Source organism: Psittacula echo (assembly GCF_963264785.1).
Source record: "Psittacula echo genome assembly, chromosome: 11".
NCBI classification, from domain to species: Eukaryota; Metazoa; Chordata; class Aves; order Psittaciformes; family Psittacidae; genus Psittacula; species Psittacula echo.
The window spans coordinates 14833394-14903797 of NC_137746.1; the positions used below are offsets into that span (position 1 = coordinate 14833394).

General features: G+C 54.5%; 1 protein-coding gene across 1 annotated transcript; it reads left to right on the forward strand.

Moving 5' to 3' along the window:
- Positions 1 to 1508: 1508 nt before the first annotated feature.
- Positions 1509 to 53592, forward strand: PCDH1 (protocadherin 1; the record flags this gene model as incomplete). The annotated part of the gene is made up of 5 exons (XM_080627046.1): positions 1509 to 2152; positions 7607 to 8421; positions 9957 to 12149; positions 28817 to 29036; positions 53207 to 53592. The coding sequence occupies exons 1-5, from the start codon at positions 2089 to 2091 to the stop codon at positions 53590 to 53592; spliced, it is 3678 nt and encodes a 1225-aa protein (XP_080483172.1). The 5' UTR covers positions 1509 to 2088.
- Positions 53593 to 70404: the final 16812 nt, after the last annotated feature.

Consider the following 70404-nt stretch of genomic DNA (forward strand, 5'->3'; position numbering starts at 1 on the left):
CATTAGGTGCTGCTGGGAGTGCAGGGGCTTTGCCAAGCAGCTCCTGTGGGCTGCAGGGGGTTGGGATATGTGTCCCCCCTGCACCCATAAAGCCTAGACCCGCCTCTCCAAAATGTGCCCAAGCAAAGGCTGTAGATGGCAGGCACCATTCCCTACCAAATAGCTAACTGGGTGCATGGACAGTTTCCTGGGTGCCCCCGTCATCCATGACTATGACTACAGGTACCTCTTGCGAAATGGAAACCTTTAGCCACCAATGAGCTCTTCAGTTTGCCTTCACCACCCCAGAGGCAGCCTTGGATCCACGGGGTCACTTCCTCTTGTTCTTCCCTTTGCTGCAGCTTTCTGGCCTTCCAAAGAGGGATGCCATTGACCAGTAAATTAACCCTCACATTGTCTCCAAGGAGTTTATTCCCCCTCTCCGTGAGGGTCCCCATCTTTATCAGCAGGGTAAACCCTGGCAAACCCTGCATCTCCTTTCCTTGCCCTTCCATGGTGGATTTTGACCTTCCGTGGGTTCTCACTTCACATCTTCTGCTAAATTGGCTTCATCAGAATTGACACTCCAAAAGAAAACACCAACACACGGATGTGGAGAAGCCAACATCTCTGCAGGAGCAGGAAGTCTTGGCGGAAAGCAGGGATTCCCACCCAGAGAAATTCCTTTCCAGCCCCTTCCTCCTGCCCAGCAGGAAAAAGAAGGCCTGCCAGGGGCTGAGCAACCTTCTTGGGGGGGGGGGAAGCGGTGTGATTTGGTCTGAGCCGGAGCCAGGGCTGCTCGGAGCAGGGCTGCGCAGCCTCTAGATGGTGCAGTGATCGCAGCCGAGCTGAGCATGTGTGCGGCGATGGGCGCTGCGCAACAGGTTGGTGTGGCTCGGCGGGAAGCGATGCTCCCGGCCGCACGGTGCGGCCAGGCAGAAAGGGCTCCCCAGCATCCTGGCCAGAAAACCGCTCTGTAACCGGCCGGGCAAGCGGGTGCTGCTTGGGGAGGAGCCCTCACGGTGCCGAGGGCCACCGAAGCATCTCCATCTGAGAGCGCTGAGGCCTTTGGCAGGGCCAGGCTGCAGAGCCAGCGCACTGGCAGGGAGCGTTGGCTCTCCTCGCGCACGGAGAGGCACCGGGGGAAGGGACAGCCCTGGAGGACGCTGTCCCCAGGCCTTTCCGGAGGTCCCATGGGGCCAGCCGAGGTAGCAGAGGGCACAGCAAGGGCAGCCGGAGCTCGCAGGTGCTTTTGGGAGCTCACAAGTGCTCTCTGCTCCCCAGTCCCGACACTGCGATAAACGCGTGATTCACCAAGGTGTGACGGGAGCGTACAGTCGCTTTTCCAGGCCACAGTGCCTGGAAAGGCATGGGCAGGGCTGCGGGAGCCATTGCTGGGTTGGGAGCCCGGCTTGGTTTGGGGGGTGCGCAGCGGGGCGTGCACAGCCCCCCATGGGCTTGCTCCTACCCCTTAGCACAGCGGGATGAAAAAATAAACGAGTGAATACATAGATAAGAGCATCGGGGAGACCCGTCCCACACGCGAGTGGGTGAGGAATGGAGGGGTCCGGGGGTGAAGGGGTCCAGGGGGCTGCGGGGCTCCCCGTTCTCTACCACCGCGGGGCCAGCAGCCCGGAGCCAGGAGGTTCGGCGCGGAAACGGCTCAACCCGGCCCCCGGTGCCCGCTAGCCCCGGCCCGGCTGGGCTCGGGATCTGATAAGGAGCCGGAGCTCCACCTCCCCGCGGTGGCGGCGGGAGGCGGAGGCAGCGGGCGGGGGGGGTTGGAAGGGGCCGTGCCTGCGCTGCGCTTCCCTCGCACATCCTCACACACACCGAGGGACGGAGGCGGGCACGGACGGAGCTGCCCACCGGGGCTGCCTCCAGCCCTGCCGCCGCCGCTCCGCCGAGGAGCCGCAGCCCCGGCCCGGGAAAGGGGGGCGGTTCCCACGGGACGTTTAGATTTATATTTTTTTGTGTGTGTCCCCTTTTTTTCCTTTTTCTTTTTTTTTTTTTTTAATTTTTTTTTTTTTAATTTGATTTTCATCCGTGGATAACGATCGAGAGGAGCCGGGGGGGTGCGGGGAGCCCGGTCCCGGCGGGGAGGAGGCGATGCAGACGCCGCTGGATCAGCGCGCAAGGGGCCGGCACGGAGCGCAGCGCCGTCCGCATCCAAGTAAGAGCTGCGGCAGGGCCGGGAGCTCCCGCCCGCGGCCGCGGAGAGCTGCGGAACCCTGCGGAGCTGTACGGGATGCCCCGGGCGGGACCCCGCCGCTGTGAGGGACCGCGGAGCCGGGCGGCGGCGGGAGCGGCGCTGGGAGCATCCCGCGTCCCTCCGCGCAGGGCTGCGCGGGCGGCGGCTCCCGGTTCCCGGTCCCGCCCGGCTCTGCCACTTGTTGTGCAGCGCGGGCAGGGCGGGCGGCGGGGGGTGGCAGTGGGTGCGCAGTTGTGTCGGAGCGAAAGCGTGGTTTGGGTGGGCTTTTGTCCGTCGGAGGTGGCTCTAAGGGGGTGTCTCCGTTCGTGCCACCCCCGGCTGTGTGTCCCTCCCTTCCTGCCGCCCGGGTGTGAGCGCGGCTCGGGCGCGCTGTGCGTGGGAACCGGAGAAGTTGCGGTGAGCTGGGAGCGGGGCTGCGTGTGTCCGTGCGGGAGGAGCGGGGTGAAGGGGTCTGGCTGTTGTGCACGCCCGTGTGCGTGTGCCCTGGGAGCGATGGGGTAGAGGGGAGGTGCGTGTCGAGGCTGCGGTTGTGTGTTGGGGTGCGCTGCCGGAGCGGGGTGTCTCTGCGAGTGAAATCCCGGGTTCCGCCGCCGGTGCGCGGGGCTGGGTGTGGAGCCGGTGCCGGGAGAGCGGCTCCCGCGGTGTTTTCCCGCGGTGTCCGTGCGGGGCTGGCGGGAGAAGCCCCGTTTCATCCTCCCGGGGCTCGGCGGGGAGTGGCGGAGCGAGGCGCTGCCGTCCGCGGGAGCCTCAGCCCCGGCCGCTCCGCCGGGGGCCGCGGAGCCGAGCCCGGCCTCCCTGCATCCCTTCTCCATCCTCTATGCCCCCTCCCCAGCTGCTCCCTGCGGCCCTGCCGGGGTGTTTCAGGCCCGCGGCATTTTTTCCTTCCCCCAGAATCCCCCTCCATTCTAGGAAGGCAGCAGGAGGGGCAGGAGCCCGGAGGAGCTATGGGGGACCCCCGGGGTGGGAGGATGGAGGCTGCCAGCCCGGGGAGGCTCTGACAGGTCTCTGCCTCGCTGGCTGCCGGAGTTGGAAAGGATGTGGAGAAGGAGGCAGGAGGAGGGAGGGCCCCGGGCTTCGCCCTCTTTTCATCACTGTGCGGCTCCTAAGAGATGGGTTTGGGGTAAAGCTGCCCACAAGCGAGTGGGGTTCCCCATCGCCGGGTGCTCTGGCTTGGAGCGCTTGGGCCCAGGCTGTGTAAATGCCAAGCAGCCGCAGTGGCAGCCGGAGCCTAAGGAAACCGTGGGATGTGCCACGAAATGCCCAGATTCAGCCTATCTGTGCCTGCGAAGCAGGACTGAGCCTCGGTGGCGGTTTTTTGGACAATATGGTCCTTGATCCCAACCCGGTGCCTGGAGTGAAGCCGTGATTTGCATTTGCTGCTTGCTCGGATGTTGCTCCAGCTCTAACATCCAGCTCCGAGTGTCAGAGCAGAACTTGGGGGGGGGTTTGGGGGATTAGGACTTGTGTGCTCAGTACAGGGTTTGGATGGACTTGTAAGCATGGCTCCGAGCCACGCAATCAGCCGTTGGGAGCAATAAGAGGGTGGACTTTGGTGCCCGTTCCTGGAGCGGTGCTGCCTTCTGTGGAACGGGGCCAAGGGGCTGTGGGAATCGCAGGCAGCACAGGCTTGTTCAAGCAGTTGCTTCAGTTCTCGGCGCTTTATAACCTCTCTCTCATTAGGACTTGGGTTTTTTTGGGGGGTGGATGGCTGAATTCTGTCGGATTTTGCATGCCACTGTCCTCTGAGAGCTTCCCAGTCATGCATTAAGCAGCGTGACTAACGCCTCTCTCATGTGGTTCAGTCTCTCTCACACTCTCCCCGTAGGGAGAATTGTGTGTGCGGAGGAATAGTTGTTTTGGGAGGGGTTTTGAGTTTTAAGTGCTCTGTGCTCTGCCAGCAGGTCGGAAAAAAGGTGCCTGGCACCAGAGAAGAAAGTGTGGGATGGTCCTTAGATCCCATGGGAAAATAGCCCGATGCCTTGGACCAGCCCCTGGGAAGCCTCTGTCTCCTGCACAGACGTGCTTTTCCCCGGTGGTGGAGCCTTCCTCCTCCTCCTCCTCACGCCCAGCTCTGGGCTCTCACGTCTGCGCTGTGTCATTCGCACCCTTAGGGGCTGAGCAGGATTCCTCACCCAGTGAACCAGGGCCCCTCACACCCCTTGTGGGGTGATGGTCCCGCTCGGGTCCCCAGCCCCTCTCTTCCTCCCTTGGAGGTTTCCTTCACCTGTGGGAATGGGGCTCAGGTTCAGGCTCCAGCCCCTGTTTTGGAGCAGAAAACATAGGTGCTGGGCACCTTTAGGTGACTCCCTCCCCTCTCCAAGGCCAGCACCGGCGTTCCCAGTTCCCGGCTCTCAGTCAGGGCTGCGTGAGGCATTGCACCGGGTCGGGAACTTTCACATTTACCTGCAATCTTCCACCTCACACCAAGGCTTAGTCAGGATAGCGCTAACGTCATCGGCAGTCATGGCCCAGCCTAGTGCAAACAGGCTTGTGCAAACAGTCCGGAGATGGGTGCGGGTGCTGCTCCCGGATGGGGTGTCCTTTGGGACCCCCTTCCCAGCATCCGGGGCTGCCCATCTTCCCCATCTCCCCATGCTCACTGCTCCTCATGTCCAAAGGGAGCACAGGGGTGATGAAGCTCAGGGTGGCTCTAGCCACCCTGTGAAGGCAACTGTAGGGCTCTGATGTGAGCGCACACTCGTGCTGCATGCAGACACGCGTGTGACCCAGCCGGGGCGCGCACACAGTGTAAGTACCCCCGTGTGGGGTGACATCACCCGAATGCACACCCGGTGGCAGCAGGGACATGCGCACATGGTCCCCCCCACGCAGGCACACGCGTTGCTCGGTGCACACACACGTGCAGGAGTGCAAGCTCATGTCTGGTGCACAGGCTGCCCTGGTGCAGGCATGGATGTGCTCCATGCACACGTGTGGCATGGCTGCATACCCTGCTAGTGCACATGTGGGCACATGCGGGCACATGCGTGCCTTTTCCTTCAGACACCCGATAGTGCACACACGGGTACATGCAGGCAGTGCACACGCATGTGGATGTACATGCGTTGCTAGGGTTTGACTGTATTAGGACAGAGGGGCGTTGTGTTTCCGCTCAGCTTCTTACCTCCTCAATGCTCAGCCCTGTGTGGGAATGGAATAGTCCTGATTGCCTCTTCCCTTCCTCCTGGGGATGTACATCTCTGTGCCGGTTTGGACAGCTGTGTATGCTCTCAGCGAGGCGGGAATACCTCTTCCATGCATGAAGGGTAGGACAAGGGAGCAGAGTCAAGCTAGGCTTGGGGACCATAGTTTCATCTCCAGAAAGAGATGTGTTTTCACCTGTGGAGGGAGATCTCCTCTCTTCCTTACCACTGGTGAGGCACTTATCATAGAATCATAGAATCCCAGACTGGTTTGGGTTGAAAGGGTCTTTAAAGCTTACCCAGTTCCAATCGCCTATCATGGGCAGGGACACCTTCCACTAGAGCAGGTTGCTCCAAGCCCCTGTGTCCAACCTGGCCTTGAACACTGCCAGGGATGGGGAAGCGGAGGGATGGAAGAACCGGGAGACGCTGGCTTGCGGGAATTACCAGGGTGGACAGTGCAGGATGCTCCACTTGTTGATGATCTGTACAACGCCGGCATCACCAGGGATTAGGCACTTGCTATGTGGCACCATGGAGGGGAGATGGTGGAGAAGAGCTCACCCATCCCACAGACCTGATGCAGAGGATGGAGAGAGGAAGCGATGGGAGTGGCGAGAGGGTTGGTGCTGTGGGGCCATGGCAGATGCTTCTGGCTGTTGATTTTGGGGCACCCAAGCCCTGTGGTGCTGGTGAGCTGGGCTGCACCCTTTGTGCTCACAGCTCAGCGCCTGGACCCTGGAGGTGCATTCCCAGAGCGGAAAGCGGGGGACAGGAAAGCTGGTGGCCAAGCATGGCAGCAGACGGGGACTGTGGGTGACAGGGCCTGTGGCTTGGTGCAGAAGGGGCTGGCAGTGCCTCTGCAGCATGTGCACACTGTGAGGAGGTTTCCAGTGGCTGGATGCCTGCGGTGCAGTGTGTGCAGTGTGTGTCTCTGCAATGCAGGAGGGCAGAATGTCTGCCACTGCCTCTGCAGCGGCAGGGTGGGCACCCAGTGCATGTGTGTGTGCAGTGTCCCAGTCTGGAGTGGGAGGAATGGGAAGGAACAGTGTGTCTGCAGTGAGCGAAGGGAACAGTGTTTGCTGGCGCAGGGTGTGGGGTTGCCTAGTGACTGTGCAGCAGAGGGGAGATGCTGTGCCTGCCGTTGCAGCGTGCTGGGGCTATGCAGTGCCGCTGCTCAGCGGGGAGGCACAGGTCTGCTCTGTGGGGTCTGCACAGCAGGGTGGGCAGTGAGTCTGTGCCCCTGTAATACAGGGCTGGGCAGTGCCCCTCTTCCTGCGAAGGGCACATGCAGATGGCAGTGCCCTGCATGCAGTGCAGGAGCGATGAATCTCGGGGCTCCTGCATCCCTGCGGTGCTGGATGGGCTGGATGGGTGGTGGCTTAATATCTCGCAGTGCGAGGCTGGCAGTGCTGCTGTATTGGCAGTGCAGGAAGGGCAGTGCTGCTCTCTACATGCTGTGGCAGTGCCCCGTGCCCCTGCAGTGATGGATGGGTGGTATTCCTGCAGTGCAAGCAGTGCCATGAATCACTGCAGTGATGGACGGGAGGTAGCCCTCCATCCCTGCATTACTCCATGTCCCTGCAGTGATGGACAAGGGGCAGCCCTGCATCCCCACAGTGCCCAGTGTCCCTACAGTACTGGATGGGTGTCATCCCTGCAGTGTCCCATGTCCCTGCAGTGCTGGATGGGCAGTATCCAGCTGAAGAACCGGGCAGCATCCTGGCAGAGCCCCTGCTCCCCTTCGGGATCTCCTGTTTCCACAGGGCTGGCAGATGGGTGCAGTGCGTCTGTGTCCCCGCCGTGCGTGGCAGGCAGTGTCCCTACAGTGCGTGGCACACAATGCTCCTGTGTTCCTGTGGTGAGAAGCTGTCTCGGAGCCTGGCCGGCCCCCATCGGGTTGCTGGCAGGGCTGCGTGCAGTCCACCCTGTCAGTGTGCCTCGTTGGGTCTAATTACAGCCTGTGCGGTGATGAAGAGGGTGGACAGTGGCAGGAGTGGCTTCCTGTCACTTGCAGGAAGCCAGGGCTGGGGTTTCAATGATGGGGTTGCTCATCCGAGCAGGGCGTTGCAGAAACTTTGCAAGCCAGGACCAGTCCTCCAGGGCATTTGTGTGCAGGGGCTGCCAGGGGACCACTGCTACCAGCTCTGCCAGTCCCTTCCCTCTGGGGGCTGCTGTGGGGCCATGCACCCAAAAGGAGATGCCAGGGAAACTGGCTGGGGCAGAGTGGTCCTGGGGCTGCCTAACGCCTGGTGTCTGTATCTCCTTGCAGCTCCCCTGCAGCGCAGGATGAAACCGCTGGCATCCTGCCTGGGCCTGTGGCTCCTTTTCCAGCTCCCTTCTCTGGTCTCTGGGACGCGTGTGGTCTACAAAGTGCAGGAGGAACAGCCCCCCAACACCCTCATAGGGAGCCTGGCCTCCGACTACGGCTTCCCAGACGTGGGGCACCTCTACAAGCTGGAAGTGGGGGCTCCATACCTACGTGTGGATGGCAAGACTGGGGACATCTACACTACAGAGACCTCCATCGACCGGGAGAGCTTGCGTGAGTGCCAGCACCTCCTGCCCGGAGAGCCCTGCTTCCTGGAGTTCGAAGTGTCCATCACTGACCTGATCCTGAACAGTGGCCCACGCCTGCTCGAGGGGCAGATAGAGGTGCTCGATATCAATGACAACACCCCCAACTTTGCCTCGCCTGTTCTCACCCTCTCCATCCCTGAAAACACCAATATTGGGACGCTCTTCCCCATCCCCCTGGCCATGGACCGGGACTCGGGCCCCAATGGTGTTGCCTCCTACGAGCTGACGGCTGGTCCGGAGGCGCAGGAGCTCTTTGGGCTGCAGGTGGCAGAGGATCAGGATGAGAAGCAGCCACAGCTGATTGTCATGGGGAACCTGGACCGGGAGCAGTGGGACTCCTATGATCTGACCATCAAGGTGCAGGATGGAGGCAACCCGCCGCGGGCGAGCAGTGCCCTGCTTCGCATCACCATCCTGGACATGAACGACAACGCGCCCAAGTTCGAGAAGGCCCTGTATGAGGCAGAGCTATCTGAAAACAGCCCTGTGGGGCACTCGGTCCTGCAGGTGAGTGCAGGGGCTTTCTGCTCCTCCCCAGCACCCCATCCTGCCTGGCTGCAGCAGGGACAACCCAGGGAGCATTTATACAGCTGCTTGCTGCCATGGTTCCTCAAGGGAGGGTTGCAAGTCATAGGAGCCCGGTGTCACCGGTGGGCAGGCGGGTCCCTGGGATGTCACATCTAAAATCAGAGTGTAAGGGATGCACGAGAAGGTGCAGAACACATCCGAGGGGCAGCAGCAGGGTGGCGGGTGGGCGGGAGCAAGGCTCCGGGTTACAGGGAGGGCTGGGACCCGAGGTCCCCGGGGAGCCTGGCTTCATGCCAGACCCATCTCAATGCTGCCTGCAGACAAGACATAGACCCTTTCATAAGTTGCATTCTCTTGGCCTCTCCATGGAGACTGAGGCTTGCACAGGAGATGGGGGGTAGGCAGCATCCCTGCTGCCTGTCTGGGGGGGCTGCCCATGGCTCCGGGGGTGCCTTGCTGTCTGTAGGGGACAGGGGCTCTGCCCCGACTCAGGCAGCAGTGCAAACTGGCCCAGGGAGCCCAAAGGGATGGATCGTGGTGGATTCGGCTTGGAGGGGACACTGAGATGATAGTAGCCGACATGTGTTTATCTGCAGCTGCCATCTTAATAAGCGGAGCGCGGCCAGCTCTCATCTGCTTGCTAATTCTGATCTGAATGTTTTAAGAATTTATTTTTCACTGTTAAGAGAATGGAAGTTGGAAGCAGATAAGGGAGCTGCATGGCCAGGAGGAGAATGGGCTGAGCCGCTGCTTGCTGCCATTGCTCAGCTTTTATCTTTCAGGGGGAAAATGACTTCCGCCTTTTTTGTGAGTGGAGGTAAAAGGTGGAATTTACATTTAACAACTTTTCGTTCTTCCATCCAAATCTGCTGAGCAAGATAACGGCAGAGCAGCAAATGGTGCAGAGAAGAGGCTGCTCGGAGAGCCGATTAGAGAGGCAAATGTTAGACAAACCTCATCTTTAGAAAGCAAATAACAGGCGTAAAGGCAGGTTTATGTGAATGCAGAGCTCCTGACGGACAGGCAGGGACTGCTGGTGCCATGCAGCGCTCAGGCAGCCCCTGTCGCTACTTGGCTGCATCCCTGGATGCTGCAATGGAGCTGCTGCAGCTCCGCACATCCTCTCCTCCCTCCTCACCTCAACCAGGCAGCTGCTTGAGCTCCTCCTTGGGGGGGGGTTTGTGGTCCCTCCCTGCTGCTGCCTGGGTCACACGGCACGGGTTCCGGAGGATTCCCTGCATGCCGGAGCTGGCCGGGAAGGGAGCATGGCCAACCGGCCCAGCCGGTTTCGCCGGAAGAGCAAGGCGAAGCCTCCATGCCGGAGGGCCGCTCCCAGCTGCTCTGCCGGTCCCAGGCTCTTTGCCCCATAGTCCTTGGCCCCAGAAGAGGAAATCCTGATTTCCCGGCCCCCCCCAAGCCATCCCCAGAGGAAGCCACGGCGGGAAGCGTGGTGGTTTGTGGAGGGGCTCACGTCACCATGCCCTCTGCTCACCGTTTCTCCCTCCATCCTGCAGGTGAAAGCCAACGACTCAGACCAGGGTGCCAATGCTGAGATTGACTACTCCTTCCACCAAGCCTCAGACATGGTGCGGCGGCTGCTGCGCCTGGACCGCACCACGGGGCTCATCACCGTACAGGGACCCATTGACCGTGAGGATGTCAACATCCTCAAGTTCTCCGTCATGGCCAAGGACAAGGGGGCCAACCCCAAAAGTGCCCGCACCCAGGTGGTGGTCACCATCAAGGACATGAATGACAATGCACCCTCCATAGAGATTCGGGGTATAGGGCTTGTCACCCACCAGGATGGCATGGCCAACATCTCGGAGGACGTGCCAGTAGAGACAGCAGTAGCTCTGGTACAAGTGTCCGACCGAGATGAGGGTGAAAACGCAGTGGTGACCTGCGTGGTGGCGGGTGATGTCCCATTCCAGCTGCGGCAGGCTAGTGAAACAGGGAGCGACAGCAAGAAGAAATACTTTCTACAGACTACCACACCGCTGGACTATGAGTCGGTGAAGGAGTACACCATTGAGATTGTGGCAGTGGACTCGGGGAACCCGCCGCTCTCCAGCACCAACTCTTTGAAGGTGCAGGTGATGGATGTCAATGACAACGCACCCGTCTTCAGCCAGAGCTTCACTGAGGTGGCCTTCCCGGAGAACAATGAGCCTGATGACCTGGTGATGGAAGTGAGTGCCAGTGATGCTGACAGTGGCTCCAATGCCAAGCTAGTGTACTCCTTGGTGACAGACCCCTCCTCCAAGGGATCCTTTGCCATTGACCCTGACTCTGGGGAGATCCGGGTGAAGGCGGTGCTGGACCGAGAGCAACGGGAGCGTTATGAGTTCTTGGTGGTGGCAGCAGACAAGGGCAGCCCCAGCCTCAAGGGCACAGCATCTGTGGCCGTCAACGTCATGGACAGGAATGACAACGACCCCAAGTTCATGCTGAGCGGCTACAACTTCTCAGTGATGGAGAACATGCCACCCCTCAGCCCTGTGGGCATGGTGACGGTGATCGATGCTGACAAAGGAGAAAATGCCCGCATCCAGCTGTCAGTGGAGCAAGACAACGGGGATTTTGTCATCCAGAATGGCACTGGCACCATTCTCTCCAGCATCTCTTTTGACCGGGAGCAGCAGAGCACGTACACTTTCCGACTCAAGGCAGTAGATGGTGGGGATCCTCCCAGGTCTGCCTACGTGGGGGTGACCATCAACGTCTTGGATGAGAATGATAATGCCCCCTTCATCACTTCACCCTCCAATGCCACCTACAAACACATCCTGCCCCACACCAGCCCTGGCCAGCAGGTGAGCAAGGTGAAGGCAGAGGACATTGACTCTGGTGTCAATGCGGAGCTGATCTACAGCATCACAGGAGGCAACCCCTTCGAGCTCTTCCAGATCTCCCCGCACAGTGGGGACATCACCCTGGAGAAGGAGATCCTGCGCAAGCACCATGGCCTGCATCGCCTGGTGGTGCGCGTCAATGACAAGGGCAAGCCCTCGCGGCATGGCACGGCGCTGGTGCACTTCTATGTCAATGAGACGCTGGCCAACCGCACGCTGCTGGACACGCTGGTGGGGCACAGCCTGGACACCCCACTAGACATTGACATTGCTGGAGACCCCGAATACGAGCGCAGCAAGCAGCGAAGCAACATCCTCTTCGGAGTCATCGCCGGCATCGTGGCCGTCACCCTGGTCATTGTGCTGGTCGTCCTGGTGCGCTACTGCCGGCAACGGGAGGCCAAGAGCGGCTACCAGGCAGGCAAGAAGGAGACCAAGGACCTGTATGCACCCAAGCAGGCCAGCAAGAGCAGTAAGAGCAAGAACAAGGTGAAGAAGAGCAAGTCTCCAAAGCCACCCAAGCCCACAGAGGATGAAGAGGAGACGGGGCTGCAGAAATCGCTCAAGTTCAACCTCATGAACGACTCTGTCAGTGACAGCCCCCGAATCCACCTGCCCCTCAACTACCCTCCGGGCAGCCCGGACCTGGGTCGCCACTACCGCTCCAACTCGCCGCTGCCCTCCATCCAGCTGCAGCCTCAGTCACCCTCTGCCTCCAAGAAGCACCAAGTGGTGCAGGACCTGCCTGCCACCAACACCTTTGTTGGCACTGGGGACAACAACTCGACGGGCTCTGAGCAGTACTCGGACTACAGCTACCGCACCAACCCCCAGAAATACACCAACAAGCAGGTAGGAGAGCTCATCCTGCGGCCGGCAGCAGCCCCCCCGCTGCACCGGGGAGCCATCTGGACAGAGGTGTGGGAGTGAGCCTGGACTGGCCCCCAGCCCTGCATGCGTGGCCTGGGGGGGCTGGCTGAGGACTGCCCCGGAGCCGAGCCGCGGAGCCTGGTCATGGGATGGGGAAGGGATGGGGATGGTGAGGGGGAGGCCAAAGTCTGTCAGAGCCCTTGTCAAAGCGCCCGGGGCTGGGTCCTGGTGGCGCTGCCTGGGTGATGGTGATGCGAAGGGCACTGCATGTGTGTGCCTCTGCATGTGGGGCTCTGGGGAGGGAATCCCACCTGAATCCCTTTGGGGACCGGCTCTAAGAGCACCAAGGAGGGCAATGCCCACCCTCCGATCTATCCCTCTGCTTGGGCTGGCTCGTGGGGAGGGCAGACTGGTCGTGCTCCTGTCACAGCTCTGGGCAGGCAGTTTCCAGCCATGCCCCTATCCAGGGAGCGGTGAGGAAGGCATTAGTCTTGCTGTTGCCAACCCGGCTCCACTGGTGTGGCCAAACCATTCACCATCCCTGCACAAAGCTGCCCAAAAGGGAGTTCTGCACCCGCTGTGGCTGCCCAGGCAGGTGGGGCTGGGTGGAGGAGCAAAGCTCTGCCTTTTTCCCAGGCTCCGGCTCTGGCTTCCCCCAGGCTTGGGCCTTCTGCCATAGCCAGCGTGGTGAAAACCAGGCTTCCCTTAGTGCGAGCATCGGGCCCGGAGCTACGGCTCTGTGGGAGCCGTGCTGCAGAGAGGGAGTGTGGATCCGGGCGGCCGGGATGCTTCCTCCAGGCAGGATGGGTCTGGCCGTGTGCTGGGGCCGGATTTGTGCTAGGGGCTGGAGGAGAGGGGCACTGGGGTCTCTGCTGCGTGCTGCACTCGGGTCACTGCTCTTGGTCTAGCCAGGGTCTCAGGTGTGTGCGGGGCAGGGAAGAGGTAGGTCTTGGCTGTGGACTGGGAAAGGCTGCTCGCTGGTGTGCACTGGAGCTTGGAGCTGTCCCAGGAGGTCATGGGATGAGCCCGGAGCTTGCAGGGCCCTCTTTTCTTGGGCTGTCTGGCCAGTTAGCTTGCACCACATTTCTGCTTTGGCGCCTGTCGGGTCTATCCTTAACTAAGCTAGGGATGGAGAGGGGGGATGAGTGCCTGCGGCTTTGCCTTCTTCCTGGGTTCCTGTGGGTGAGGACTACCCATTCCATTCCCCCACCATGCTGTATCCTCTGTGCCCTATGGAGACCCCTTCTCCCTTCTTTGTATCCCGGTGAGCGGCAGGCTGGGCTCCTGCCGTGGGGCTGAGCTCAGCTGCCCTGTTGGAATCGACTTCAATAAAGTTTTCTATTTTTGACCGGTTGTGCCTTATTTTCCCTGCTGCCCTGACGATGCTTTTACTCCAGCTGTATTTTCCCACATCCTCAGTCATTGAAGTACCCGGGCCCTGCAGCACCCAGAGGTGATGCTTATGTGGGCCAGTCATCTCCACAAGCCCTCCACTGTGCCCCAGCGCGGCCAGTCCAGAGGCCTCATGGTACTGACCCCCTTCATCAGATCGACATCTCCCATCTCCAGTCACTGCTTTGCCACCTAAGGAGGCAGCTTCCTCCAGGACATGGTTCACAATGCATGCATGTACATACACCCATGTGTGGACATGAAGGCAGTCTGAGCCATGGACCATCCCACCCAGCTTTCATCCACCCCAACATCCCCCTTCACAGCTTCTCCTGGTTCATCCCCGCATCCTTTTGAGACCCACCCATGTCCCAGCGCATGGAGGAGCAGATCCCTGCCTGGCTGGCATGACCCACATCCTGCTGGAGGGTTGGAAGATGCCTCTCGCCCGCCGCAGTGCTGGAATGAGGACGCACGCAGTTGCAGATGGAGCCTCGGTGCGTCAGCAGCGCCGGGGGGGAAGCACCCAAAGCAGGGTGCTCCCCCACCCCGGGATGCCATGGGCACCCTTGCACAAAGCAGAGGTGCTCCCTTGCTCCCAGGCAAGCTTGCTGGCGGCAGTGGGGCTGTGGGAGGGCCATGGAGCCACACTCACCATGAAGATGGCTCTGCCCCTCCTGCGGGCAGGTTGGGGGTGATGCTGCTGCCCTGGGGCTTGCTCAGGCCTTTGTCTCCAGTGGGCTGGAGAGAGGATGGATCCCCATAGCTGCACATCACCCCTTCCCCAGGCCCTGAAGCCAAGTATCACAACCCATGGACCCCATTCCCCAGACACCCCTTCCTCTTTCTCATGTTTCTTCTCTCAAGCTGGTACAGACACCCTTGCGCCCATCACATCAGCTTCACCTCTTCCCCAGGGGCTCCACAAGGCTGCACCAAGGCTGCTGGAGAAAGAGGAGCTCTGGCACTGGGAGAGATTAGATCATCCGGGGAAACCAGTGGTTCTGGCTTCGGTGGTTTCAGCCCTGTGCCAGCCTTGGCTCTCACAGCCTCCTAGTTTGTTTTGCTAACAGCATAAGGTTTTATCTTGAACCATCCAGGAAGTGTCTGGGCCTCCTAGGCAGGCAGGGCTGGGACCTGCGGGGAGATGCTATGGCTGCAGAGGAGGAAAGGAGACACCAGCAACCACCCAAATAACTAGTCCCTGCGGGGCTGGGCAGGGCAGTCTGGGGGCTTGGCTCAGCCTTGCTATCTGCTTCCCTTTGGGAACTTTCAGAGAGAAGTTTCCCTTCCTTCCTTGTTCTCAGCAGCTCTTTGATGAACCTGGGGCAAGAATGCGTGGGGAGAGTCTCTTTCTTCTGCCCGTCTCCCAGGCTCCATCCTTTGGGGCTGTTTCATACCGAGGAGGGATCTGCTGCATCCTTTCCCAGCTGCACAAACCCAGCCTGCCCCGGGTCCTCAGAGCCCCCCACCATGCAAGAAGCTGCTGGAGTGGTGTTAACTGCAGCGTGCTGCTGCGAGCTCAGCAGAGGTGCCTGCACCTGCCTGCAGGCTCAGGAGCACAGTGCAATATTAATTACTCTCTGCAGGGGGGGATAAGAGGGATATTGTAACTGTAATGGGCAGAAATGAAATTGTCTTGTCTCAGAATTTAGCTTAGAGCCTCCATAAATTACAGGTTTAGGTGTTGGCAGATGTCTGGGAAAGGCTCCCACCATCCTGGGTCAGTGGATTTTCTCAAGGTCGTTCACGTGGAATGAGCTGATAAATGGATCCAGCAACGAGCTGCAGATGGAGCTGAGGGTTCATGGGGGACCTGCCCTGGTTTTCCCCCGTTTCAGATAGATGCTGTGCTGGGAGCAGCTCCCAGGCACTGCACAGCAGCTCCCGATCCCGGGATCAACTGGACAGAGCTGTGGCTCTGGCGCATGGAGACCAAAGGAGAGAGCGTGTAGGTGAGGTCCCAGGGGCTGAGTTCTCTCTGTGCTGGAAGGTGTCTGGGCTCTGCAGAACAGCTGAGTGTTTGTGAGCATCAGTGGGGTGCTTGAGGGAGCTGGGGGAGCATGAGGAGGGTGAGGAGTGGGTCATACACTGCTGGCTTCTGAGGGGTTGGTGAGGATGCAGAGAACCCCATAAGCAAGGCAGGAACGTGCAGTGGCTCCTGCAGGTCTGTGTTGGGGAACTTTGGTTTATGGCAGAGAGGGTGCCTGTGCCTGCAGGAGCACCGTGGGGCATTGAAGAGCTTCAGCCATGGGAGAGGAGCCACAACCTGACCTAGGAGGAGGTGGCAGCGGGGTGCGTGCAGCCTGTACTGTGGCAGGAGGCACGGGGGATGCACAGCGGGAGGTGGCACAGGGTGATGTGCAAGCTGTAGTGCGTGGAGGGGTGGCAGTGGGGTGTATGCAGCCTGTATGCGGTGGGAGGTGACAGCGGGTGTACATAACGTGCAGCCTTGGGCAGGTGATGAGTTCTCTGTAAGCAGTGTGTCTGCAGGGAGACAGTGGTGTTTACTGTCCCTGTACCACTGGGGAGAGCATCTGGCCTCTCCTGCCTCACAGTCCCTGGCCCTACAGCACTTAGGACCTCATCCTTTGCTCCCTTGAAGGCTCACCCAGGCTGTGCTGCCTGCAGCTCCTCACATCGGGCAGGGCTGCTGGGTGACTTGTAGCTTTTTGCCACTTCCCCTCCTCCCACCGTGCTGTGCCAAATGCTGCTCATTCCTCCCTGCCCTCCTCTTCCTCTTGCTTCTCAGACCCCAGGCTCTCCCCTGCCTGACGCCCTTGCAGCCAGTGTTGGTCTGTGGTGAACACCGGCTTCCCCAGCTTAGATCTGGAGTTCTTCCCCCCTCCCTTTTCTGTCACAACTGTGTCTGCTCATCCATCCCTCTCTCCTCATCCCTCCCTGCTCAGGCAGGGACCACCCTTTTCCCCATCGCTTTCCCCTCCCCACCAGCCTCTCTGACCGCTGCCCCCGCTGCAGAGAGATGCTGAGTGCGGGCCGAGGCCGCGGCCGGCGCTGCCAGCCGAGCCGTGGATCCCTGTGGATGAAAGCGCTGGCTGTGCGGGCCAAGCTGTGCTGATTGATATTCCCAGCACTGCTCTGCCCGCTCGGCCGGGCTCTCAGCTGCAGTGCACAGAGCAGCCTGGAGCAGTGCCCAGCCCTGCAGCCTGCTGAATCCGTCACCCAAACCCAGGGTAAAGCACAGCAGGGTGTTTCCCTGCGATCCTTGTGGTCCCTCTGCCCAGGGAGCAGCCAGGAGGCTGTGGATGGGGTGAAGGGTGGGGTGTTCCCGGGTGAGGACAGAGCTGGGGTGTGCTGGGATGGGATGGAGAGGAGGCTGGGGTAATGAGGGGTGCGTGATGTAGGGCGGGGGGGGGTGCTGTGGGGGAGCATGAGGGGACACAGAGCAGCTCTATCCATGGGAACTGTGTCAGCTCAAGGTGGGGATGGCAGCTTCTGGAGGGCGTGGGGTAGCGGTTAAGAGGTGGATGCTCTGTGCTTGTGGATGCTCTGTGCTTATGGAGGCTCTGTGCTTATGGAGGCTTTGTGCTTATGGAGGCCCTGCTGTTATGGATGCTCTGTGCTTGTGTCCCCCGAGCTGATGCCCACCCAGGATCTCTGTGCAAGAGCCATGGAGCTGCGCATGGGCTGACTTGTGTGGGGCTGGGGTGGGTCACAAGGAGCTGGAGCTCCCCTTCATGGCTTGTGGGGTCCTGGACATTCAGGCCCTGTGGTTCGCTGCCAAATCTGTCTCTTGCTGGCATGTTCTTTTGAAGGCTGCCCATGGAGCCGAGCCCTGTGCCAAGTCCAAAGCTCCTTCCTCCCCCTCCACCCTCCATCCCCACACATACCTGTTGGGTGAGAGCACCTACGTGTGAAACCCTGTGCACCACCCATCTCCAGGGGAGAGTTGTGCTCCTACGCCCTGCCCTGCATGCCAGTCCATCCAAGCTGTAGTTACACAACCCAGGCTCTGCTCCTGGGAGAAACCAAGATGGTCGATGGAGATTGCGCCATAAGGAACTCTTCCCCTGGCCGCTTCTCCTTCAGTGGCCCAGGAAGCACACAGCCTGTTTGGTTGAGGCAGAGATGGGTGAGGAGGAGCCTGGGTGCAGGGGCATGGGCCACCTCTGGTACTTTGGTCCCCCTCTTGTCACCTCTGACACTGGCTGCAGCATCCATCAATCCGTCCTGGATGAAGCTCAGTCTTGGTTTCACCTCTGGGAGCCAGGGTCACCTGTGACTTGGACACACTCAGCCTTCCCCCAGTAGGTCCTCTCTTAACATTGTCTTCTTCTGTCTAACTTTCTGGAGGTCTCAGTGTGTACCCTTGAGGACCTGTTTTCCCTATCCCACCAGTAGTATAGGTTTCTTTCCCTAGTGGGGTTCCTGTGTCAACCCAGCAGTTGAGAGCACAAGAGGAAAAGGAGGTCACATAAGTGAACAGAAAGAAAACAACTCCCAAAGATCCCTTAAAACATCTCCTGGTTGTTTTGCATCAGTGTCTTCCCATGCTGCCAGCTGTTTACTTCGGTCCCTCAGATGCTCACAGAAGAGTGGGTGGGAGAGTAGGTTTGTGGCAGTGACCTGCTAGGAGGGTAGGAGAAAGCTCGTACGTTATTTACATCCATGCTGGCATTCACAGCCATGCCCTGTGGATCCTGCCCAAAGATCCCAAAGATGCCCTTGCCCCAGGAGGTAAACATCCTTCTGAGCACCTCCCCTTGCAAAATACCTGCTTCATGATCATCTATCTAAATGTGGCATCTAAGCTATCTAAATGGGGCAGTGCTGGTCTTGGTGGGCTTCATCAACACTGCCTTTAGAAGCCATCACTTTGGGTGGGCAGCAAATCCGCCCCTTCTCCCTTGGAACTGATCCTGCTCTGTAGCAAAGCAGTCAGAGTGCCCTGATTTAGCTCCTCTGAGACACCTCCAAAGGCCCCAGCAACCTGAAAGCCTGGAGCTATTTAGCTCCCACGTGGCCTGGTTTTCACATCCTCCAAGCTCCCCCATGCTCTTGAGCAGCTGCAAAGCTGCTGCTGGGAGACTCTGAAAGATATCCATCCATCCCTGCTGGGGGGGGAGCTCCTTGTCTGAGCCCGGGACTGAGATCCTGCTCTAAATGTCTTGCTAATGTGGTGTCTGATGTTCCTCTTACACTAATCTGTTAATCTTTCTGCTTCTTCATCAAAAGCACTCCAGCCCAGAAGAAAGCCAAATCAGTATTTCAGATGTTTGAAGAGCTCTTCATTATTATTCAGGCTGGGCAAGACCTTTTGGGGTGTTGTGATTCAAGGCCCTGGGAGTGCCTGGAGGAGCTTGGGCCGGTTTTTTTCCAAGGATTTCAAGGAGATCACAGTTCGTTAGGGACTATTGGGATGTGCGTTGCCTGGAGAAGACAGTGCAGAAACATTCTCTGATGCTCAGGAAATCTTTCTTGAGCCATGATCTGCACTGTCTGGCCCAAGGACTTGACAGCTCACCCAGGATTTGAGGACAGGCTAAAAGAAAGCTGTCCTTAACTCATCCATACCCGGGGTCCTGTGCCAGAAAGAGTGGGAATGCCAGCCCAGTGCTGACAGACAAGTGGCCTTAACAAGCCTTACAGTGTTCCTTGTCTTACCTGTTTGACCCCTGCAGGTGAAGGCTTGTCTTACCCACTATCCTCATTCATTGTTATGTGCAGGTTGGTTGCAGCCCACTAAAGCGAGGGCTCTAGAGCATGTTCGTGCACAGACTTATGGAATAGACACGATTCCTTGTCCACGAAGGAAAAGCTTTGCCCTTTGCCAGTGGAAATGGAGGTGGTTAGAAAACAGGCTTGCCATGAGAGGAAAGTTTTCTATTTGAAAACAAATCGGCAAGAACTGGCAATTTTCTTTCTATTGTGGCTCAAGGAAATCCACGGATACAGATGTTTAAACATCTATTTCCTAATAATTTCTAAAGGCATGCTTCTCACTGACCTTTTGAATTTAGCTTCATAATGAATACTTGGCTTGAATGCTGAAGGGAAAATTACCTTTGCAAGAGCATCACTTTTTCATTCTTACATGTCAGCAAAGATATCCCCCCTGCCCCAACTTAGAAACAAGAAACATGCTTGAGAAATGATCTGATTTCAACAAATTGACATTTTTTCCGTGCCAAGTCTGCCACTGAAGCATTCCTGGTTCTTTGAGTCCTGAGTCTATGGCTTGGGACCCCCTGCTCTCCCTGGAGCTTTCAATACTATCTGTCAGCTCCACTGGGTGCAACTGGGAGCCAGATTAGCTCATTATTTCCCCAGCATTATTGTCCCACTCTCCAGCTGTTGGATTCCTCAAGGGCTTTATTCAAGTGTTACTCCCAGTCCTGGAACCCTTTTTCTCCCTGGGATCTTCAGATGGTTTTAATGTGGTTATGAGACCACCTTCTGTGTCCCGAGCAATTTCCATTCCATCCCAGCTATCTACAAAATGGCTCTATTATCAGCTTGAAGGTGATAGACATTTTGGGACACCACGGTCAGTCCAATTTAGACATTATTCCATAAAGATTATAACCCCTTTAGATTTTATGATTCATCCTTCAGATGATTTATTTTCGTATTTTCCTTTCCAGTCTTCATTACAACCAAAGAAAAGCCGAATTGCACATCCTTGATGGGCTCAGAGCTCTGATAGGCACAGAGGTTAGGCAATCTCTGTCCTCAGGCTGTCTAAATGGGTTTCTAATTGTGTTAGATCTTGCTATGAGTTAGATAAATTCGATCTGACCAGGCAGGTTGGCACCGGGCTTTGGCGGCTTCTTTGAGCATCATGCAAATTTCAGGAGGCTTCAGGGCACCCATGTGGAGTCAGCCCACATTTTACCCAGATTTATTCATTAAATAGTGCCTCGGGATCTGCTGTCCATTTTAGGATGGCTGCTCTGCTATCATTATTTCAGCAGGACTTGCAGCACCTCTCTTCTTGTCTGCAAGGTCAGCACTTGCTAATGGCCAGCGATGGATGCCATGCAAAAGGCCACTTAGAAGAGTGAGCAGTTGCTTTTCACATAATACCTGGCTTGGGAGGTGTGATTCCCATGGAGTACTCTGCGTCTTTCCTCCAGTTATGGATTCCTTCTGTAGCTTCGTTTGTCAACAGTGAAACATCTAAAGGATTGTTGGGAACAACCCTCACTTCAAACACTGGGGTAGGGATGGACACAAGGCTTCGTGGGCAGAGAACAGCTATTAAAGAATACCTCATTAACACAGAATCACTAGGGTTGGGTGGACCTTAATGCTCATCCAGTTCCAACCCCCTGTCATGAGCAGAGACACCTTGCACTAGACCAGGTTACTCAAACATCAGATGGACCAGAACAGTCATTCCTGTTGCTGATGTGCCTTCTGCAACCACAGGAGCTGTCAGGAGGTGACCCCAGCGAATCACCAGCCTGGCAGATCAGAAAGCTGGGCCTTTAGGTCTGCTAGTGGTCGTGTCCAGAGCTGTCAGTGCTTGTTTGGGTATACTACCTTCAGTGAGGGAATTTTGGGAAGGTCTGAATGGTTCTTTTGAAGGCAGGAGTTGCGTAGAGCACACCTTTGCTTAAGGCTGGTTCTGTCTCCCTCCATCGTTAGTGCTGGCTGGAGCCCCAGGCAGGCAGTTGTCCTGCCTCATTGCTCCATCCTTCCTTTGTCCAAAGCGGGCAGAGTCCCTGGGACCCATTCCCTTGCTCTACATAAGCTCTTTTCCTCAATTGCTTTATGTTGTGCTAAAAAGAAGCAAGCCAGTACTGCTGGGAACTGCAGCTCTGCCGTGGTTTGGTCCACTTTAAGAAGCGATAGTTAGCCTTTGTGCCTCTGAACATCTGGACCTGGCAATGCTGTGGCAAGGCAGGGAGGTACCTCTGGGGCAGACAGGATTCCCAGACCATCAAGAGAACCAGAGGGAGAAGTACAGCCCTTGAGGAGCAGAGGGTTACCATAGGTGCCAGAAGGATAATGCCAAGCTGGGGTGGCATTTGTCTCTTGCTGCTTAATGCTCTCCCTCATCGCGCTGCTCTGCCTGGTGCTATGTATCACCGCGAGCTCTTTACATCACATGCAGGTAATGCAGGTCTGGCAGCCCCAGGTATGAGGGTGGGTGCAGGAGAAATGAGGGATGCTTTTGGGGAGATTTCTTCTCCAAATGTCAGTGCATGGCTGGTTGGTGTCCTGCTGGGGTAGCACAGGGAATGATTGGAAGAGCAATCTGCTCTGAGTCCTTCTTCACCCCCAAACACCAGCAGAAGCTGTTGCTCAGATGAGCTCTAAAATGGTCGACTTCCATGGCCATGAGCTTGTGTCCGGTTTCCTAGAGCCAGAGCGTTGCCCTGGATGGCTTTTGGCAATTCAGGTCCAGCTTTCCTTGTGGCTTGCCCTGGTTTCCATGGGCATAATATTCCCGTCCGCCTCCTGCTCTGAAGCCTGTGTTGCATTGTGCTGGAGCTGTGCTCCTCTCCAGACATGACACTAGCAGATAAAATCATTCCCACACGTGGCAAAGCTTCCCTCCATGAAAAGTGTAGTCTGGGGGCACGATCTCTGGGCTTATCTTTCTGGGTTCTTTTGCAGTAACCAGGGATGTTGTGTAGCTCCAGGTTGGTTTGTAAAAGAGAGGGGCTCATGAATGAATCTGAAGTTGACTAACTCATGGGCTACAATGGCTCCCTTGTCACTTATTTTTATATTCTGGGCATTTGGTCTGACATTGCCTTTCACTTGCAGCCCTGTGAGTTGCTGCATTGTGGCGGCTGTTGGGGAAGCAAGCTCCTTTGGCAGCTGGCTGAAAGGCCGTTGAGGCTCCTGGCATGTGGAGAGGCGCAGGAGCAATTGGAAGCTGCCAGATGAGCCCATTAGCCGCGGATCCTGCTTTCGGATCAGCAGCTAATGGCATTGAAATATCAACATTGTAGTTATCAATGTTGATATTTCCACCACTCCCACATTCAACGATGCTCAGGGGGTAGCAGAGCAGTTCATCTCCATGGGGGCTGTTGCTCTGCACCGTTCCTGATGGCAGGAAAAGTGTGCCTGGGGTGGATTTTAAGGTTTCCTTTGTGAGCAGCACAATTTCAGGCCTGTCAGATGGGGACCAGCATCTCCTGCTGCTCGGCCCATGTGGTCTGCACAGGGGGTGATGCCGTGTGTTTGTGGGGAGCTGGTGCAACACCCGCAGCCCTGGTACTTCATAGCACTGCTGTAATTTAGGCTGTTTGTTTTCCCTGGGTTTAGCAGGGAGAATCATCTTGGTGCAGGTCTCCATGAGATGTTTGTAATGAAGGGATGAGGCAGGAGGGAGCAGAGTGGGGCTGAGGAGGGATGGGGACCCTTAGTCCCCCTGCAGCATCCATGGGTGGGGACCCTTAAGGTGGAGAGCATCAGGACAGAGGAGCCGTGGTCTAGTGTGAGGTATCCCAGCCCATGGCAGGGGGTTGGAACTGGATGACCTTAAGGTCCTTTCCAACCCAAACCATTCTATGATTCTATGGCAGGGACTGGTGTTGGGTGGGTTTGGGGTGTGCTACCAGGCTGGGGTATGCTTTTAGGGAGAAAATGCCTTATCAAAACAAGCCCCTGCTGCTGTCAGATAAGCCCCAAAACCGGAACTGAGGGTGTGATCCTGTCCTCATTGCAGAAAGGCTGGTGCAGAGCTAGACCAGGCACAGGGGAAGGCAGCAAGGGTGGCCTGACCTCTCTGGTGTCTGCAGGAGGACAGGAGCTGCACGTAGCCGCACACTGCAGCTCGCAGAGGACACGGTGGAGCGGGATGCAGCGCGGATGTGTGAAATTGGAAAGGGGTAGAGCGAGGAGCAATTACTCATGTTTCCTCATCACCCTGCAGGCAGGAGGATTTCAAGGAAGAATTAACAGGCAGCAGATGTAAAACCGAAGGGAAGTGCTTCTTTTGCTTAGCACACGGGCAGAAAGTTCACTGCTGCAGGATGCTGCGGAGGCCAAAAGCAGGCATGGAGTCAAAAAGGAGCGAATGCACTTCACAGAGAACGGGGAGCATTAAATGTATGAGCTGCAAACAGTTCCTTGCTCAGGGAAAAACCCTGAGCTGCAGCACAACAGAAACCCACAGGATTTACCAGGGGATGAATGTCTTCATCAGAGCATCCACTGCTGCTGGAGGCAGCCACTGGTGCCGTTGCTCCCTGCAGAAAGTGGGGGGGAATAGGGGCTCATTTGCTCCTTGGATGTAGAGGTTGGTGCAGGCAGATCTCCCTGTTGGAGATATAAAAGCAGGCACTGGGGAGCCCTTGAAAGGAGTTTTTCTCGGAGCCACAATTTGTCAGCTAAGAAAAGAGGCAGCTTTGCCCCAAATCCCTGTTCTAGTGCAGTGGCAAAGTGGAGACAGCAGTTAGAAACAGCAAAACAATAGATGGGGGAAGGAGGGAGGAAAAGGGAGGGAGTGTATGGCAATTAGTAGAAATGAGTGGTTATGGAGTGTAGAGAATTGACAAGGAAAGCCAAAGACATTGGGGGAAAATCAATTCTGACAAGCTCACCGCAGTAAGGAGTGCTTTAAAAAATGTGCTAGCAAGAGGTGGAATCCAGGAACTGTCATTCCCAAACAGAGATTGCAAGATGGTTAATTATGTAGGAAAAATGCAAACGCATTCAATAAATAGTTCTGGTAATTTGGACTGAGACATAACAAGGTAGGATGCAGTACCTGCCAGTGCGCTGAGAACCAGGTTTGGTTCAACATTAAACACTGCTCCTGGAAGAGTGATGTTCGACATAATGAAGTCAAATCATTTGTGCCAAAGAGTCTTGAAAGGTCTAGAGTAGGAGCTGTCTGATCTGGGGTGTTAATGGAGCTAGGGACCCCAGGATGGGCCAGCTGGAACAGTGATGGGATGCTGCGTGCAGCGCATGCTGTCCTCACCAGCCCCGGGGAACAACTGGATTAATAGCTGAGGCAGGAAGCTCAGTGATGGAAATAGCATTGACGTCAGTCAACGCAGTTTGATGGGAAGGGATATTGGGCAGTGGTGTTATGTGACAGGTCCAGCTCTTAAACATTTCCTTAGGCATCTGCTCCTGCCCACAATGAGGAACAGGACCTGCTCTAGGCATACCTGCGGGTCTGAAGCAGCAGATCTGGTTTAATGTTGGTGGAAGATTACAGCGTGCAGCTGATCAACTTGGAGCTGGGTGAAGATGCCGAGTTGATAATGCATTCTGTTATTATAATTATTACTTTGCATCAGCACTCCTCATTAGAAGCAAAGCATTGTTAGCTAGATGAAGATCTGGTTTATCAACAGCTTAGTGAAAAGAAGCAGTTGTTGGTTGGGAATCCTCATGGAATGAGGTTCTCCTGGAGGAGCTCTTCGGCGGCAGCACTGTGCCCGCTACCATTCAATGTTGTAATCAACGATCTGGAAGTAAATATAAAATCACCACGGATAAAATTTGCAGCTGACACGGAGATTGGTGGAGTGGAGATCATGATGAGGATAGAGCAGTCATGCACAGCAATCCAGATTGCTTGGTAAACTGGGCCCATTTAAACAAAGTGCATTTTAACACAGCCAAATGCAAAGCTTGGATGTTGTGAAATAGGGAATGCTGGTTTATATCCTGGAAAGCACTGACTTTAAAATGGATTTAAGGGTCACACTGCATGAGTAGCTCAGTGTGAGCACTCGCAGTGCTCCCACCAAAGGGTTATTACAGTCCTAGGATGCAAAACCCTGAGAGGAAGGAGAAGCAAGGCTCTGCAGACAGCCCTGGTGAGATGGCACCAGCAGCTCTGCAGGGATCACCACTGAGGAGGACTGGGGAAGAACTGGGGCAAGTAAAGATGAGGGCCACAGAACTGATTTGCTGTCTTGCAGGTTGAGACATAAGGAACCCAGGTTGTTTAACTCCTCAAAAAGAAGATTGAGGCATGCCTTGATCACACTGTACAAGCAGCTTCTTGTGTAGGAAACGCTGCATACTGAAAGGCTCTTTAACCTCACAGGGAAAGGTCAATCAAAACCCAATTGCTGTAAGTCAGTGCCAGACAAATTGATTCAGTGTCTTTCTGTGACTCCAGAGCAAGGCTCCCCGGGTGGAGAGCTTCAGCCGGGCACAAGCTGCCAGGACTGTGCAGAACACAAGGGTGGAAATAACCCCATCAATGCCATGCAGGGTTGGAGGGGAGTGGGACTGAGTGTGGATTGCCTTTGCCATGCAGTGGGAAGAGCCCATTTGAGGGCTGCCAGGCAGGAACTGACATTTAAAAGAGGTGGTTTTTAGGTAAAAGTGATGCTATTTGGAAGTGGGCCCCTCAGGGGAGGGATAGTAGCTGTCACAGGCTGGGTTTCTGAGGCTGTTTGTTTGTATTATTGCAGGCACCCCAAGGAGCCCTGGCTGCTTGTCTGGGGTTTTACAAGCACAGAGAGAAAGCAAAAGCGTTGAGATGTGTAGATGTGGCATTTACAAGGACATGGTTTAGTGGTGGACTTGGCAGGGTTGGGTTTGCAGTTGGACCTGATGATCTTAAAGGTCTTTTCCAATCTAAATGATTCTGTGATTCAATGAGCCCCAGTGATGGAGGAAGCAGTCTCAGCCAGGCACTTGGAGTGCAGGAGGAAGCAGTGGTGGGACAGCATTGCCTAGCATGGTGACATGACGAAGAAATCCTTTACAACGGAGGTGGTAAAACACAGGTTTTACCTGTGGTGGTGGATGAGCCATCCCTGGAGACATTCCAGGCCAGGCTGGATGTGGTTCTGGGCAACCTGATCTAGTGGAAGATGTTCCTGCTCATTGCAGGGGGGTTGGACTGGATGAGTTTGAAGGTCCCTTCCAACCCAAACCAGTCTATGATTCTATGTTGGGCAGTGAGGTCTGTGCAGTGAAGGCTCTTGCAAGGCTCTACACAGCTGCAGAGCCTACAGAGGAAGGATGTCCTCTGGAGGGTCATCTGCATGCAAATGTGCAGTGGGCAGGGCTGCCCTGACCTCAGCTCCTCCACAAGACCTCCTGGGAGGTTCTTGCCTATCCCTTCATGAAGATTGCGCTTCTGCTTTGGCAATCTATTGGCAATCTAAGCTAAACCTACCACTGCATTTTCTTCTGTAGCGGCTAACCTTGGTCTTTGCTGCTGCAAGTGAAGGCCGTTCCTTCCTGTCTGTCCGTGGCCAAAAGCAGCCATAAAAGCCTTTGCAGAAGGTTTTTATGAGCTTGAGGAGTGCTGCGTCTTTTTCACCCTTAGCCCTCTCCTCCTCAAACCAGGTTCCTCAGTCTTATTACTATTACTTATTACTTGTTTCTATTCCCCTGGTGCACATGTTCTCAAAAGCAGTGCCCAGCCTGGACACAGCTCTGCCTCTGCAGCCCCGCTTGAGCCCTGCAGAGCAAATACATCCCTGCGTGACTCCAGGACAAAGCTCCTGTTTGCACATCCCAATATAGATGCATTTGTTGGTGTGAGATTGACACGTTGAAGGATCATCAACCTGAGATCTGTGGTAACCCCCAGTCCCTCAGCCAGCCCGCTGTTTGCGCGGTGTGCAAATGTGACAGATCTATTCCACATCTGCCAGCCAAGCAGGTAATGGAAATACAGGCTGGAGGGACTAGGGACGCAACCTGAAGAGTTTCAACTGATGCATCGTCCTAGCTGAAAGGCTTGTCTGCAGTGATTACTTTCTGACTCCAACTTTCTGAATGCCTCCCATCCACCCTGCAGTGAATTGCACTATATTACCCAAGCATAGAAATACTATGCTGCACCTACACTGTTTTTCCTGCATTACTTAGGGAGAACATCGTCTAAAACAGTGTCAAAAACTTCCTCAAGTCAAGACATAACATTTACTGCTCCTCCTCCATCCACGAGGCCTGATGTCTTTTCAAAGGAAGGAGTTCAATGGCTTGACATGTTTGTTTGTGACAAACCTACAGTGGCTGTTACTCATTTTCTTGTTATCTTGTAGGTACTTACAAAGAGTTCTTTTATCTGTTTCAGTATTTTTCCAGGAACTGAAATTAAGCTAACTGCTTTATAATTCTCCAGCTCTTCTTTTTTCTCCTCTTTAAAGACAGGTGCTATTTTAGATCACTTCCAGGCTTCTGGAAGCTCCCTGATTCTCTACAAATTCTTTTTAAAAAGTATAAAAGGCAAAAAAAAAAAAAAAAAGCACCAAAAAAAGCCATAACACCTCTGAAGTGACTTGAATCAGGTCTCTAAGCATCTGGGGTGAATTTAATCACGTCCAGCCAACCTAAAAAGCAGCTTAGCTCATCTAAATGCTCCCTGTGTGTTCCTTCCCTCCGTTAGGCTCAATACCTTCCCCTTCCTCGTTGGTGGTACCTGTGTGGGATGCCCGATTGCCACTCAGTTGTAGTAAAAACATCAGCCTAAATGGTGTGTTGGTTCCTCTCTATCCTGATCGCCTTTAGATCCCCGTCAAATCACTCCTCTCTTGGGCTCCCTCCTACGTTTATGGGTGATCTTGTGTCTTTTCTCTCTCTCGGTGTTTGTTTTTCATTCTCTGCACACCTCATCCTGCTCTTGCCCTATGAACTCCCGCTACCCCTTCCACTCCTCAGTAATCACCACAAAGAAGGATTTTATGGAAGGGTTTGGAGGAGGATAATGATGTAGCTTAATGGTTGCTTGCAGGGAGCTCCTCCCAAGCATGAGGCAATGCTGGGGAGAGAAAGTGTAAAGCAGGGTCATCGAAATGTTTAACAAGCAGACAAAAGATGCTGTGATAACCCTTAAATCTCTTAGGATGAGAGACGGTGACAGGTCAGAGGCTGGAAGGTGAGGGATGGAGTAACTCTAGCTCTGTGCTGGGAAGTGAACCCATCAGAGAGGCTTTCGGGTGGGCTCAGCCAGGTGGGTCTCTGAGAGCACCCAGGGTGCATGCAGAGTCTGAGTGCCAAGATGTAGGATGGGGTGAGTGCCAGTGATTCAGGATGCTGCGCTAATGGGGGACCTTGCCTGTGATGGGAGAAGGCATCTGCCCAGGTTTGTCTCTGAGTGGAAAAAGAAGCTGGGGCACAAGCCATGGAGGGAGCTGCTGGGTCAGAGGTGCAAGGCGTGCTCCCTGCATGTGCTGGTGTCTGATGGGGTGCTCCTGCCTGGGGTGGAGCCCCACAGATGCGGCTGTGTGGGGCTGGTGATGGACCCTGCTGGTGTTGGGAGCACTGGGCAGGAGCACTCCGCCTGACCCCCTCTTTGCCTTCATCTGCTGGGTGGGTGATACAACAGCTTTTCTCTTCTCTCTCAGTTACCTCATCGCCGAGTGACGTTCTCTGCAGCCAGCCAGGCTCAGGACCTGCAGGATCCCTCCCAGCACAGCTACTACGACAGCGGGCTGGAGGAGTCAGAGACCCCGAGCAGCAAATCATCGTCAGGGCCCCGCATTGGGCCGCTGGCCCTGCCTGAGGACCACTATGAACGCACCACGCCCGATGGCAGCATCGGGGAGATGGAGCACCCTGAGAACGGTACGTGCGTGCCGCACGCGTGCCTGCCCCATCCCAGGGACCCTGTGCCAGGGCTCTTCATCCCCAGCACTGCACCTCCACTGGTGCGGGTGGGATGGGGCGAGGAGCTCGGATGGGACAGGCTTGTCATGTAGGGCTGGGAGGCTGGAGAAAGAGGTGAGGCTCAAAGCAAGAGAGCAACAAGGTCATGGTGGGGACGGGAGAGATGGGTGAGGGACAGGAGGTCTGGGGGAAGTGAGATGCGGGAATAGGAAGAGTCAAGGAGGAAGATGGGTTTGGCAAGAGGCAGAAGGGTTTGGAATGATGTAGACGGGGGGCCCAACAGGATGGTCCGAGGTGGCAGCACAGGCAGCAGTGGAGGGGGTTGTAGCCCAGCTGATGGTGAGCTTGTGTGCCACAGTCAAGTGGTCCCACGGGTGCCCTACTGCAGGGCAGGGATGTAGGGGTGGCCGGGGTGTGATGCAGCTCTCTGTGCTGTGGTGGGTGTTGGAGCTGGGGGAGTTTCCCAAGGAGCCGAGGGGAAGAGCTCAGTGGCACAGGCTGGGGTGAGGAGATAGGTGGAGGATCAGGGAGCGTGGTCGTGGCAAATCCAAGAGCGACCTCCTGCTCAGGGCCTCCTTTACCTGAGATCCCCACCGGGGGTGTCTGCAGTCTCACTGCGGGAGAGCTGGCTTCCCCCTGCCCTGGCATAGCTTCAACCCCAGTTCTGCTCCTTGTGCTGCCTCTGTGCTGCCTGCCTGACTACCCCCAATGAGCCCACTTGCCAAGCTACCTTCTCTGGCCAGCTTAAGTTGCTTCCTTGGATTTGGCTCTGGCTGTGCACATAACATTGCTGTACCTGATGCCTTCTGTGCTCTTGTGCTGAGGGGAGGTTGTAGTGGGGCTGGCAAGTTCAGAGAAACCTCTGAGAGGGAAAAAGAGGACGTGCAGAGTGTTCTCCTGAAGTCTCCTCCTACTTCTGGAGCATCCTTGACTCTGGGACAGGTCTGTATGTGGTGTGAAAAGGGCTGAGAGTGTGTTCAGCTGGTCCAGGGAGCTGCAAACCTGCTGGGTCTCCCTATCAAGGAACACATGGGTCCCAATGTAGCCTGTGGTCTTGAAGGTCTCTTGGAACATCTCTTCCTTCTTCCCAGGTTAGTTTCTGGAGTAACACTGGAGTTTGCTATGCTATAACCATTGAAGTAAGGCGTGGTGGTGCCAGGTCTGGCAGGGTTCCCAAATCCACATTGCTCTTGCAATATGAGTTATCCTCCTGTCTAGGAGTGTCGTGCAGGTACCTTTCTTCCCAAAAGTACCAGCCAGTCAACTGGGAAGTGTGAAGAGGCTCCTGGAGTCCTGGCACATGACAACAGTACTGGAATTCCTAAGTTCCCTTTGAGTATAAGCCTGCACCTACAAGAGAGGCTTGAAGTGCATGTGGGCAAGGAGATGCCACATGGCTGTGCTGCAGGATATAGCAGGGTGGTGGTGCTGATGGGCCTGGAAGAGGAAAGTTTGGGCCCCTGAAGGTGACAGGCAACCCAGAGGTGATGAGGGAGGAGCAGGGCTCAAAGCAGAAAGAGGAAAAGCCAGGTGGACAGGGCTTGAAGCAACCTGCCTGTAGCAGCTGTTGGAACTGGATGAGCTTGAAGGTCCCTTCCAACACAAACAGTTCCATGATTCTATGAAGAGAACAGGACCTGGAGGATCTGCAGCAAGAGATGGAGGGCAGAAAATGCTGCCTGTATTGCTTGAGATGTTCATTGTCTGCCCAATGGGGATGAGCAGACCCAAGGAAGGCTAGGCAATACTGCCTAGGACAGTGACTCTCAGGGATAGAGCACTCAGGCATGGTGCCCACAGCATCACAAAACCCAACCTGCCCTATGAATTAGGCAGCTCACTTTGCACATGACACCCTGTGTATGTTCACAGCACCACACACCCATCCACAAACATCCACATATGATACAGTGTGTGCAGAGTCTCCCAGGGGATGACTGTAACCTTGTTCTGCTCTCCATCCCCCAGCCTGTCCTGTCTTGGCTCCCCTCACATGGCGGTGCTGGGATGTCAGGCTCCAGTGCCTCCAGCAGCCGTCCTGACCTGTATAAACCAGGATCAGTGCAGAGGCCATGGCAGGCCAATGCTCTGGGGAATCCACCAGCGTTAAACCTAGTTGGTCCTGTGCTCTGCAGGTAATCTGGCAAAGACAGTTCAATGAACCTTAGGGGCTGGGGTCAGCATCGTGATCCGTTAAGTAGGCACCAGGTCAGGCGATTTGGAGATTAAGAGATACTGGTCATGTTAGATCTGTTCATTAGAATAGGGTTTCCCGTGGTTTTCCTGCCCGAGATGTGGCACATCAGACACCTCCCTGGTGCAAACAAGGCATCTCTGCCTTGTTTGACCGGAGAAGGGTCGTATCTTCCTTCCTGCAAAGAGTCTCCAGTGATATGGGACCATCATGACCTTTTAGGGGACTGTCTCACCATGCCCTTGTCTTGGCTTCTGAAGCGGCACCAGCTCCTCAAAGAGATCAGATACTGTTCTTTGTGAATCTGGGAAGACTAAGCCATCCTTGACCTTATATTAAACTGAAGAGACGACTTGGATCCCACACACCCTATCTCGCGGCGCGAGCACAAGACTGACAGGACTGTGCATTTTCTAGGCTTTCATCTAGTTATAAATATCCAACATAACAGGGCTTCCATTGCTTTCTCCAGGAGATTATCCCTGCAGCCGAACCAATCTGATAAGCAAGTATGCAAGGCTATTTATAGCTCTTCAACTGGAAGACAGATCCATGCTTTTTCTTTGTAGATGGTTCTTCACTTGATTAACACACATATCAGTGTCCTCCTTTTTTGGACACTTTTGACTGTGCAGACTGCAGTAAAATGCTGTATTGCAGGGGCTGAGCCAGGTCTTTTTCAGGAGGAATTACGATGCTTCTGATGAAGACTTCTCCAGTATCTTGGCACTGATGTGCCAGCTCCTCACTCATCCCAGGCATTTGTCATCCCTGGTATTTTACCTAGCTGCCCACTGTTTCCTCCCCAACATTTTGCCATGCTGTTATCCGCTTCTGTGGGGTACACTGAGCTGGGAACTGAGCTTAGTCTCCCACTTGGCCACCCGTTGCTTTCGCTAAAGACATCTGCTCCCCCTGCATCACAGATTTGCTTTAGTTGGAAGGAGCCTGGGAGTGATTCTGCTCTGCAGAGGATCTGCCCTGCCATAATGCATGCAGAGCTTGAATGATGAAAGTGCCAGTCTCTCTCCATTGACGATGGGGACAATTTAGTAAGATTACAGGACCAAATATGTGCAATTTAGGAACCGTTACATCAAGGCTGTTTCGCTCGGTCCCTGTGTGGTGCAGAGGTACCTGATGATGTATTGCATGAAGTAGTTCTGAATTCAGCCCACAGAACAGGGACAAATGTTTAAATTGCTTTATCCCCATTATTTAAAGTGGGCACCCCATGCCATTTTTAATGCATGCCATCACAACCCCGCACTGAATATGTAATTAACAATCATCTCCTGAGCTTTTGCGATGCACTTAGTGCAGTAGTATCTGTACTTCACAGATGGTAATGAGTTTATCCTCGCAGCTCTCCTTCCAGGAAAGAGATTCCACCCTAGGTGGGGAATGAAACAGAAAATCATAACCTGCGTTTCTGAGATGGCTGCTAGCATTGGGTGACCCCCGGGTGAGCTGCTGCAGCACCCCAGTGCTCCGAGCCATGGGGCAGGTCTCCAGCTGCTCTTGGATGGCAAAGCTAAGGCTGCATCGGCTGCCTCTGGCATATGAGGCGTGCGCAGTGTGGCTTTGGGACTCTGTGGCAGAGCTAGGTGTAAAACCCTCTTGCCTGGTTCACAGCCGTAGGCTTTTCTGTCAAGACCAGTCTTTTTCTGATGGTCTCCTACCTCCTTTGAACACCTCAGCACAGCCTGAGTGTAGGAATTGAGATAGCATTGCCAGGGTTTAATTGCTGGACTTCATTAAACCCTTTCGGTCCAGATTATTGTTAGTTTCAAGAAAGATGGGTAGGTTGATGTAAGCCAGAAGGAGCAGCTTGTCTAACCCCTGCGTGACACAAGCCATGAAATTCCACCTTCTGATTTCTCCATCCCACCATGGCTGAGCGAGAGCACTCCTTTGGAAAGCTCCCATTTTGATGGCAAACTGTGGCAAGTGTGCTGGTGATCCCTTCCAGTGGCACATCCTCTCTGCCCCCAGTTTCACAAGCCTGCAACTTGAATTCTGCTTGAGCTGCGCTAGCTGCCTTATACTTCCATTGAATCTTACAACATTAAGAGACTCCTCACTTGATGCATACTTGTAGATCACATGCGAGCAAGTCAACATTCAAAGTTCTCTTTGATATGCTCAAAAACTGAGTCAAGTCCCTCACTGTGAGCAGAGCCAAGGCAGGATATTTTGGCAGCTGGGTCTCTCTTCTTTCCCTCCCACCTTTCCCTGCGCTCCTCCCAGCCATTGCCATCTGCTCATGACGCCACCACAGACCTGCAGCCCCATTCCTGGGCAGCAGCAACAACATCTGGCACATCTTGGATGTATGCGCTGCTTTTTGGCAACCCTTGCAATGGCAGCCTGGGGAGATATTTTCCTCCTGCTCCCTTTTGCTATGCTTCTGATTATAGTTCAGATCTTCCTTGCCTTCGTATCGTTTTTTCTCTGCATGATGGCCAATTTGCCAACAACCTTTTAGTGCTGTGGATGTGTCCAGATGATAGCCCACAGCTCTCAGCAGCACTCAGTGGCATCCATAGCAGCACCAGGCACAGAGATAATGTGACTGCTGGTGTTCATCTTCGTAGCCTCACAACAGGCATGTGTGTCCATCACACGCAAACAGAGCTGCTGCTGCTGCCTGGCACAGGGCTGTGTGTGCCCCCTACAATAGAGCACCTTGAGAAGGTGGCTGGCCCACAAGAGGAATCCCAAGCCAACAATCTCTTCTTACTGCTCATGGTGATGGGATGGATTTGCAGCACTGGGCAGCCACTACCTCCTGTCTTCTGCTTTGTGTCAGTCCAGTCATGAGCTTCTTTTTAAGGTTCTCACTGCTGTTGTTGTTCAGTTCCTTCCAGCCAGCAGATGGGACCAAAAAAATATGACTGTCTCTCTCCTCCTCTGGCAGAGCGAAGTCTCTGGATCTTAAAGCCTCTTCTTTTTTCTGCATTATCTGTAAATGTCCCTTTTGTCTTGCAGAAAGTGTTCCAAGCACATGTTCAGTCTGCAGATTTGTTTTCAAACATACCCTGCAGCACTTTTGCTTTGTTGCAGAGCACTGAGGAATGCTTTTGACTGGGTTTCTGTCTGGGCTGTAGGATTCAAGCAAGCTCTATGCCGTGTCCTGGTCAAATGCTGTGAGCCCACAGAGGTTGTCTGGTACATGGTTCTTACTGAAAGATCTCACACCGTTTAAGAGAACACTGAGGGTATGGCAGAGGGTAAGATAAATGGTGCTGTCTGTGGAATAAAGAAAGATGGTCTCTGGCTGGCACTGTCCCCTCTTTCTGACTGAGAACCAGCAGGTCACACGTCTAAGGGCTGTTGGCTTGGGTCTGACCAGTGCTTGGATTCCTCTCTAGCTGAAACTTTGGGATTTTTTATAACTGATCCTTTTTAACACTGGTTATTGACATCAGGGCTGCAATTACTGACTGTAAATGTTTTGTCATTACTAGTAGCTTCCGACTCCTGCTCTTGTTTAGGGTACGCATCCTGTCTGGGACCATCTTCTGCATCTCATCTACTTCTACAAATCACATCTGGGTTCCTCAGTGATCTTCAGCTCTGCAGGCATCTGCATTTCTTCATAAGAAATCATGAGCTTCTCTTCTTTCTTCACTTAATGTTAGTTCATCCCCAAAGGCAGCTTCTGATTCTCCTAATCACTACTGGAGAGAGATGTAGGGAAAGATTTTCATCGGGAGAGGCAACATCCGACAGACTGCAAATGGTCATGGATTACACCATCGCTATTTCAACACGCTGTTTCTGTCTGAGCTGTAGCTGCAAACTTGTTCTCACCCTAATGTTTTGCTTCTCCATGTTTTCCAGCATTCATGCCTGGGTAAACTCTGTTACGACAGAGCTGTTCGGTCAGAGCAGTTCTGGGATGCCACGTCAGCCAGGTCACCTTCCTCACCTTAGCTGCACCGAGGAGCCCAGGGTAAACAGGGTACAGTTGGTTTCTCTTCCCCAGACCGAGTAACAACTACATTGCTACTAGCTACAGAGAATGCCTTTAATCCTCTCAAGACCTTCTAAGAAGGATGCTCCTTGCTTCAGACATTGTCCAAAATAGCTTTAATAATTCATTTGACGGTGTCTGTCTTGTCTCACAGGATTATGTGGTAGTGCTCATGTAAGATTGTCTTCAGGTTCTCCAAGGAGCATTAGCAGATCCTGGACATCTCTAGAGGAGCTCTTTGAAGGACCCAAGTTTCCTTGTTGAATTCTGATTACTTTTTTTCACCCTTTCTGTCCCTGAGCTGTAGCTGCATTGTGTGATTATGGAAAACCTAGGCAGGACAGCGGTTCTCAGTCAGTGCCTGAGGGATAAAAAGCTTCGCATTTCAGTAGGAAGGTGCCTTCTCTTGTAGAATATATAGATCCCTATGGGTGTACGTGTGCCTCCTGCAGTTGAGATGGGATTTTTTGAGTTTTCTGCTATTCCTTGTGATCCTGTTCTGGGCTGTGACACTTCCATTCCCTCTTGCTGTCTATGGCAAGACGATGGAAATGAGTGAATGTCATCTCCCTTCTTTTACGTCCTTCACATTCTCCCTGCTGTGTACTTACTGGATGGAGAAAGTCCTGTCATTATTCTACATCATTACTCTTTCTTGCATTTGGAAGCACTGCCCGCCATGATCCTCTCCCTGCACTATCATGAGTGCACATCCTGGGGAGATGACCCTGCTCTAAACTTGCTGATTTACTGCATGATACCGCAGAGACCCCAGGCTTGGAGACTGTGCTGAAAGCCAGCCCAAAACTCACCTTGCTTTTGGAACCACGCTTCCCTGTTCACTCTCACCTGGCAGGACACGCACTCCTGCAGCCCTGGTGACATTGAAACATGGCACAAGGTGGCTGCAATGTGAGGTACAGTTTTACTGCCACTCAGCCTGCACATGATGAGGGTTTTCTTCTTTGCCTGGCAGTGGTTGCAAATGCCCATGCAAATGTTCCTTCTTATCCAGACCAAATCTAAACACCCCTTCCTTGGTACAAAGTCTGTTTTCCAAAGAGCGGTTTATGTCATCCTCAAACTATTCATGGGTTCAACTCAAGTTTGGTGAACTGTGTTACAGGAAGAAGCATTCAGAATTAGGTCTGCACCAGGAACAAGAGGGTGGGTCCCTTTTTCATTTATCCCACGTTGCTCTCCAGCGAGGACATTTCATCAGAACAAGGGGTTGGATGAAGCTCCCGCAGACACTTCTGTTGTGTCTGGGTTTGGATAGGAATGTTTTCTATATCATTTTAAAATCTGCATTTGAACAGGGCTTTGAACCCAGTGCCCTGCCCTTGGACAGGTTCTCTGGAGCAAATGCAGATGTGACCTAGAATGATAGAATCATGAAATGGTTTGGGTTGGAAGGGACCTTAAAGCTCATCCATTTCCACCTCCCTGCCATGGGCAGGGACACCTTCCACTACAGCAGGTTGCTGCAAGCCTTGTACAACCTGGCCTTGAACACTGCCAGGGATGGGGCAGCCACAGCTTCCTTGGGCAACCTGTGTGTCTCACTGGAACAGGACATCCATGGGGGAGAGCCAGCAGCTGAGTTATGAGCATTTCTGTTGATGAACCTGTTAACCACAGCCAGCACCCTGTGTGTTTTGTTAGCAAGAATGCCAGAATAGGCAGCTCCCCTCCTCTGTGTCCTGGTTTGCTCATCCCTGTCCCTGTGCCATGAGCCCTCTTGTGCCAGCACAGCAGTTTGGCTGCATGGCGAACTGGACCGGGGAGCTGATCAGGCTGAAGTTTTGCTGGATCACTCTGATTTTTTTGGCCATATTACTCTGAAGTCAGAGCAATTTTCCTAACCTGACTACTCTGTGGCTCCACAAAGAGCTGAACTTGCAGAAGGCAGGGCTTTGGCAGAAGGGCACTGAACAGCCACGTGAGGTTTAGAATACATCTAAACCAGAAACAGTGACTAAGTGTAAAAGCAACAGACAGCTAGGATCCCTCAGCAGCCCCAGACTATTTGTTGTTTTCAAAGACCTGCTTCCTTAGAAAGCTCCTTTTGAAGTAATTTGACATGCCATTTCCAGCTCCTGTGTGATCTAAGTCAGTTATTTCCCCTTTATCTGCCTCTGAATGCTCCTGAATGTCTCTATAAACCTTCCTGCTTGGCAATACCTCTTCCTATGTAAAGGGACCTGCATTAGTGTGGGATTTAAACTTAATGCTAGAGAAGCTTATGAAGTCACCCATTTGAGCTTCTTGAGGACTTCACACTGCATTTTCTTTCTCATAGAAATAGCATGTGGCTGAGTTTGAAGGATTGGTCTGGTGTAGATCCCTCAGGTGGAAAATCCCTCTCGTAGGCATGAGAAAGTGGATAAGGGATTCATTCCTGTCCTCGGCGAAATCAATGTGAGGTCAAATGTCAATCTCAGTTGTTCACTCTTCCCCAGGATTTCATCCTTTGTGCTCTCACTATTAATGAATTTCTCTCTCCATCTCCTTCCCACAAGCTCTCATCCATCCTGATTTGAAGTTGCCTCCAGTAAGTGTTGTAACGCTAGCTCTTTGCTTTACTTGCGGAGAGGACACTCCATAAATCTAACATTAGTCATGGCATCTGGCGAGAGATACCAAGGATAGGCTGCTTTGACTCAGAGCTTATCTAACCATATCAGCCCCTGTCTTTACCTTTCGGAGAGCTGAGGTTCCCCTGCAGGAACCAGGGCTCATTTCATGTGAGCTGATGCAATCATGCAGAGCCAGTGCTGATACAATACCAGTGTAGGGAAGCCACATGGTGCTGAGTTCCTTCTTCCCTGGGCATTGTGGTTGGACCCAGATAATCTCTGCAGTGGGCTTCAGCCTCACTCGTTATGGGAAAGGAGGGCTGCACCTCCCTGATGGGAGAATAGGACTGCCCAGGGTCTGATGGATACCAAGTCCTACATGGGTGCTTCTTCCACTGCCATATCACTGAAAACAAGGCAGATCTTATTGCTGGGCTTTGAGGCCAACCACCCCAGCATATCTCATATCTGCCTGGCTAAACTCAGTCAGTGTTGCTCCATCCATCCTGTCCATTGGGAAGGATTGCTCCACACAAAGTGCTCACTTCCAAACTGCACCAGGGCTCTTGTCTGGTAGAGAGCTGCTCTAACTGAAAATTAGCTGAACAATGAGGTGCTCGTGGTGGGTCTTGGGGATGCTTAGATTTACACTCAGGACCCTTGCTCCAGCAGAAGACTGGCATTATCAAGTTTAACTTGTTTCACTTTTAAAAGCATTTAGGATGAACTGCCAAAAATGCCGTGAGTCAGGAATAAATCAGCCGTGGTGGCCCATGTGTGAGAGGACATGTACCTCTGGTTTACTCTATCTGTTTTCGTATACTTATTCAGATATAAAAGGTTAAACATTCTTACATGGATGGCCATAAACCATCTGTACACGAAACACTGGGAGAGGCTGGGGAGGAGATCTGGCAAAGAAAAGCGGGATGAGCACAGATTCATAAACCCAACAGTTCTCAATCCATTGTATGTCTGTGTCTGTTTTCAATCAACCTTGCTTGGAAGGAAAAACCAAGGAGGCAGCAAGAGAAAGGAGGAAAGGGTTAGGATATGATCTTTGTTCAGGGATGTGTCAGAACAGCATGTCGTGTTGGTTTATAGCTGCAGAGGAAGGAGAAGATGGAGTAGGGAATGCAAAATGACAGGGAGCGAATAGATGTGCTATTTGCCTGATGTATTTTGCTGCTAATTAGTATAATGCCAATTAGACATAAGTAATCTTTTTTCTTCTTCTTCGGCTGTGTAAGTTATTGCTTGAGAATATGCCAGCTAAAACCAAGATATTAAACTTGGAGTGATATGGAGATCTCTGTTCCTTGAGGATCTCTAGATGAAATTACCCAGACAACAGGGATCTTGACAAAAGCAAGACTTATTATATCTCGAAAGAAAATGAATAAAAGCAAAAGGAATTGTATATTCTGTGTCTAGCATCTTGCTGCTTATTAGCCACAGAGGAAGGGGCACCCACTGAGATGCAGATAAATCAAGGAGAGAAGGCAAATATCTTGCCTTTCCTGAAACCCGTGCTGCTTTCATGCTATTGTTCCCCCTATCAGCAGCCATATCCTGAACCTTCCCATGCTCGGGCAGTTCCATGCTGCAGGTAAACCCCATTGGCCACACATATTCTATTTTTCATCTCCAAGCCCTGTTTTCTCTTTGCTAACCCACATCAGAAGACACAAGACTCATGTTGCTTTGCCTTTGGGCCCTCGGGACATAAACCTCCTTAATGATGATTAATGGCTTCCTTCAAAGGGTCAATTGCTGATCCTAGACCTCTCAAATCACAGATCCTTGTGAGCCCTCTACCTGCTCAGTTCCGAGCTGCTTTTTCAAACAGGTACACCGCTGCTTTGCTCGGTGCTACACACATCTATTGCTATGGACTGTGCATAAGGAGCAAACCTGCTATTACCACCTTCTCCCTTTTGACAAATAATCTGTAAAAATTATGCCCTTGGACTGATTCTGGAATTTTTCAGACATCTCTGCTGGACCGTGAAGTCAGAACCTTCTCGTGATCATCCTGTTGTTCCTTTGTGCTCTGCTTTGGGGGTGACAGAGCTGGCAAATCACCTTTGCCAACGCAAGGCGATGATGTATCCCCCTTGTCCTGCCAGGATGCTAGGCAGCAGGTTTGATCCTCGCTCATTCCTTAAAGCATGTTTTATTCATCCTATGCCTTTAGGACTGCCTCTGGCAGCTCTCCCTCGAGTGGTGCAAACTTTATTGCATCTCACCTCTAGCAGTCTGTAAACTGCAGCACTCAGGAGTAGCTGGAGGATGATATTCCCTATTGAAAGCGATTATCCTTCTTTCTCCCACTCTCCCACAAGTGCGCCTTTCTGCTGTCCTAATAACAAACGTAGGGCAGAGCAGTATTCCTCAGAAGCTGGGCTTTTCCCCTGGATCGTCCCAAACAAACCATAACCGGTCTGCCTCATTCTTCAACCTCCCCATTTGCATCAGATCACTGATATCCTCCTGCCTGCTCAGAGCTGCGCCTTTAGCAAGCTGCATTGACGTTGATACATCCTATTTTTACATGAGGAGGTGACTCCTGCCCTGCTGTGGCCATCACCACTGCGGATCCTTTCAATGCCCCTGTGGGGGATTATGGCAAGTGCTTCAATTCAGAATCTTTGACTGCCTGGGCTGATTCTTGGCACTTGTTGTGGCTGGACCACAGGAGGATGTGACCAGTGCATAGGCTGCTCCCGCCACGTCACAGCCACAAATCCCTCCCCATTTAGTTTCCACTGCAGATTTTCAACCTCTGAGTCTGTGGGTGTTGGAGGCATCAATAATGTGTGTGTTCAGCTGGGTTTATGGCACGTGTCCTCACTGCAGAGAAATGGGCTGGGTAGTTCAGAGGTTCAGGCTCTTCTGTGTAGGCTCTTTGAGCAGTCAGACACCCTCATTTGCTGTTGGGTCATTTTCATGACCATACCCCTGGTTTAATGCTTATAAAGGTGCTCTATGCTGGATTTCACCTGTGTTTGGTTCTCTGTGGCTGGGTATGGTATCCAGGTCTATGCGTGCGTCCTCCATCAACACAGACATTTCCTCCTCAAGCCCACGAGCATCAGCTCTGGATTTAATGCCCATCCCCTGTTCCTTCAAATATCCACCACAAATTCTGGCAAGGATCTGGCCTCTTCCTCCTCTCCATTGTGGCTGAGCCAGCCAGCATGTTTCCAGAGTCAGAACAGACTGCAAGAAAGCTGAAGCGACAAGTGAATGTGTTCACTTTACTCTTAAGCAGCCCAGGAAAGATCTGTGGAAAGAAAACAAAGCGTATGCATGCAAATCCATGCTGTCATTTCCTCTCTCCGTGGGTTTCGGCCTGACTCTTTTACAAAGGCTCTTCCTTCTCCCCTGCTCCGCTTCCCTCTGAGGGGTCTTGGTTTCCTTTGTTTCCAGCTCTCCTTGTTGGAGGCAAGCCCTTTTCAGGAAGTTGTGATTGCTTTTGTCAGTTAAACACCTATGTGACTTCAAAGGCCTGGAGCAGCACTTTGCTGTGTGGCTACCGGCTCCCCTGCAAGAATAATTTCCCCTGCTTCATTGTCCTGCTGGAGAAAGATTATTAAATTGTTGATGGAGAGTTAACAATGGTTTTGTTCAAAGGCAGACATGCGTACTCCCTGACACAAGAGCTTTAATACAAGCTTACAATGAGAGGCAGCCACCAAGGAGCAAACATAGAGTGCTCGTGAAACCAGAGCAGTGCTCCTAAGTCCCCCTTGCACATGAACTGGGGCACTTTGCAATGTGCTCCAAGGTTGAACATGTGGCTACAAGCCTGGAGGTGACAAAACTGGGCTTGATGGAAATGAGTTTAAAGAATAAATTAAAATATCATGCATTAATTCTTGCTCCTCATTAGCATTGAGGAACTAATGGTGGTGGGAGAGGACCACCGCTTTCAGGAGCAGCGGAAGGTCTGCACAGCGTTGGTATAAGGCTGAATCACTCCGTTCCTCCTGCTTGGAACATGCCAAGCACATGCATGCATCTCCCAGCCAGGCTGCAGCTTCCCAGCAGCTTTAGAAATCTGCAATGAGGATCATTATATAGACTGTACAGCCTCGGGCTGCTTGGCATTTTGTGTTATACAGCCTTCGTTTTGATTGCTTATCACTTCAGCAGATTTCCAGCACTAAGGCTTGAATTTTCCATGCTGGGTTTCCCTTGGGTCGATGCCTTTTTCTTCTTTCCTGAAGGTTTAGCAGAGGTGTTCCAGCTGTTTCTTGAGAACAAGACGTGCTGGCTCAGCCCTGCTAACAAACTGATTATAAGAAGTTCTTTTCAAGACCCATTAGCTTAACCATGCTTTGGAAGAGAGGTGTGGAATTTGGCACGGAAGCTGTCAGCATCAGTTGGGGGTTGCATGCCCCAAAATGCCTGAGTCCCAGCACGCAGCCCGGGGTACCTGCTCCCACGCACTGCTGTGTGGCCTTCAAACAGCAGCAGCTCTCAGGGTTTATGCATCCCAGCCCTCCCTCACAGACCTGGTGCTGCAGCTGCTGCTGTTTGATGGCATCTCTCCCCAGTACACTGGAGGTCCCCAGTTCTCTTTGGGGTGCTGGGTGCTGCATGGTTGTTCCTTGCCAATGGGAGCGCTGAGTGTGGCTTGCTCTGCTGCAGGGGCATGAAGCATGCATGGGCTCTGGTGTCAGGGTACATCCGAGCGTGCTGTGCTGGGAGAGCTGCTTTGGGGTGGGCTAGGGGGTCCAGGGTCCTGCTGCTGCTGGGTGACGGAGCTGGGCTGTAGGGTCCCCCACCCTGCCTGTGGTGGAGGCAGCTTTCTGTCAGACCTCCAGGCTGACATCCATGTAGAGCCGAGAGGACCCTGCATCCCCATGAAGAGCAGCATGGCTGGCACTGGGGATGGGGCTTGCTCCCTCCCTGCCCGCCTTGTCATAGAATCCCAGCCTGGTTTGGGTTGGAAGGGACCTCAAAGCTCATCCAGTTCCAACCCCTGCCACGGGCAGGGACACCTTCCACTAGAGCAGCTTGCTCCAAGCCCCGTCCAGCCTGGCTGCCAGCACAAAGGGATTCTTTCTTCATCATCTTCTCCCTTTTATTGTCCTTCCTGAGGTATGTTCCCTGCCTTTGTCCTGCTTCTTCCGTGGCAAACTGGCAAAGGCTCCGCCTCAAGCTCCAGTGAGCTCCCTGATGAGGTGCTGCCAGGCAGGGAAGCGCACTGCAGCTTTAATTAAATGATAAGGGCAGAGCCCCGGAAGTGGGGAGATAAGTGCAGGGTGGCTGTGTGCTGCCACACTTACCCAGGCTCTTTCTAATTAGCTTTGAGGAGCTCGGGAGAGGAAGATTAACCCTTGAGGGAGGCTGGCTGGAGCCATGGGCTGCAGCAGAGCCACGATGCTGAGCCCAGCCCCACACGTGGGGCTGTGATTCACACTGTGGGGTGAGGGCTGGAGGGGACCCCTCCGTGTGTTCCCCCGGAGCCCTGTGCCTGCACAGAGGGGCTGGGGCAGAGAGGATGAGACCCCTGCCTTACAAAGGCTCAGGCACAAGGTAGAGATCAAGGATTAGCACTGGTTCCTCCTGTAAAAGCATTTGCTGCTATAACATGTCCTATGCCTGATATCTTGGGGTGATTGGGTTGCTGCCCCAAGGCTTTCAGTGCAAGCAGGTAGAGTGTCCCCAGCCTTTGGAACCATGGCAGGAGCACGAGGCACAATCCTGCAGGAGCCATGGACAGGTCTTCAGTCCGTTCCAGAAGCCATTACATGTCTGTGATACTCTGAGAGGGGAATAGGGGTAAGAGGACCACTCTATTTCAGCGACCCATAATAATATGGACAAGGAGCTTCCCAGGACCTGGTGCCACAAGGGCCGTATTGCTGCTGTTCACCCAGACACAGCAGACCCTGGCTGGAGAGTGCATTGCATCAGAGGGCTGCGCAAGGGCACCTCAGCTATGGGTCGGTGAGTAGCCAGAGCTCTCACTGGCATGGGGATCACTGCTCCTGGCCCTGGTGGCCTGGCCCCTTGTGGTTTCCCCCCTCCCATCATCCAGCAGCACCAGGAGGCTCTGGGCGGTCCATCCCTGTGTCCTCAGGGAGCCCCTGGCTGGACAAAGGGGATGGGTCAGCCCCACAGCCCCAGTCTGGGACCCCCACTGGGAGGGTCTGGGAGCATTCCTGTGCACAGGAGATGAGGTGGGAACGTGGAAGGAGCAATTGTGTCGGTATTTGGGTAGCAGGAATGCGCATACAAGGCATGCATGAGCTGACAGCCCCAGGGGATGGCAGCTGGTGTTCCTCTGCCCATTTACATAACCATCATCGGCCTTCAGAGAGCACTCAAAAGCCAGGAGAGCCCCCTGCTCCTCTGCCCCTCCTCTTTGGGCATGGGGGGAAGAAGAGAGGCTGCTCTGCTGCCCATTGCTTCTTGTCAAGACCTTTGTGCACTCCTGAAGCTACTACAGGAGTTGTTACTTGCCTGGGCTGGATATTGCAGGAGCAGGTAATGAGGTTGGGAAGAGAGTTTGGTTATTGCCTGACTCCTTGACCTGCCTGGTGGTTATTTGTTGAACTGCTGTTGTCTGTCGGTGTGTTGAGAAGTTCTTCCTTAGCCAGAGGACAGTGTTTGGATATTACAGGAACCAGGATTTCATTTTGGAGCTAGGCTTGTTACTGTGTTTTATACAACGTGGGTGAAGAGGATCATAGAATCACAGAATCCCAGCCTGGTTGGGTTGGAAGGGACCTTAAAGCTCATCCAGTCCCAACCCCCTGCCACAGGCAGGGACACCTTCCACTGGAGCAGCTTGCTCCAAGCCCCTGTGTCCAACCTGGCCTTGAACACTGCCAGGGATGGGGCAGCCACAGCTTCTCTGGGCACCCTGTGCCAGCGCCTCAGCACCCTCACAGGGAAGAGCTTCTGCCTAAGAGCTCATCTCAGTCTCCGCTCTGGCAGGTTACATTGCCCAGTGATGCTCATTACCTGACTTGGTTCTTGGTTGCTTGAAGTTCTGGCAAACCTGAACTCCAAGGACACAGTTTCTCAGCGCACATGTGCCACTTACCAGGTATTTTGAAACATGGCAGTGAAATCTGCCCCAAGATTTCATTTCCAAAGGAGATAGGGAAAGAAATGGTTGTGGCTTTCCTCAAGAGTAAAGCAATCCCCGTATCCTCCAGCCCAGTGCTTCAGAGAAGCAATTTTCTGTGATCTTTTGACCCTTTTATTGTACCTTCCCCAATTCCTGCAGCCTGGAGGGTAGAACAAAGCCTTTTCTTCCCCAAACTCTGGGATATCTCCCAGGTAGTTCTGTTCTGTCCCTCAGAGGCACAGAAGGACCCTGGGGAGCCAATTCAGTTCTGCAACACAAAGCAGACCTTCATGAAGTGAATTAAGACTGCATGGACAATCCTAATTTTGGCATTTCCTAACCTTTGAACCCTCTAATCCTATTAAGGTAGTTCTGAACAGAATTATTCAGTCATTTAATGTAATAATTCTGCTTTTTATAGCCCAGCAAAGGTTACAGCCCCACTGTGAAAGGGTAGGAGATCATGTCAGTGGCACCACACAGCCCGAAGTCTATTATAGGGGGATTGAATTTGTCTCACTGGGTATTACAGGGGTTGCGGAGAAGCCAGGGGCAGATGGGGCTTTTGGGTGTCCCATGGGTGCCGTAGTCTATCAGATGACCTTGTGAGCCCTGCCTGGTCCCTGCAGGAACATGGCGAGTGTCCAGAAACATCCATTTGGGTGCTGTAATCACCTCCCATTGCTGTGGCAATGTGGCTGTGGGATACCCATCCTACCCAGCTGCCTGCAGGTTGCAGGGATAATGGGAGCAATAGGTGGTCCCTCCAGCTCCAGCTGAGCAGACAAGGGAAGAACAGGTCCTCTGGGAGCCAGGGCTCAGGCTCTCGCTGCTGACAGTGGTTTAGTGCTACCTGTGCTGGTGATGCTGAGGCTGGTGGGTGATCTGTCCACATTCATTACACGCTGGTTCTGCTGTCCCTTTGGCAGGATCTGGGAAGTCGTTTGCTCCATTGCTACAGTTAGTGTGTGCTGTTGTAATACACTCCAGGGGCCATAGTTTGATCCGTGTGTGCATCTGGGGGCTGACAGGCCATTAACTTAGGAGCAAGCTGTCGGTACTGGTGTTTGGATACTACTGTTTAGCATGAGGGGAGATGCTCAGCGCTGTAGGGTCTGAGGGAGACCGCTGTGCACGCTACATCTCTTGACTTTGGTGCCTAGGAGAAACCCATCTGTGTGCCGGCATCAGTCTGGGGATCTTTCTCAGTATTTATTGTAGGAGCGGGTGTTGCTTGTTATTGCCCCTAGAGCTGTAGGTGTGGCAGTGAACTGCAGTAACCACCTCTATGGGCAGTGTCGGGTTGGTTTCAGATACCAGAAGCCATCTGTCTGCGTGCTGTAGTGGATGGTGTTAAGTTTGGAAAGCCATCTGTCTGGGTGTTGTAGTGCTAGAATTGGTCCCCAAAGCCGTCTGTCTGGGTGTTGTAGTGCTAGGAATGGTCCTGCAAACCGTCTGCCTGGGTGTTGTAGGGATGGTGTTAGCTCAGTCGAGGAAAAATAGGGACTGACGTGGACTGCAGGGAGCTCTCTGCTTGTGCTTTCAGCTTCCAATATTGCTGTACTCATTGATCTCTGGAGCATTGCTGTGGAAACAGGCAGCAGTCCAGCAGCCTTCCCCAAGGCCTGGAAAGTGCAATTGGTGTTGTGCTTGTGCTGCTCCGGAGGTAGAGAGCTCTGGTCATGTCCACATGGGATGTGGGAATCAGGGGCCAGAAAGGAGACAGACTGAGGAGCTGCAGGAGAGCTTGCTGCTCCAGTCCCCTGTGTCCGGAGGGTGGGCATTCCCTGCTGGGGATAACACACTGGACGTGTCCACCTCATTTGTGAGCCTTGAAGGGGAAACCTGGTGTCTGGGCTGTTCAAAGGCGATTATAGCTCCACAGCTACCTACAGCCCAGCTTCCCTCTCCCGTGGGAAGCCATGTTGGGAAGGGGCCACCAAGCTCCTGTACACCAAGGGAAGCTCACACTGAGCTGGCCAGGTGGGGATGAGCTGTTGAGCATCTCTTACTGCCAACATGGGAGGACTTCTCCAGGCTATTAGGTCAGGCATGCTGCTGCTGGGAGGGAAGAACATGGAGAGGAGTAAGTCAAGGGGTGGGATCATGGAAGGCAGTGCTGGGAAGCAAAGACATGAAGAATAGAACAGAAGAGGATAAAACAGAATACGATAGGGTAGAGTGGGATGGAACGGAGTTGGATGGAATGGAATAGCTTAGACTAGAATAGAATATAATTAGAATAGGATAGAAGGAAATAGGATGTAATAGGTCATAATAGAATGGAATAGGATGGACTGGAATAGAATAGCAGTGGGGCTGCTGGGATAAGAAACCGGGATGTTGGAGCACACTATCCACATTGCTGTACTGTTGGGGTGTAGCGAAGAGGGAGCAGACCACGAAGCTCTGGCGCCTGGAGGAAGCAGCACCGCAGGAGGGTGGTATCTGGAGGGAACAGCGCTGTAAAACATGGTACCTGGAGGAAATGGCACCATTAGAACAGCAGTGCCTGGAGGCAAGACAGCAGCGGGAAGGAGGCAATACCTGGAGGGAGCAGCAGCACAGAACATGGCACCTGGAGGACGTGGCACCATGGGGGACCAGTACCTGTAGGCAGCAGCGCCGTGGGGGAATGGTGCTTCCTGGGAATGGTGCTGCGGGGAATGGCACCTGTAGAGAGCAGCGCCATGGGAGAGTGGCACCTTCGGCAACCGCGCCATGGGGGACAGTGCGTGTAGGGAACAGCGCTGCAGGGGAATGCTACCTGTTGGTAGTCGCGCTGTAGGGGAGCAGTACCTGTAGAGAACAGTCGCATGGGAGAATGGTACCTGTCAGCAGTACCGCGGTAGGGGAATGGTGCCTGTGGGGAACAGCGCTGTAGGCAGTGGTACCTGGAGGGAGTGATGGTGCAGGAGAATGGCACCAGTAAGCGATGGTGTAGTAGGGGAATGGTGCCTACGCTCAAGAGCTGTGTGGTGGGAATAACCATTGGAAAGAGCGATCTCAGAGGCTGTGTCCGTTGCATAGATGCAGTAGGGGCAGGCAGGGAGGGCAGTGCTGCTGGGATGGGATGTCATGGGAGTTCACCATGTGAGGGGTGTCCCAGGAGTGGTCTGCAGAGCCCTGAGGGCACAGTGTGGGTGAGGGGGTGTTTCCAGGTGTCCACACCAGGGCAATGGAGGTGGTAAAGCTGCCTGTACTGGAGATTACATCCTTCCCTGGCTGAAAGACAGCCACGTTAAAGGAAGTACCTTGCACCCCAGCTCTCAGTTTGCAGCCTGGGCCATGCTCCACTCCTTTACCCCATGACCAGGGCTACACAGCTTTTGGGCTCTGGACAGGGTTGGAATCAGTGGCCAATGTTCTCTGTGCCACCAGGTAGGGAAGATGACTCTTTTTGATCTAATGCTTCAGGAAAGCACCCTGCTTAGCCTCCTACACTGTCATATTTCCCATTTCTCTGTACCACTGAACCTCTGCAGTCACCCCTAGCATGCTCTGCTCCCCTCTTCCTCCCTTCCGGACTTTCTGCACCCTCTGCTGTGCTCTGCTGTGTCATATCCCTGCAGTCCCACTGTCTTCCCTCCCAGAGCTGCTCCACCACATCCCCTCACCTGCAAGATCTGGCCTCCTGTGCTGCATCATCCCTGCACACCACACATGTGGTGCCGATGTCTGACACAGAGGGAAGAGAGGGAGGACCAAACCAGGCTGCGGCTGTTGCAGATGGTGGCAAAATAAGCAGCTGAGGTTCGCTCTCAGCCTCTGTTTGAAGCTACCTGTCTTGCAGTGGGTGAGTGAACCTCAGCACATCCACCGCAGGAGATGGAAGTGCCTGCTGAATGAGGCTGCCTGCTTTTGTCTCACAGTGCACTGCTGAAATCCCCCACTAAGAGCTGCTACTATTAGAGGAGCCCTTAAAAGTGGCTGCAACAGGATGTGTCCCTGCCCTGCGTGGGGATGTAGAGAGAAATAATTAGCGTTGGCACCAATTTGTGCCTCTTCCCAGAGGAGACAGCCTGGCACCGTCTCCTTCACAGACTGCAGAGGTGCCCTGGATGTCTGGAGATGAGAACAGACTCACCAGCATCCAGAGCAGAGCCATGGCTCGAGAGAGCTTCCCCTCCTCCAGCCAGAACGGGGGCACAGGGTGCATCTTTGAATGCCCCATGGTGTGAGCCCCAGACTGTGCCCCCCTTTCATCTGGAAAACTCAAAAGGATGCGGCTTTTACTGCCCCAGATTCATTCCTATGCAATGTGCTGAGGCAGAGCAGCCCGGAGGGGGCTAATGAGGCTGCTGTAAGAATGCAAAGCTGTAGGAAGTGGGGAGCTAGAAGACTGTGAATGCCCAAACAACCACACAACCCTCCCGGCTGTGAAGTAGAGCCTTCTGGCATGGAAATGGCAATAGCAGGATGGGCCAGGCCTCTGAAGGAGAGGGCACAGACGTAGCTTTTACTTTGCATGGCCAGGATGCTGGGGAGGAATGGGGTGCTGGAGAGGACATGGCCATCCTCTTCGTCACCTGGGGTTCAAAGTCACAAAACTGCATTCCTGAGGTGGAGGAAGGATCCAAAATCCCAAGTACACTTTGTAAGGAGAAGTGGGCACCTTGCCCCAAGGGGGGTTTAGGGTCTGCCTCCTCACCACACTGCAGGGCACCCAGAACCAGCACTTTGTGGGCAAAATTCCCACCCCCAAGGAAGGATTTCTGCTTGCCTGCAGGGGCACAGCAAGCCTCTGAAGCACCACCAGTGTGTGCTGAGAATTAGGCCGCAAGGTCGTGCTTGCTGCTTGCTCTAAATCACAGCTATTCAGGAATGACACCCTGCCCTGTTCCCGGGCTCTTGAAGCAGAGCTGGTTGTGTTCATGGCACATAATATGCTCCTTTAGCAGCACAGCTCTGATGCCAGCATCTCACTGCAAGCGAAGAGACTGCACTGGAAAAGGATATTAGTGCCAGAAACAGACAATGGGAAAACCAGAATAAAAGACCCTGAACACAGCGTTCCTGCTTGATCCTGTGCTTTCTAAGCTGCTGTTGGCACAAGGCAATCACCATAGCTTTGTTCCCTGGAGAGGTAGCTTTTATTTCCATCCTGCAATTACCCTCCATGGACTCAGCAAAACACCTTCTGTCAGAGCAAGAAGTGACAGCACTCATCTGCTCCCCACCCTGGGAGTGTGCAGCACTGAGGCATGTCTGGAAGTGGAAACGGTGATGAGCCGTGTCATTTGTCTGGTAGGAAAGCAGATGAGACAGAGACAGCAGTATTGCCTCTTTAATAGAAGTGAAAGACAGCATAACATGACCTCAAACTGACCACATCAGTGGCCACCAAGGCATCCTGGTGGATCATCTAGGATGTGAGCTCTGGTCTCTGCTTTGATTCACACAGAGACGAAAACTGAGCAGTCTCACCTCTGTGTTTGTCTCTTGCAGCAAGGAGAAAGAAATGAGGCAACTTTATAGGAAATAGGACAGTTGGTCTGTGGCCAGCCCTGAGAATGACCCCAAAGTATGCACTGGCGAGCTGTGCTCTCACAGTGCCCTGTGTGGGCATCTTGTCTCCTGTGATGCTTGTGCTGCTTTTGCTGTCCCTTGCACATGCGCTCATCTGAGTGTGCCCGTTTGTGTTGCATGAGCGCGTTGGTGGCACCAGCTGGGCTGTATCTGTGTGTGTGTGCACGTTGCTGTTTGATGCACAGCCCCTCTGCTTAAGGTGCCACAAGCCGGGTGGCTTCAAGCTTTGCTTCAGGTCCCCAAGTGAGTCCTGCAAGGGCCAGTGGGCTCCAGGGAGGATAGTGTAAGGCTGGAGAAGGTAGTGAAGGGTCAGCAGTGGTGGCCAAGCAGCCTCAAGGAGGCTGGAGCAGGGCCAAGGGACTCAGTGGGTACCAGAGGGATGCTGTGGGATCAGTGCAGGGCCTCGGGGAGGGCTGGCAGAGGCTGAAGGGTGCAGGAGGATCCTGAGGGTGGGTGTGGAGGCTGGGGCTGTGCAATGATGTGACCCTCTCGTCCTTTTTCTGCTCCTCATTAGAGTCCCCTGAGCGAAGCAGGCTGTGAAGGGGGTCTGCGCTGAGGTATGTCCTTAAGGCTGCTGCCAGGATATCACAGCTTACGTGTGTGCCCAGGGACGGGACACAGGAGGTGGCTCCCAGCATTGGGAGGCCAGAGCCTCTGCAGGAACCAGAGGCACAAACTGGGGTGCCTCAGCCCCCTGAGGACAAAGGGATACAGCCACTGAGACAAAGGGATACAGTCACTGGAGGCTGTATTAGGGCAAGATATGCTCATGCACTGGTTTGTTGCTAACGTTGCCCCTTCTCCCATGCCCATCTCTTTAGTTCTCACTTACGACCCTTGACAACTGTTCCTGGCATTGTATTGAGCCTTCTCCTTCAGAGACCTTCCTCTCACCCCAGGGTTGCCTGTGTGTGAAAGCTGTGCCAAGGTGGCTGGGGGACATCTGTGTCCATGAGCCCCAGACTGGTGCAGGAGGGATGTGCTGATGAGGGCAGAGCCCCCGGCATGCTGTGAATGGCTCCAGTTTGCTTCTTCCCAGGGGTGAGGGGTGCCAGTGGGGCTGTCTGTTTGTTTGTCAGCAGTACAGTGGAGTGAGCTCCTGAGTGGAGATGGAGAGGACTTCTGTGAACCAGAAGGGATGTCTGCAAGTCAGAGCAGGCTCAGGCTCATAAGCAGATCACCCTTTCATCAGCACCAGCCTTGATCTCCCAGTAGGTGCTTATGGGCAGTGATGTGTCCCAGGCAGTGGCAGGGGGCTGTGTTGTGTCTCAAGATGGGGTAGGTGGCAAGCAGTGGCTTGTGTCTGGAATGACTCTTGGAGGGACACTCACCTCTGCATGGGAACACCAAGCTTCAGCCTCTGAAGACTTGTGACAGGTACTCCCTGTGTAAAGGATGCATGGCCAAGGCTCAGGAAGGTCTTGCGGCGTCTGGGGCAGAGGGTGGCTGGTATGTGAGGACGTCAGACCTCAGCGGTCAGTTTCTCAGCTGTGCCAGGAACAGGGAGCTGTTGATGCCCTCAGATAGATACCTGGCTCTCTCAGGCGCAGGTGCTTGGTGCTTGGGCACTCCTAGGCCAGGACTCATGGGTACCAGGTATGTGCAGCCTCTCTGGGGGTAGATGTGGGTTTGCCCGTGTGTGCTTCGCTGTGCCCAGGGATTTCAGGCTCTGTGGGAGACCAGCCGACGTCTGATGAGTTCTGGCTGGGCTTGGGGCTCCTGCTGAGGAGTGCCTGGGAGGTTTGCAGATGGCCTGGCATGCTGATGGAGAGCCTGATGGAGAGCAGGGCAGGGCTGGCCAGGGATGGTGCTCAGGAAATATGTCCCTCAGGGCAGTGAGGAGCCTGCCTATGTTTAGGGCAGTTCTCTGTCTCTGTGTCAGTGGTGCCCAAAGATGCTGGACTAAGGGGGTTCCTTGGTGGTGGTGCCCACCTTGTGGGGTGGCAAGTCCAGTGCCAGCCTGTCTCCTGCTGTGCAAGCCCAGGCTGTGGAGCTCCTCCTGTGTGATGCTCATCTGCAAAGGGGGTGAGCTCTGCCCTGTGCTCTGCCTCCATTTCTCTGCACACATCTGCTGCAGGGGGGGTGCTTGTCCAGAGGGAGCTGTGGCTGTGAGCCTGGACTGGAGGCATCGGCTGCCAGGAGCCTTGGGGTCCCCTCCCAGGCTCTGCTGTTCATCTCTGTGCTCCATCACAGAATCCCAGACTGGTTTGTGTTGGAAGGGACCTTAAAGCTCATCCAGTTCCAACCCCTGCCACGGGCAGGGACACCTTCCACTAGAGCAGCTTGCTCCAAGCCCCTGTGTCCAACCTGGCCTTGAACACTGCCAGGGATGGGGCAGCCACAGCTTCTCTGGGCACCCTGTGCCAGCACCTCAGCACCCTCACAGGGAAGAGCTTCTGCCTAAGAGCTCATCTCAGTCTCCCCTCTGGCAGGTTAAAGCCATTCCCCTTGGCCTGTCCCTACAGGCCCTTGTCCCAAGCCCCTCTCCAGGTTTCCTGCAGCCCCTTAGGCACTGGAGCTGCTCTCAGGTCTCCCCTTCAGGAGCCTTCTCTTGTCCAGGCTGACCCAGCCCAGCTCTCTCAGCCTGGCTCCAGAGCAGAGCTGCTCCAGCCCTCGCAGCATCTCCGTGGCCTCCTCTGGACTCACTCAAGCAGGTCCACATCCCTCTTGCAGTAACACGCATTCAGTAACATCCTCATGTCCCAAGCTGGTGGTACCCAGGTGTGTGTAACGATGCTCTCACTTGCTTCTCCTCAGATCTCCGGCCTTTGCCCGATGTAGCCATGACTGGGACCTGTACCCGGGAGTGCACAGAGTTCGGCCACTCCGATACCTGCTGGATGCCCGGCCAGTCCTCCCCCAGCCGCAGGCCCAAGAACGCCCTCAAACTCTCCACTTTTGTGCCTTACCAAGACAGAGGGAGTCAAGAGCAAGTCGGGAATGGCAGCCCCAGACTCTCAGAAGAGCGCAGCACCAAAATGGCCAACCTCCGCCTGCTCCCCACGTACAGTGCCTTCTCCAATAGTAGCCATGAGCCCTGCAAGGACTCTCCCATGGAGGAAATTCCTCTCACCCAGACCTCGGACTTCCAGCCAGCCACCACCCCCTCTTCCCAGACCACCAAGAGGGAGATCTACCTGTGAGGCTGGGCGTGAGGGGCAGGGAGCAGACGCGCTTCTGAGGCCAGTGTCCCGAGGAACACTTTAACCTTCAATGCTTTATCGCTCCGGTTCTCCAGGCAGGGGGCTCTGTGGACAGCAGGGCAGGGCGAGGCAGGGATGAGAGGAGCGCCTTTTTAACCTGTCCTTTCCCCGGGGCCAGGGGTGGGTGGGAAGGATGGAAGCATCTGAAAGCCCATTTCCGAGCACTTGTGGGTGCATGTCTCCGAACTGCTGCGCCGCCGGGGAGGGCTGGGCAGGCTCCTGGTGCAGAGGGCATGGCTGGGGAGAAGGGCTTATGTACCAAAGGTCCATGCAGAGCTGGTGAGTTCCTGGGGCATAGGGTGAGGGATGTCCCCACGCACGGGGAGCGAGCTGCCTGTCTCTTTGCTGTAGACTCCTGTAAATACGAAGCTTAGGAATGACATTCAAGTCCTGCCTGATCGAAACTTTTTATTGTCCTTGAAACAAAAGACATTTAAACAGAAAAATACCGAAAAAAAAAAGAAAAAAAAGAAAAAAAAAAAAAAAGGAAAGAAAAAGAAACCAGAAACCAGAAACAAACAGGGAGCAAGTTCCAGCTTTGAATGGTTTGCTGTGTGGAAAAGCCCGCGGGAGCGCAGCGTCCGGCCCACACTCATGTTCTATATTGTAAATAGAGATGTGACCAGTCCCTGAGACAGCAGCTGGGGAGCTGGAGGAGAGGGGCAGCGTCCTAGCCGGACTGCAGGGACTTTGCTGTTTCTCAGCCTGGACCTCTTCCTGAACGTTGTCACTGTGCCCACAAGCTGCAGGGTCCCTAGGGACTGCCCGGTGCCATAGGTGGGGTCTGCTTTGGGGGGGTTCCCTGGTGGTGGCCCTGTGCCCGGCGGGTGGAGGAGGGATGGGGAAGCCCCCAGTGAAGGGACCGGCTGGGTCCGGAGAAGCCCTCAGTCCCGCTCTGCTGGCAGGGAGGTCGTCATCGGCTGTGGCGTCTCAGCCCATCGCCTTGTGCCTCCTCCGGGGCAGGGGATGCCCATGAGGCCGGCTGTGCAATGCCTTCGACCTCCATCCCATCCGCCTGTAAGCCACCATTGCCTTTGTGAGGAGGAGCTTTGTCTCAGGGTCACTCCGGGGGCCGCCGAGCCCCTGCCCGCTGGACTCCTGCTGCCCTTAGGCCACAGGGCCACTCTCACGGGGTCCAGCTTTCTCTTCCATTGTCAAAGGTCCACCGGTGCCCCTGGCAGGTCCCCACTGCCCCGGCATCCTCTGCTCCCTTGCAGGGCACTCAACCGGGGCGATGGAGAGGACCCCCTTGCCCCTCAAGGGACTCCCCGGAGGGGGATGCCTGGGCACTCTCCTGAGCCTCTCTGCTCCCTCGGGAGCCAGGGCTTCCTGTTCTGGGGGACTCCATGGGCAGGAGGGGTCCAGGGGCCTCACACCTCATTCCTGGGTAGCCCTTCCCAGTCCTCCCCTGCCAGGATGCGGGGAGGGGCTGTGCTGCACCGTTGTTCTTCCCGTATTCACATTGATCGTCTTCATCTCTGGCATCTTCCTTAGGGAGCGAGGCCAGCGGTAACTGCAGGACGGTTGCCCCCGTGGCTCATCTCCGGTTCACGCAGTCCAGCACCGCGGGGCTCTGCTGGGCTCGACCGGCACGGGGACACCACAGGGAGCTGGCACCCGGCTGCTGCGGGTCAGAGACTGCCCTGCCATAGCTGTAGTGCCTGTTGGGGTGCAGCGCACCAGGGGCCCCCTCTTCCCAGCCTCCTCCCCTCCAGCATCCCTGTCTCGGAGCAGCTCCTCTCCCTCTGCTTGGGCAGCGGTGGCAAGATGGGGGCAGCTCCCCGGTGTGGCTCCGGTTGGCCTGAGGGGATGCAGCGGGTGACAAGAGAAGGGCGGCAGAAGGCGCCTGCTCACACCCACACCCCTGTGCCCCAGCCCTGCTCCTTGCCATCCCCGGGCAGCACCGCATCGTCCGCAGCCCTGGCACCTTGGGGTGTCACCGGAGGGGGCAGGACCCTCCTCCCGGCCTCCTGCTGCTGCTCCCTCGAGGCGGGCGTGATGCTCCGGTGATGTCCGGCCGGGCATCCCTGCTCTGCGCTTGCCCATGGTGGCCGGCCGGCAGGGTCCGTGTTCCCCCGGTCTGGCTGCCTGAGCAGGTCACGCTCCTGAACTTGTTTTTATTGTAGCTCTGTAGTTTCAGGGCCAAACTGGGCAGAATGTGCAATTTGGCCGCGCTGGCCAGGATCTTTGACTCCACTGCCAACTCGACTGCTCACGCCTCCCCTCGGCTCAGGCAGCAGCAGTGTCCAGTGCCCCTCTTGGGGACCCCTTGAGAGAGCAAGACCAGCTTTTACCCCAGCCCCTCACCTGCGGGTGGGCTCCCTGCCTTCTGCTCGGAGTTACAGAGGGACTCTGAAGCTCGAAGCCCATGGCTGGAGTTGCTGTCTTGTCTCCTGGAGCGCCTGGCGATGTTCTCAGTGCAAGGGGGGGGTGAGTGCAGAGAGGGGTCCCCGAGGAGCAGGAGGGATGGGTGCTGGGGGTCTGTGCCATGGGGAGGGTGGGAAGGGGGGATGCACAGTGGGATGGTGGGGTTGGGTCTTTGGAGGGGAGCACAGTGAGGAGAGCGCATGGGTATCAGCGGGGTGGTGGGTATCTGAGGGGTGGAGAGGGGATGGGTGTCTATGGGGAGCATGGAGGGGGTGAGGGTGGGGAGGAACAGAGGGAGCACAGGGAGTGGGTCCTCATTGGGGTGCCAAGGGGTTGGGAGGCTCTGTGGGGTGCAGCAGGGGTGGGTCCCTGGGATGATGGAGGTGCTGGGAGAGGGGTGTTAGGGGGTTGTCCCAGGGTGAAGTTGTCAGTGTCACTGGGGGAGGGCACAGAAGAGGTGCTGTGGGAAAGAAGCTCATTTGCACAATTATAAGCCAGAAGGATAAAGCCTCTGTGCACGTGGGGGGATGACGCTCCCCACGGGCTCCAGTCTAGACAAGCACAGGGAAGAGGAAGGGGGTTGACGCCTCTGCAAGGGGGTTCACTGCATCTCACACTGCACTAGGACAAGCCAGGGGTAAAACCAAAGGTGGGAGCCAGGGAGCAGGCGGGCTGCGTGGGAAGGATCTAAGCGACCCCTTTGTAGCTCTTCAGTGTTGGTTCTATTTATACGAGATTTCATTTCCTTGCTTGTGATGCCTTGTTTTTTGTACAGTTTTATGTACATGCAGGTGTAGCTTTTCTAAAGGAGAAATCCTATGGCAGAGTAAAGTACCCAACTATTTTTCAGATGGTGACCTATGTCTAAGGCAATGCCTCTTGCTAAGGTTGTATTGCTCTCAATGTGTGATGCATTTCCCTGTGCGGGGAAGGCTTTGGGCCTTGGGCTTGGTTTTCCCCGGGCGCTGTGAGCACAATTGATTCCCTTGCAATTCTTTCTGTTCAGAGCAGTGAGCATGACACCGTCGTGATCCCCTTTCCGTTCTCTCCTGTTCCGTTTGTTTGCTGAGCTGTCAGATGACCAACTCCATTGTAATTAGCCCTTCCTAAAGCTTTACAATAAAAGTGTTGAAAACCTGGCTGCTTGTCCCTGATGGATTCCTACCACGTGTCACACCCTTCGAGGCGGCTTGGGGCATACTCAGGGAAGAAAGCCCATGGGGGCAGTGAACGGAGGTGGCTGTGGGGAGATGCCTGCTCCTGCTGCCCTCCTTCAGGTACAAGGAGCCCTGGTGCGGCTGCTCTTGTCTCCTTGCTCCTGTTCTCCAGATTAAGGATGTTTCTGTACAAGTACGAGCAGGACAACCCCACAGAGCAGTTTGCCACAGACCAGCCTCCTTTATTTAAACCCGAAAGGTTTCAGGGAAAACACAAAACAAGGCTTCCTACACTTGTTCCTGTCACCAGCTCAGGTGGGGACCAGGGCAAGTCCCACCAACCAGCTCCACACTCCCGCCTCCATCACTGCTCCTTGGAAGCTTGGTGCCATTTCCCACCATTTCACCATCTCCTTCCCCAAGCCTGGTCGATGTTTTTAAGGTAGTTCAGACCCTTTAGAAATGTCTGGGCCACTTCAAACCAGGGCATGGTTGTGGCTGCCTCCTACTGCAGCTGCAGGGAGCTTGCTCAGCCCTGGCTGTTGTGTTTTCCTGCTTGCCTTTGCACAGCGCTGTGCTAGGCAAGATCAATAACTGCACAAGGTAGTTGCTTAGCTTGGAGTAGAAATGCTTCCTCATTAGTGGGGTTATATATGGGTGCGATGTGTCTCAGCTGTCTTGGGCTCACACACAGCATTGCGCCTCTCTTTGCTGAGCTGCAGGCGCTGGGCTTGCCATGGTCTTAGCACCAGGCAAAGGCAAGACTCATCCCCAGCTTGGAAGGCACCAGCAAATATTCCTGGGAAAGAAGAGTTTCCAAGTGAAGATATAGAGCATTGTCCCCTAACTGGGGTTCCGTAGACACTCCTTTGCTACCATCCCCTTCCCGCTGGGCTCTCCTGTGCGCAATGCCCCCCACTCCCGAGGAATCATATCCTCATGGTTGAGGGATTGGGGGATCTCAGCTGCCCCTCTGTGCCCCTGAGCAGCAGGGTTGTGTCTCCAGGAATCCTGGGGAACCAAATGGCCTTGCTGCCTGTTGATGCCCCATCACAGGGAAAGAGGATCCAGCTGCTGAAGGTGGTGCCAGACTCCCACATCTGGCACAGGGAGGACACCAGACACAGAGCTGCCAGCACCCCGCTGCCCTAGGATAACTGGGATCACCAAAGAGTGTCTTCCTAAGGAGAGGCACAGTCCCAGGACCTCCCTGTCCATCCTGAACGTGCCTGGCCTTGTGCCATGCCCTATAGCTGTTCCTCACGACCCCTCCTCTTCCCCAGTCAGCCCAGTTCAGACCACTTGGGCCCCCATTTGTGCCTCCTTCTGCTCCTCTGCTCTACTCTTCTCTACCCCACCAGCATGTCCAATCTCACCCGCTCCCTAACCTCCTCTGTTCTCTCCTTGCCTCTCCACCCCTGCTCCTCTCCTCTCCCCACCACAATGCAGCAAGACTTTGGGTGCTCCAGCACAGCCCTAAGCATCACATCCATGCCCTGAGCATCACAACCAGCCGGCTCTGTGCTGGTCTGGAAACTGTTTGGTTTCCATGGCAGCACACATCGATTGCCAGGGTGGGAAGGGACCTCACGCATGCTGCTGGTGAGGATGCTGCAGCTGCGTGGCTTGGAGCATGGGCACAGTGCCGCTCTTGGGATGGGTTTTGGTACCCAGTGAGCCCTGCACATGGTGGTGGAAGGGGTATCCTCCAGCCTGGCATGGTCCCACCAGGTTGAGCCTCATGAACAACTGAAATGGAGTTGAGTGAGGTGGCCTTGGTGTCCCTGCCAAGTCTTAGGAAGTTTGCACAGCCTGGGTCTGCACAAGAATCATCTGAAGTGGAGAAGCTGCTCCTACTGCCAGCTCCTTGACAGCTTTCCCTGTGGTGGAGGAATCTGCAAGGAGGGTGATGGTCTGACTGGCTGTCAGGTGGGCGCAGTGTGATGGATGATGGGGTGGGTGAGGAACCACTTGCTGCATAAGCTTTGTTCTGACCTGGGTTTCTGAAGCACATGTGGTTCAACAGGGTCCTGGGCTTACAGCAGACACTGGGAATGTGCCAGGCCAGGGATACTCATTTTAATGGAAACCTTAATTCTCATGTCTCCTGAGGGCCTGATCCTGCAGCTCCAGCTGTCTGCACTGATCTGGCTGATTCATTTGCTTGCATGGTGATGTGGGATGAGGTTTGGGATCTCCTGGCTCCAACCAGGAGTGATCAGGTGCAGTGGCACCACCTTCCTCATGGAGGTTGCCTCTCCTGAGGCTTTGCTCAGTAAAAAGCACGGTGAGGTTTAAAGCAGAGTTGTCAGGAACAACGGAAGATCTGTGCTTCCTTGGTTCCTGGTCTCAGTCCCTCACTTGCAGAGCAATGAGCATTTCTGCATGCTGGAAACAGGGATCCAGGTGGAACTCTCAGAACTGCCTGATCTATTTCACTGAATGAAACAAAATGATCCTGAGATGGTTCCTGGGCCAAGCAGATGTAGTGGGAGGACAAAGTGAGCCAGCAGAGTTGTGCACAGAGCTGGCTGAACTGCCCAGGCAAGGAGCTCCAACCAGGACGTCTTTCTTGCCCATATCAGCACAGCCTTTGCTGCCTGCCTGTGCTGTGACAGTGGCCTCAGATGCACTCCTGACATGGGAGCAGGGCACTGGGCCACTCCTGTGCCAGCCTGATGCTTGGGATAGAGGTTCAAAAAGGGCTGGGAACAGTTTAAGAGCCAACACCATCGCTTCTGGCAAGGGATGTGGTTTATGCCTAGATGCCCACAGGCAGCTGTGGACAGCTGTGGAGAGCAGGGCTGGCCATGGAGAGGCCACTGATGGGGTTCAATAACCAAACCCCACAGGCAGATTCTGTGAGGAACAGAGCCCACCATTCAGGGGGAGCGGGACCATGGTATGGGGAAGCTGCAAAGCCCTCCCTCCCTGGCTGGATCTAGGTTGTAGGGAGCTTGCCCTGCCCCGCTTATCCCTCCCTTGTATCACCATTAATAGGATGATCAGGGTTGCCTCTGCTCATGGCAACTGGCCCTGCATATGTTGCAGTGGCCTCTGGGGGAGATTGGATATTGTACTACAGGAGAAGCCCCTGTAATCATCCACAGGATGACTGGGATTTGCAGCAGCTTGGGGGAGGTAGGGGGGCCCAGCCCCAGGCAGTTCGCATCCATGCCTTTGGTTGTCTGGCAGTATGATGAAGGGATTAGGAGATTTAGAGCAAGCCCAGCCCCTCTCCGAGGGGCTCTCCAACTGAAGCCGCAGCGGAATGCATAGCTCAGTTAATTCCCATAGGCAGACTGAGAGAGAGAAGGCTGGGGTGCTGCTAACAGCAGCTAATCTAAGAGCAGGAGCTTCCGTGCCTCTGCTAGCAGGGAATTGGCATCTTCTAACCCAGGGAGAATCTATGAGGCTCTTCCACAGCCAGATGACCAGCCCGCAACAGCTTTCACCTCACATTGCTTTTCCCATCCCTTCCTTGTGCTTATCCCAGCCCCAATCCCTCCTCAGTGCTGACAGCACCCTTTAGCCTGGCATGAACCTCCAAGAAACCACGCCAGGCTGGCCTGGCACCACGTTCTGATCACACAAGGAGGCACAGTTGGTTGGACCGTGCCCTTCTTCCCCATCTGCTCCTGGCGGTGGTGGTGGAGCTGAGCCTGGCCCGCACAAAGGCAGCCTCTCTCGATAAGGGAGCTCTCACCGGGGCTTAGTGCAAACAGACCTAATGGGATTAGTGCAAATGGGAGCCACGCTCTGTTCCAGCAGCGACTGAAGTCTGCCGGTCCTCCCTCCCTCAGCATCCCTTTCCCTCCCTGCCTGTCCATCACCTGCGAGCAGGGTGCCAATCACCATCTATCTCAGCACCATGCTCCTCAGCAAAGGCAGCTCCGAACTTCCCTATCCCAGGCTCCTCCAAACTAACAGATGCGATGCAGCAGATCTCTGAGCTGCCTGAGCCTGTCTTTCCACCCTGATCTCATTATGGACAGCCAGCTTCTGCTGCAGAACCCAGCTGAGTCCCACTTTCACTTGCGAAACAGCCCTAAATTGTGATGTTACCAGGTTTGACTCTGGAGAGTCTTCTCTAAAGGCTTTAAACTGGGGGTTTGCGATGTCAGGGTGAACACCAGACCCTTCCTCAGTGCTCTCTTTGCAGCAGCCTTGTCACAGCTCCATGCTGCGGGGAGCCAGGGTGCTCCAGAGTCCCACAGTGTTCTGCTTGTCTTTCTGGGCAGTGTGGGAAGGACCAGCACCTACTGTTGATTCGTTAGTGTTGCAATAGCACTGAGGATCTAAACACAGAGTCACAGAACCCAGACTGGTTTGTGCTGGAAGGGACCTTAAAGCTCATCCAGCTCCAACCCCTGCCACGGGCATGAACACCTTCCACTGGAGCAGCTTGCTCCAAGCCCCTGTGTCCAACCTGGCCTTGAACACTGCCAGGGATGGGGCAGCCACAGCTTCTCTGGTGTTGCCACACAGTGTGATTTACAACATGTTTATGTTGGTGTGTGGGGAGATTACCAGCCCATGGAATCACAACCCCAACAGACACCTTCCCCACCAGCCACCCTGCCTGGGAAGCTCAGATGTCTGTTGAGTGTACACCAAACCTGGGCATCATGGCTTGTAACTGCAGCCTGGAGGAGCTCTTGGAGGTAGCACAAAGAGGCTGTCAGCTGAGGGGAGCTGTAATGAGGCAAAGTTGATCATGTCACACAAGGCCATCATGGGCAGGATGGTGTCCCGGTACCAGACACCATGTCCTGGCCGCTCCAGCTTGGAGAGATGGAGATGGAGAGATGCTGCTGTGGTAACTGCTCCCAGGGCTCTCACCATGCAGGAGGTGTCTGCGGGCAGCTGCGTGGTAAGATCATGGGGGTGAGCTGCAGCAGCACCTCTGCACCCACCAGAGATGAGCTTTGAGCCTCTTCACAGGGAGCAGGGGAATTCATGGGTGTTTTGCCTCCCAGACTTGTCCCTTCACTTCTCCTCTTACCCTATGAAATCATTCCAGATCTAAGGAAAGGCTGCACAGGCTGCTTCCCAGACTCTGAAAGATAGCAAGGAGTGAGCAACTTAAATGGCTTTTCCAAAGACAACACAGACCTAGGACATTCTTTCATCGCTGGTCCAGCAGATGAAGGGTTATCCCAGGGCTTTGTGTAGGCACTTTCTGGGTATCACATCTGGAATGTGTTGAAGCAGGTCAGGCCTCAGTTTCCCTGTGAATACATGGATCTGATCTTTCCCTACCTTATCTTACCTCGATCTAAAGCCTTGCCCCATGCTCTCTCATCCCACTCACTGCCTGCTCCTGGTTCTGGCCAGTGCTCCTGCTCCTGCAGGAACCTCCTCCTCCGCCCCTGCCAGGTCAGACTCCTCCATGCACACACGGATGGAGCAGCTCCCACGTGCTGTGCTTGCTCACTGCACCCAGCCCCATCACTCACGTGTGGGAAGCTCAGCAGCATCACCCCCCTGTGTTATTTATAGCCCAGCCTAGCAGCCTCCTCCAAGCTCGGCATTCCTTTCCTGGGATAAGCTGTGCTCGTCCCAGGCTTTTCCAAGATTGCTGGAAAGGATGGCATCTTTCCCAGGGCATCTCTAGCTGCCAAAGTAGGTCTGCCATGGCACAGCTCCCTCACCACGTGGACAGGCTCATTCGAGATGCTGCACCCCAAAATGCTTTACTGGGAGTAAGGTGCGTGAGGAAGGAACTGCCATTTCCAGGGAGCAGAAAGCAAAGGAGAGGCTGTTTTCTCCTGCCTTGAGTCGCTCTCTGTAGCCGGAAACCTGCTGAATTATGTTCACGACTCAAATTTGCAGGAGATGGGGAGATAATAAAATCCTGCTCGCTGTTCTAGGGCTCCGCCTCCAGCCCAGTGCGGTGCTGGATAATGCCCCCACAGCACAGCCACCAGCAGCAGCACACTGGAAGCAATGTATGAACCCTCACAGATGCTGCTGGTCAAACAGCCTTCAGGGCATGCTGACTGCCCAAATGGGTCATATACGTGAAATAGAATGGGCCACGGCTCAGCCTCCTCGAGCCGGTTTTCCCGACTCCTGGCAAAGCCGAGCGCTTGCTCCGTGAGATCCTCGCCCTTCCTGGTTGCTACCAGGAAACACCAAATCCCACAGTTCTCACGCTGAAACTGAGGGCTGCCTGGTCCAGCTTGCTCCCTCCCGGCTTCCTTCATCCCTGTTTGTCCTCCCATCAGCACCAGCCCCTGAGGACTCTGCCTTGTGCCTGCAGAGAGGTCTTGGTCACCTTGGCACTGTGTCCGCCATCCTGGTGACCCAGAATGAGTCACCACCAGAGCCCAAGGTCTGCCCTGCCCCATTCCTCTCCCGTGGCACCAGACTTTCCTCAGCCGGTCTGAAGTCAGCATCTCACATCCCCGAGCCCAAATGAGAGAGAACAGAGCTCCCACGTGCTCTGAAGCTGGACTCAATCAGCTCCTGCCTTGTCTGGAGCTGGACACTCTCTTTCCAGAGCCAGAGGTCAGTGGTGGCAATGAGGGGGTGATGCAGGCGAGACACTGCTCTGGGAGCAATTGTCTGCTTACCCTGTCAGCTCCAGTTTAACCCAGCAGCCTGCAAGGCTCAGCAGAAACAGCAAAGGAGTGGGAGGCTGAGCCTGCCCCACCAGCAAACACAGCATGAAGCCCTTTTGGGGACAGCTTTCCATACCCTGGCGCTGTGCATAAGGAGGGGTAGCCAGGGCTGCCCTCTTCCTTTTGTTCATAGCCTCCCTGAGGCAGGAAGGTGTCTGAACAGGGGTTCATTGAGGGAAAGACAGGATTGAAGGGAGTAGGACAGGCTTTGTGGGGTCCTGGCCCATGCAGCTGGGTCTTGCCACTAACCCAAGGAAGACAAAAGCCTTGAGGGCAAACCTTGCTCCTAGCACCTCATCCTTCCCCATCCTGGGATGAAGGGATGCCCACAGCAGCATGGGTACTGTAGGGGTACATGGCATACAGCGCACACTGGGGGGTTAGTAAGTAGCACTGTCTGTGAGCAGTGGCTCCTGGCTGGGTTTTGCTAGTGCTATTCCCATCCTCACAACACTGCAACCACTCCATGGGGTACCAACAGGGCTCTGGGTGCATGCAAGTCTGTGCCAGCAGAGATGCTCTGTGTGTCCAAGGGGGTGCCATGCACAGAGCACATCCCTGTGTGTCTGCCCTGTGCACGGGCAGGGGGGCACACGCTGCCTGTGCTCACACACGTGTGCTGCATTCGGCCAGGGACGGTTATTATTCTTTATTAGTTTTCCTGTCCGTCTGACATATTCTTTATCACTCTGTCCCCATCTCTCACCCAGCCTCTTCCCTCCCTCAATCACCCTCGATTAGTTTTGCTGTCTGCCTCACATTCCCATGTTCTTCATCAGGCATTTCCTCTCCCACTCTCCCCTTCTCCCTCTCCTCCAGCTCCATCTCCCCCACTCACAGCTTTCCTCCCTCCTGACTCCTCTTCCCCGCTGCTGTGGGAGCACATGAGCATGGAGTGGTCAGGAGCTGCTGGCCCTCCAAGCGCTCCCGCTCCATCCCCATCGTTGCACCGCCTGCCAGGCACTGGGAATTCTCCTAGCTGCCTGGGATGCTGAGTGCCTCCAGCCCCCCCATCAGTGCAGATGCTTCTATGCTGCTGAATCTGTTGCAAGTTAAGCCTCTGGCTCGAAGCAGTTCAGGAGCTGACATCTTTGGGAGGGAGTCGATCCCCTTGGAGGCTCAATTGCTTCTGCTTCCCCATTCCTCTGCTCCTCCTCCATCCATCCCAGCATGCATCCTCCATCAGGGAAAACACTCATGTTGTGTTTCATCCCCATCCCTCTTCCAGGCTAGTAGTACAAGTCAGTGAATAGTCTGGTGCTGTAGGACTCATCTGTGAGATGAAGGCATCTTGCCAGTTGCCAGAAGAGGCCCTGGCTGACAGCCCCAGGCCGATTCACAGCCTCTATTGCCTCTTATCCCAGTATCTGTGCTGCTCCTGTTGGGTGCCTCCATCTGCACAGACCTGCAGCCACCAATCATGGGGGAGATCAGAGCAAGGGAATGTCATGGGGGGAAGGAGTTGCATGGCCAGACACTATGGAGACTAAGCAGGGAACACAGCTGTCTGAAGTGGACCTCAGGCTTTGAGGCGCATCATGGAGGGATGCTCTGGAAGGCACCTTTGACTAAAGACAGGGGATGGATGAAGACATAACCTGCATCTCCTGGCAGAGAAGGCACAAATATTTTGCCTCACTGCCTTTGGGGACAAGAAGATGGAAGTCTGGGGTACTGGAGGGCTCAGGCAGGTGAAACTGGCTTGCAGTGGCTGCTGTGCCCCAGGCACCCAGGAGAATCAGCCCAAACTGATGGCAGCTCTGTGTGGAGATGGTATCTGCTCAGCTGCTGCCCTCCCCTGATCCTGGAGGAAGAAGGTGACCACAGGATCCAGTGCTGGCTGCAGCTGGCAGCTCTCTGCATCCTGTCCCTGCCCCCCAGCACAGAGAAAATCAGAGCTGGTATTGCAGGGAAGATGCTCCATGCCACAGCATCGCCCCTCTGCTATGTGTGGACAGCAAAGGTGGGTGTCTTGACTCATCAGCTGAGACAAGCACAGGGTTTCTGCTGGGCTCAGCACTGTGCTCAGTCCTGGGAGTGAGCCATCCTATCTACAGGCTGATTTCCCAACACTGCGCTTGCTCCTGTTGCTGGCTGTGAAGCCTCGTCCCTGTCCAGCCCCAAAGCTGCCTTTTTTCTTGCCCACAGGGTCAGAAAACCCCTTTTCAAGGGGTGGTGGGGAGCTGAGCTACAGCCGGGAAGCCACATCCGATGGGAGACCCCATTAGCACCCAGCAGAGCCCCAGCACCCCTTGGCAGAGGGGTGCTGCAGGAGGCGGCTGGTCCTGCGCTGCATCCGCTGCCGCCGCTGATGTATGTGACAGGCGCGGGGTTGCCAGGAGACAGCATCCTCCTCCTCGGGCGCTGCGCAGCCAACGCGGCTCTGCGCTGGTGAGGTAATGCTCAATGCCTGCCCCGGCCCTGCCCGCCGGCCATGCAGGGGGTGCAAAAGCCTTCACACACATTCCTGTGGCCTCCCTCAATCTCCCTCCACCCTCCTTCGGGTGCAGAGAGAAAAGGGTTCGCAGAAACCAGCACCTGAAATGCTCTTGCGCCCTTCTCATCGCGATGTATGAGGTCCCTCATGACCCTCTGCTAGGGTTTTGCTTACAAACAGTCCACAGCAAGATGTGGAAAGGTCTTCATGGTTTGTTCAGCTATGGGGGAGAGGTTGATGGCTGCTCACGCACACAGAGGTTCATTGAATAAATATCGGGCTACAAATTATCTGATGATCTAATAAAAAAGATATTAGCTACCTCTACAAACCTAGTTTCAAATTATTCCTTCTGCTCTGTTCAGTAGCCTACTGGGAGATCACTGGCAGGTTAATTTGCTATTGAACGGGTCCCAGCTGGACTTAGCACTTGAGCCTGCCTCTGGTTTCACTTGACAGTTAATGAAAGTCCTGTTATTCACTCCTGGCTCTGACTTTATGCACTGCACCACGTTTCGCAGGTGTGAAAGAGCTGACCAGGAGATTCTGCCTGGGACTCGCAAGGTATTGAATGCTTGCAAGACTCAAAAGGTGCTGAGATAGAAAACAAACTGCCATTTGTATGCTTTTACATGAGAACTCAGTGCGTTCCTAACAAAAGTGGCCTTTATCTGGGGACTGTCATTTTGATTATTTTATATCTGTACAGTGCCCCAGAGGTGTGCATAGAAAATGAAAACAGATAAAGAGCCTGAATGAGGCAGAGCTCTGCCAGAGGCCCTAATAAACCAGCAAGCTGGGCTGATGGGGGGGAGGACAACATGGGGGGATAAGTTAAAATGATCCCTCCTGCAAGCCAGGGCTGCTGTCTGCTCTCAGCTGAGGAAGGCAGCGTGGAGAGGGGCAGGTCTGGTCCATGGCACTGAGAGATGTGCCTTGTGAATGCCACTGGGGAGAAGTGATGCATCTCCTCTGCCAGGAGGGTACCCAAAACCATCCTTCCCCAGCACAATCAGGGCTGATGACCAGGGCAGAGAGCTCACTCGGACAAACTCCACGCAGGCATTGATGGCAGCATCCCATGGAGCTGTGCTGCCAAAGTCAAGGTCTGTAGCGACAGAGATGCATCAGTCCCATCCCAACTTCCTCGCCTTGCTGCTCTCCTTCCACAGCCCCATTTTCTCACCATGTTCCCTTTGCTCCATCACCCTCCCCTCATCCCATATACAGTTCCTGCAGACCTCCTTGCCCTGCCAGGTGTGGGCCAGAAGCTTCCCTTGGCACGGTTTGGTTAGGGCTCAGTCCCAGCCTCTGCCCCTGAAAACACATCAGGAAGAACTGAGTCAGCAGCTCTGGCATTCCCCTTCCCCCTCTGACACCCCAAAGTCCCCTAAATAATTTCCGTCTCCCACAGTGTTTGCACCCTTCAGGCACTCGGAGACAGTTATCCGGCTCCCGCCTGCATGATTGATCTGCAAAGCTCGACAGATTTAGTTCATTTAATCTGCCTCCTAAATCCCATCCTTCAGCCCCTTCAATCACTCTCCTTGTGTCTCTCTATTGTCTCTATCTCCTCGGGCCAGCGGTGCCTCCGGCTGTGCACAGACATACACGCTGCTGGTGCCAGCACAATGCCTGGCAGCCCCACTGTGCATGGCACGGCTGCTGTGCCAGGGCACCCCCCATCCTTGGGCTGCCCCTGCTGGGTACCAGAACCCAGTGTCCCTGGGGATGTCCGGGGGCTCATTGCATGCCAGGCACCTCCGGTTATCCCCTCTGGATGTAGAAACCTCCTTTGGAAAAGCAGCTCCAAGCCTGATGCTCAAGAAGTGATGGGCACTCTCCTGTGCCCTTATCAGACCCCTCTTACTGCATGCTCCTCAACACCAGCCACTGGAGAGCTTCTTCTGGGCAAACCAAGGGCTCTGCTCTCACAAAGATTCACTGCTCAGAGTTTTCTCTCTGCAAAATTTGGGCCAAAATCTCAGGACAAATCCAGTGATGTTTCTTGTGGAGGAAAACCTCATGACGGTGATGATGTATGATAGATCCAGCAAGGCTTGCCTGATCCTGCAGAGACCAACACTGCAGGAACCTGTCCTGTCCCTCTGAGTCAGGACTCTGAAGCTCTTCTCCCATTCCTGTGCAGCAAGGCATTTTGAACAGATGACTCAGAAATCAACATTTCCACCCCAGAGTCATCCAACAGATGTGCCTACAATTGCTGTTTCTACCTCTCGATCTGATTAGGTCCTTCCTCTGACTGTCCAGATTCCCCAGGGGAGCTGTTGATGCATTTCCATCACCAGAAGCCCAGTGTGACTCCGTCTGAAGCAGCAGGACTGTAGCTGATGCTCAGATCCCTGAAGCAAGGAGGAAGTCTGGAAGCAGAAGACACATCCCCACACCCCATGGCTGCATTTTGCACCAGGTCTCTGACTGCTACCACAAAAGGCAGTGTGGGGAGAGCGCAGGAGTGCCAGGGGTACATCATGGGGGCACAAACACCTGCACAGACACTGCGGGTCATGCTCCTGGTCCCCTCTGCCCTCACGGTTCCAGCGGACACTGCCGCAATCCTGTTATTTTCCAGAAGTCTCCCTGGCTATCGGCTCTATTGTTGGGTTGAAGATGGAGCCGTGAAGTTATCGCTGCAGGGATCACTGTCTTTTCATGAAGGCTGCTGTACTTCCTTTTTCCAAATCCTCTGGTAATTTCCTGCTTCTCTGTGACTTAAACAACTCTATTGTCGGGCCCGGCTTTATTTCATCAGCTCAGTCCCAGCCCGGTCCCTGCTGCATGCCCCCAGCCCTGCTGAGCCGTGCAGGTTCACCCTGCCTTTGCTCCAGACTCATATTTAGACAAGGCTTTCTTTGTTTTCTTATTGTTTGTAGATGCTCTTTAGCTTTTCCTGGGTTTTGTCTTGTTTAAAGGCGGATTTTAGGAGGCTGTGCAGCAGTTCAGCCATTTGAGAGTCATCATTAATTTAATCTTCTTCCTAATTTATTAATGGCTCCTACTTTGTCTCCAGGATTTGAGACTCCCCTGGTATATTTGTAAAAACCCTCTTATTCCCCTCAACCTCAGCAGTGTTAGTTCATTCCCGTCCTGCCTTTCCTCCCCATCTGTGGCACACTGAAGCCAGTCCCCATCCTCCCAGTCTCCAGCATAGTCACGTCCCATCCCATCAGATCTCCCAGCAGTTTTGCTGCCTGCTCTTTTGTGTGCTTCTTGTTAGGTGACTCTCTGGAAGCTGCCGCCTTGTTGAGGGAACATGTCAGGTTGTCCCCATGCCACCCCACGAAGTAAAACCCTTTTCTCCTCACGTGTCTCACCAGCAGGCAGGAGAACAGGGGGCACAACGCAGGGGCCGTAGCGCGCTGGTTTATTCATCACAGCCCAGCAAAGGCGCATCCCTTCCTGAGCTGGGAAGGCAGCTCTAGACTTTAAGAGATCCCTCCTAATCAACTGCACTCTGCAAGCAAGACCTGAGTTGCCGGTGCACACCAGCACATTGTAAATGGAGTAAACTGATAAGCAAACATCACTTAAAGAGCAGGAGGAAAGTGCCGAGACCGACCTGCAGCAGTAAATGTATTACCCTTGATCCATTGCTGGTTGAAGCCCCCTGTATGACAGGAGATCTTGGTGGGCTGCAGGGGCTAGCAGGGGTCCCCAAAAGCTCCCTGTCACTTGAAACATGGCAATAACTGATCCACTGGTGACCAAGCCTGTAGGAACTGGGTCTTGCCGAAGACAGAAGGATGAGTGGCATGTGGTGGGGTGGCTCCTGCTGGAAGGAAACCTGGATCAGACTGGGAGGTCCCACTGCTGGGGACTGGGATAACCCAGGTCCCAGGAGCACCCCAACCTCAGTCTCTGCCCTGATGCTGTGCCTTCATCCCTGCCTGCTTCCAGGGCTCTGCATCAACACCCAGGTGTCTGTTTCCATAGCAGTGAGGACACAGCACCCCACATCTGCCCATGCAGCCTCAGAGATGATGGGCAAAGGGAAGGAGCTGGATTTTTACAGGAGATGCTGAGGGTGGGACTTCTTACCCTTCATTTGCGATGAAACAGACCCATCAGAGTCTGAATTTTTTCTGGAAATGAAGTTCTGGAAGCGTTTCCTTTGGATTAGTCCAAATGTTCAGTGTCAACAAAG